General features: G+C 34.5%; 2 protein-coding genes and 1 pseudogene across 2 annotated transcripts in view; 1 reads left to right on the forward strand and 2 right to left on the reverse strand.

The window, feature by feature from the left end:
• LOC113496912 (odorant receptor 49b-like) overlaps positions 1 to 980 on the reverse strand; it is a 5680-nt gene extending 4700 nt beyond the window's left edge. The window contains exon 1 of the mRNA XM_026876301.1: positions 1 to 980. This exon is cut by the window's left edge and continues 2592 nt beyond it. The gene's annotated coding sequence lies outside the window, so the exon portion shown is untranslated.
• Positions 981 to 12872: 11892 nt separating this feature from the next.
• LOC113496823 (queuine tRNA-ribosyltransferase accessory subunit 2) lies at positions 12873 to 22289 on the forward strand. The gene is given in 8 exon segments (XM_026876185.1): positions 12873 to 13360; positions 13877 to 14120; positions 14123 to 14144; positions 14712 to 14893; positions 15695 to 15864; positions 17841 to 18043; positions 18427 to 18552; positions 19333 to 22289. Coding segments are annotated over 8 exon segments (1308 nt in total). The 5' UTR covers positions 12873 to 13243; the 3' UTR covers positions 19577 to 22289.
• Positions 22290 to 23805: 1516 nt separating this feature from the next.
• Positions 23806 to 53640, reverse strand: LOC113496824 (annotated as a pseudogene).
• Between the last annotated feature and the right edge of the window lie 18449 nt (positions 53641 to 72089).

The following is a 72089-nucleotide window of genomic DNA, read 5'->3' on the forward strand; positions in this document are numbered from 1 at the left end:
TCAAATATGTATTTCTCTATTTAAGGTATATTACTCGGCATGGTGAGAAAATTACATGTCAAGACTCGCAAAAAAGGATCTACTTTACTTTATATACCTAAATAGTGAATGCCTTTTTCAGCCTTTTATTCTCTCAGACAAATACTTAGCGAATGTTTTGTGTGTATCAGAATCAGCGTCGTCGTACAACGAGCGAGTGTTCGGAAAGTTCGAGAAGTGGAAATATGAATGGAAGACGTGGCATGAGGCGCAAACACACCTTAATGATGGCTGCGGGCATCGCATTGTACTCAACCCAGCCCATGGACTCCGGAAAATTATAGTAACTAAACTTGGTAGAAATTTTCGCGTCGGCTGGCAACGAGCAATTTAGTTTTTCACACGCTGAAAACTTCAAGCCGACGGATTTTTTGCATGCTAACAGGAAAAATTGTAAATTATTTTTAACGATTCCTGCCCTCGAGTGAACTCACACACTTGACGTTACATAGCTTGTTATAAACTAAATTTCCGCAGTGCGCCGCGGAAATATTATACTCATTGTATTTTATGTTCAAGTTTTACCGAAATAGCGACAATTTTAGCGATCGTTTCTTGCTTAGAAATAACAAAATTTTCATAATAATTACTTAAAGAGTTGACGATTTTAGTGACGCTAAAAAGGAAGCTGTAGCTGTAATTAAAAACAGGAGTCAAGTAGGCATTTTGTCTCGTTTTTTCAGGGAACAAATATCTTCACACGGTCTCGCGTACACAGACGCAAAGCGAGTACTACGTTATTTTGCAGCAATTTTTCTCTGCCTCGCGCCGGCTTCCTCTTTTTTAATTAAGTGAAACTAAGAGGCCCTTTTGTTTTCTTGGCCTGCCCACTCGCTAATTGCCCGCCAGTCAGTCACTTGTCATCAACAACGCTTTATTTGGCCACTTGTGCTTATAAAATTTATTTTAACAAACAAAAATAATAAAATGTTTAATTAGGGTATTATTTTTTTGCTTTGTGGTTGCGGTCGTGCTTCGGTTTTGTAATTGTTATGTTCATTAAGAAATGCTGCTAGATTTTAGTACTTATCAGCGTGAAATAAGTCTGCTAGATAAGGAAGGAGGTCGGTCATTACGGATAACCAGTTTTAGTTATGTGACGATATTTGATCCAATAAAATAATTGTTTGTGAAGATAAAGTAGGAAATTTCGTCAAATAGAAGATATAATTCAGGGTAACGCCAAAGACTGACCAGAACATAAGTAGTTTAGAAAAAGAATCGTAGCCAGAATCTTAAGTACTGAATACATTACGTCCAGAATTCTGTGAAATAAAATTAAGCAAAAAAGTCTCATTACTCGTGTAATTTATCTTCTAAGACAGACAGTATCGGACTATCTTATTTTCCAACAAACAAAAAAGTCCGTCCATTTCAAAAAGCTTTACCGCATCCCCTTGCAAAATTGAAAAACTTTAAACCGGAACGTACGAGACGATTATACTAGAAAGTAAATTATCTGGAAATCGTCTGTGTGTCCTGTTTAGTATGCATTAATCACAAGCTCTCGGCCAACAACGTGATTGAAACTAAATCCCTTCGGACGCCGCTTAGTGCCGACTGATTACTGCCCGCAACTACAACGTGGATTAGGATATTTAAATTGAAACCAACAGGAGGATTTTTGTTTAAGGAATGACAATGTACTGTGTGTGTTTTTAATAAATTGCTTATAACAGAAAGTTATTTTTGAGCGACTTTTTTATATCGCCCTTTTTGAGCGACGAAATAAAATTAAGCTGAATAATAATTTTTGAAGTATACACTGGACTTCTAGAATATTTCCTAAAAATGTAAGTAAGCCATAAGTGTTTATTTTTCTTTTAAGGATAATTGACGTAATTACATCAGGAATATAGTGAAATGTTAAAAAAAATAGAAAACCGTCTTGTTAATATATCGATGTAGTACTTTAGACACCTTGCTGGCTTAGTATTTTTGTAATATTTTAGACTTTAGTATAGTCACATAGTCGCATAGTCGCACAAAGTGGCTAACTTATTATGCAATATAACCGTTTCAAAATTAGTTCTTTCTCAAGCCTTGAACAGTGTTTTTGGAACCAAATGACGTTTCTACATATTATAAAGTAATCCTAAAAAATCTTCGCCTGAAATAAATAACTGTATGTCTGTATGTCACCCTTAAGTACACGTCGCATAGTCGCACAAAGTGTCTTTGACCGGTTAAACCTTTGCGAAGGGAACGAGATTGGTTCATCAGTGACTCGTGAATATTTTATGTTCAATTCAATTGTTAATTAAAAGGGTCTGACTGATTAGTTTTACTATGTACTTATGTTGCTTGACCAATGTCTTGGTTTGTATATACCTCTATTGACATTATTTGAACATTTTCTATTCCTTTTGACGTTTTTTGGACTGAAGTGGAGTTCGTGACTTCTTTTCCTTAACAACAGTAGAAAGTCGGTCAGTTGCCTATTTATTGCAAGCTTTTATTTAGCTTCACTTGCCCCGTTCTTTCTCTGTGTCTCAGTCTGAAATTAAGTCTTACACGATGAATTTGACCCCTTCCCGTTTCCCGATCAATCTGAATTTTTTGTCGGCTTATGTATATTGCTTGACAATGCATTATTGACATGAGCTGATCTGATGCTAGAGCTTAGAAGCTTAGATAAATAAATTTATAAAATATTACAAATAATCTAAAAGTTTTTTATAATATCTTAGGTATGTATACAAATCTTGTATAACATTTTGTGAAACTTTCCCTTATTAATTACTTCTTGAAAACAGTCATTTATAAGTATAGACGTATAACTGTTTAGAATGATTAGGTATTTGATTGTTCACTAGATAAATGTTACACCGTACAATCCTGAAATTCAGGGTTACAAAACTATTCGTAGATAGTGTTTATTATAAATTAATTTACATATAATATATTAAAACAATTTTTAGCGCCATAAAACTAGAAACAAGATACCTACATAAAACAAATGAGTAAAACACACTGATATAAATAACAACGTAATACATTCACGTTAGTAATATCAGTATTCTAAATCACATATCCTCGTTTAATTCCAATATGAGATACAATTATAGATCGGATTGCAGTTGTAATATTTCATACATCGCGCGCGTCGAACATAAAATATATGTTGCAATTTTCCAACGGCAAACAATAAACAATTCGCTTCTGCACAATAAGAGTAATTACGGGTAGGTACACCTGCAGGGTAATAAATCCATTTAAAGCTGAAGGGGTTGCTGATTTCTCGGACAAAAACCAAAGCGGCAATGGTCGTGAACCAATTTAAACTTCTCACTCGCATGGAGCTGCCTGTAACCTCATTAACTCAGAATTAGTTTGACTACACAATTTGTAAATTTGATTCTGGTTCGAGTTAATTTTTGTGCAATAAGCGAGAGTGAGTTAGCTTGTCATATTTCCGTGTTTTAATAAAGTTTATGAATTGGTAGGGGCGTGATTAAAACTGACGCTCCATTGTATTACCGGAACTGTCGACGTAATTTGTTACTTATTTTTATCGCGGAGCGTTTCACGTACGCTCAAGTCACCTGTAAAAACTCAGAACAAGCATTCGGTCGGATCATGCTTGTCCTACGCGAGGATCGAACCCGAGACACAATACGCTCAGTGGGTCTGGCGTAGTGATCTCAACCACTCGGCTATCCGTGCATTCGAAAACATAAGTATAATCATATCTTCATACTTAATAATCTATAATCTTTCTTTGCTCTAGTAGCGACTAAGAAACATAGCAGGGAAAAAACAATAAAATCCGACAATACAAACAGAAACAAAAACTTTATTTCTAAGAAAACACGATTTACTCGTGAAACAATTAATCCGTCACGTCTGAGTAATGAATTGTACTACTGTACGAGTTTCTTGTCACTATCACTTAAACATTACACCAACAAAAACACACTATACCTACTGCCCATCTCGCGCCCACAAAACCCCAAGCCTATATAATCAGAATCCGACGTAACATATTAAACTTTTTTCTACTCACCGCTTTGAAAGAGAAAACGAAGAGTTCTTTTTGTACGTCTGAAAAAGTGGTGTAATTTATTTTCCCTTGGTGCAATATTTAGTGCTGTCCATTACTACAGTTCGCGACCGAACATTATTCACGGGCATCCATCTTTTTTTTTCCTCGGCCGCACGCGCGTCGTCCTACATATTAACTTTTTCATTCATATTCTTCACAATCTTTCCGATATTACAAGTGGTTTTGCTCGTAAGAAATATTAATTGCGTAACCTCGTTTTGATATTAGATTTTTTTCTTGCGTTATCATAGTACGGGTGGGGAAATGGATGAGAAGAAGGTTGATAAGGGGTTCTTAAAGCCAATCAAGAAAAAAATATGGAAAGTTTAAAATCAACTGACTATTAATTAACTTTAATTTCTTTTAAAACGTGGACTAAACTACCCCATGTCCATCGTAAAAACCTCACAATATTCAAATGTCTCTATCAAAACAACGCTGTTACATAAAAAGGCAAAGAATATGACAAACGGAACCATAACAAACCATTTTAAAGGGGACCGCATCTCTATTCAAATAAACATCGTTGTCAAATAGCCAAAGGCTTCTATTATGTTTACATTACATAAACGTGAAGTGAGCGTACCACGAACGGACGTCCGCCGGCGTCGCGCGTCGCATCGCTAATGCGTCGCGCACTTAGCTCAATCACTGCCTAATGCACTCTTAAACGTGGCCAACGTATGACAAGATAAGTGAACTAGCGAACCGTGACGCAAATATTTTGACATTAGTCTATTATGATTAAGCAGGATTTAAAACTAGCGCATTCGAAAAATTTAAAAATGCCTTTTTTTTCTTAAACGGCAATGAGCTCTTTATTTAAACAATAAACATAGTGAAAAGCAAAAGATTTTAATGGTGACGTTTGGCTAACTGTATTGTTTATTTATTTGTATGCCCATTAACCAATACTTTAATACGATGAGCAAAAATTACAAAAAAAGTCTATGACACAGAAAAAAGTTTATTCAAAAATTGTCGAACTCGATCAGTTTATCCGAAACTTTGAAATTTCCGTCAGTGACATTATGCGAGAAGCTGTCAAACCGTACTGACATCACTATTGATACCTCAAAACTAGGTCGAACCTCGGCAATGATTAATGTGGTTATGTAAAGTTATAAATCGCACGTACGTCGTAATCGAGTACTTTCGCATTGACGGATGGGACGGATATAACCTCTTGGTTCGGCTGTCGCAGCCCTTCATCATAAGGGTGATGACGCACTGGTAAAGCAATTGCTACGCGACGACTAGGTATATACAAAAACGGCAAAAAGGTACTGACATGTCATCAAGGTATATACTTCATCATGAATAAGTTTTTATGTTTCTTGTTATATAGGTGTAAACGAAATATATTTTTTGCCTGGACACTATGAAAATATCTCACTATCTTGTGTCATTGGATACAGCCTGGTGATAGACCGAAAAGTCTAAGTAGTACGAAACAATGATACAGTAACTATTACAGTACGGGCACAGTCCTTTGTTTTTTTGTTCTGTTTTGTTTTGACCATCGCCATCGCGTCGCAACAGCCACTGCGGTACTGCCCTAACGATACTGACGATATTAATTAATAGGCAGTGTGTATAAATGTCCGACAAACTTTCGCGATGTACTCCCGTGACAAATGATCGGGTTTGTAACTTATTGGGAACATTGATTGATGCTTGTTCGTTACGGTTTTAATATTGATGTATGTTTTTAAAGTGTTAATTTGTTTTTGTTCGGGTTCAGATAATTCCTGTAGTGATTTATCGTTCAATTGCCTAAAAAATAGGTAGGTAGAAATAGGGACTTTAAAATAGAGCCTTACACTTTTTTCACACGTATTATAGAATGGTGGTCGTCGAACGGTTGATCGGTGTCAGATGATATTTGTAATTAGTTACAAATAAAGACATCGCGTCGTAATCACTGCTGTTTGGATTGAGAGAGGGCCTTCTCCGTAGCGCGACGTAGCCCGTAGCATCAAGCTACGAAAGTGACAAATAAACCGTCCGATACTAATTTTTGCATAGCTGACTAGTGTCTGGTAAAGTTAAGGTCTCTCAGAAACCTAAGTCTCAAATCATGTAATATCTACGTATGGCGTTTTCTGCTTACATCAACAAAAAATCTCGTTGCATTGAGAAAAAAAATACACATTTTTCGAGGTAATCGGATAGTTATAATAAAAACCTGATCCTTTGTAGAAAGAACATGCACTGAGAATTTGAAATGTTGCAAATTGCAAGAACAACAAAATCCTAAATCTAGTAGCAGTAGACTTTCACTCAAAAACACATAACTGGTCCACAAACAACTCAAGACGCCTACACAATAAACTAGTTGTAATTATGGTGTTGCTATCAGATTTATTCCCATCGACACAGCAGTCTAATGTTATCTATCGCCGCGACACGAGCCTCCCAGGGGAGTCCGGGACGGTAATGTCGACACACATTACGCCCAATCTAGATTTATTCACAAATCCTGACCTACTTACAAACACCATTTACCTTTTTATATCGGTCTGCGGTCGTTTGATATCATTGAGAGATGAGATAACCAGTGCGTAAATAAGTTTTGGAGTAACCTCCTTGCTTACGAGAAGTAGGTCGTCTGTCGAAGCAGTTTTCAGTTGGACTTTATAACTGTAAATTGATATATAATTAAGTGGTGAAGAAGGAGAATACTTAACTTCTCTAAGCAGGTTTCAATTATTAAATGATCAGTTTTGAAAAATCTATTCCAACTTTAAACTTTTGTAGGGAGTTATATAAGATTATCCACAAGAAAAGTATTCAGTTTTCATATTTGATTCTATCCTATTTTTTCCTTAACAAAAACACGAGACTTTCCATAAAACCGAACACTTTATTTCTATACGAAAGCGTACCGAAAGCAAAATAACAGTCATATTTTAAATGTATATTACAATGTTCGTTCACTTAGTAAGATTTTGCAGAACAGTCTCGCTATAAGAAAGAGCATTTGGCACATTTCCTAGGCATATGAAATGAGTAACATAAAGCATATTGAGTTTGTATACGCATTCGAAGCCAACCTCTTAGAGAAATTGGCTGCTATTGTGTGTACTTACAGTAATTTAATGTACTTTTTTCTCGTAAAAAATAAGCCTTATTTTACTGAATACAAATGTGTTCTTAATCTTTAATGTCGCAGTCGATGAACTCGGTCTTTGTTGGTTGACGTTACTTGGGCTATTGGATTAAACTATTTACCAGTGAATCTAATTTTTGAGTAAGTGAGGTGAGCCGAATGAATGTCATGTTTGTTTTTAATTTCGTCCAAATTCATTTAAATTCAGAGCATGTTTTTTTACGGTAAAAAATCTAAATCTGATAATTTTATCAAGGTAGACTAAACTACAGGACTAAAATTCATTTTTAAAATTTTGAAACTCTGTAGGTTTGCAGATACAAAAGCAATGTGCTCGTATTTTCAACTGTCAATTTTGCATTTTAAATTAAATAATCATACTATGGAATATCTAAGTAACTTGCGAGTTTTTAACCCTGTCAATAATGCATCATATTGACTTCTACTTCATAACCATATCAAGTAGCTCACGCATGCATTACATGATTTATCCCCGAGCCGTTATCCCGAGTCCTGAGCATACCGCAGCTGAAAGTAATATTACTGCAAGTGCGAGAGAGATGCCACTATACCATGTAGAGCTCTGTCACGCTTACACACTTGCAATAATATTTCTTTATGACGTGCCAGTAGGCCTGTCGACTGTCGACCAACACGTCACGTGTCTCCTATGTATTACACATTGAAGCTTTTTCAGACATTTATGGAACACGCTCGGTGATAAATGGAAATAAAATATTTAGTCGGTTGGTCTAGCTAGTGGTACCGGCCAACATATTTTTCATGGCGTGAATTTTTTATATTAATGTATTTTCACCTTCGTTTCATGGAAATAATGTTGTTATGTTTTTGGGATGTACTATTTTTTATTCGGAGTTTTCCGTTATGTTGGTTTATTTTGGGTGCATAGTTTTATGAGTATTCTATTTCAATAAAATAAATAATTAAGGAGTGTTGTAAATTTCATGTTTTGTGTTACATAGACTTATATTTATTTCGTAAAAATAATAATGGTAAAAGCACCACCTTATGAAAAAGTGTACCTCTCTCTCTTTATGAAAAAAATCCTAGTGTAAGTAATCATAGTTTTAATTAGTTGAAGATATCCATCAAAATATTTTCTAATATGCTCAAAATTAAAATGTAAAAACAGTAAAAATCTTTATTAAATGCCTCCAAAGGGCACTAGACCATGAATCACCTTTACAAATTACATTTTCGCCGACTCAGTATTCGAAAGAAATTCGGTAGCTAGCGATAAGATTTTCACTTAACTTGAACATTGTCTAGATACCCTAAAGTGAAATAAGGTATAAGGTAAGAACAAAAAGAATTACGTAACAGAAAAGCGAATTATACGAAACAAATTTACTAGAATCTTTACGTTTTAAAGAGTTAACTATGAATCTGTTGAATGCTAACTTAAGGCCCTAACTCCTAAGCTAAACTTAGATATTTTTAAATTCAAAGTTTGTAAATATGGATTTTTGTTCCTATTTCACGCAAAACCACTACACGGATTTAATCAAAACTTGGTAAATAGATAGGTAGATTATAAACAAGATTAACGGATAGGATAGTTTTCATTCCGATTATACAACCTATCTGATAGGGTCATTTTCATTCAAATAAAATCCTTATTTTTTTCTGGCTCAAATACACGCAACAAGTAATAAAATATTGTACCTTATTATAACTTTCTTAATGAATGAAGAATTTCAATTAAATCACAAAGGTTTTAAGCTAAGATCTTTATTCTTAACCCGTAGAAAGGATAACAATACATTAAGGTACTTTAAAAAGGCCTCGAAAACTAAAATTCTTTTTGTATGAAAAAACCTTCGCATGGATACCTAAGTGAAATGTAAAAAGCTAACGTGGGTGGTACAATAAGGGCAAGTTGAAGAATACCTTATCATAACAAACTGAAAATTGAAATTTCAAACTATTCGCTTCAGGACCTACCTTTTCGAAGCTACGCAGATTATTGTATTTATTCTAACATATTATTCAAAAGTCTTCTTACGTGTGTAATACAAATTGCCCCAGGCAAGAAAACGGGTCATATAAAGATTACTCATTTTTTAGAAACAAAAGAAGCGAGTAAACTTCTTATTCTCTGCACCACTTCTTATACGTTGACGTTATATAATTTGTATATGAAGTAATAAACCAAAAGGCTGTAAGTATTAAGACATGTTTATAAGAAAAATGTTGTATCTAAAGTAAATCAAAAATATCAAGATTGTAAACCAAGTCATCTTCATAATATAATCTAAGCATAACACAATATATTTAAATAAATACACCATTTAAGCTTTAAAAGGTAACTGGGTCGTTTGAACGTGAGTTAATATGACGATATTTATATTAATGCAGCGCAAAGCCAGGCCGTGTTGGTTAAGCTAAAGAAATTACAAGATGTGAGAGAGCATTAAGTGAAATTTTGCCTCTTAACCTCGGCTAAACATAATCCCGCTTTGAGAGAAGTAATTTAAATATGGCGTCTGTGCCAGCCTCGTGAGAAACGTTGAATATTACATTTGTAAATAAGACGACAAGTTAACATGTTGATAAAGTTACATATATTACCTGCGGGTCTGTCTTCTGGCTTTGTGGAATGAAATATCAAGCAATGTTTGGTGGAAGTGCGTCGTGAATACTGTAATAAGTATATACTGGTTACCGTCTGTGGGATAGAGACGCCGCTACAAACAGTGTTAGCACCATCTCGCTTTTACAATAACAACCTTTTTGCTTTGAAAACACATACTTTTTTAATAAGGAATATAATATAATCATTTTATCGAGGGGGATGTCACTTTACAAAGATACCTAATACCAAGACAAGCATTTAATAATGACATTAGTAAAAGAATTGTCCTACGTGAGGATCGAAACCGCAAGACGTTGTGCACAGTACACCACTCAGTTATCCGTGCAATCGAGTATATACAAGCAGTAAACTGGACCTACGGCCGTAAAGAAATTAGTGGCCAGTCTTCAAGCTTCCATTATGAAAAGGGAAATTGTATTAGTCCTCAGGGAAGGCCTATTCGTCATTGTTCAAACAAATATGGCTGTCATAGACAATGGTCGTTGTCTCCTACAGTTTAGTACCAAGTCGCCTGTTAGTTTAGTACACAAAGGTAAAGAGGATTTGAATTGTTGAGTATTCCTTTTGATCTTCGCTTGTTAATAATTTTCTAACAAGGAAGAACTATCTGGAATTATTTTCTTACTAACATTCGGTACGAAACAAGGTTTATAGAATAAGAATTAAGTCAAATAATGACAATCTTAGAAGATACGTACTACGTTAAAATAGCGTAGTTCATGAAAATTTAATAAAAGCAAACCTCATCTTAATTTTTAGCACAAGAGAAAAGCTTTTCATTTCCTTATCCCGCAAATTATGTACACAAAACAAAAGAACTCTAAGCGCGGAGAAATTTTCTGCCACGTCACCTTGCTTTCCATAAATTAGCGTGTGTGAAACGAGAAGAATACAAAGCATCACGTTAAAACAATTCATGCATACATAATATAAAAGTAAGTGTACAAATAAAGGCGAGTACACATGCTGTGCAAGTGGCCCTAGATTCCAGCGAGGCACAAAGGCTTTCAGACTTTTAGCCACCATCTGCCGGGAGAGTAAAGACTTCGGATAAAGTTGTACAGATGTGACAATTTTTTGGTAACTCTTCGATCCTTTTTGGACCTATCTGTTTTTTTTTCATGCGTCTGCATCTATCTCACACACAGATTTGATTAACTCCGTCTAAAGTCATGTTGGTGAAATCCGAAGATTAGACCGCCATCGTCATCGGCCGCAGTGCAAATCAGTAGCCACTAGAGAACAAAAGTCGCAATCTGTCGCAATTAACGCAGGAGGTTACAAACATAATATCATTAGGTTTAGCTCGCCTCAGAAAGGTATCATCGCACCAGGCAATAACTTACCACATGATACTTTACATATTCTTTGCAAGACTCGTTACGGGCACGAGTGGTCCGCGTGCAAGCTAGCATTAAGTTGTAAGGCATTAATGCACCGACGCGCGGCGGCGCATGACCACGCCTACTCATACGAGAAACTATTATGCCAACTTTTTACCAGCTTTCCTGCCGTAAACTAGGTTTTTCCACTCCCAGCCGCATTAAAATCTGAGGGTGACTCACACAAATTAGCATGCAGACGTTAATATTAGGGTTGCATAAAAATTCACATGTCTCTCAAAAAGTGCTGCGCTTTGACGCAGAAATTTACTCACGTTTTAGGTATATGAAACAAGTTTTTTCCTCTTTACAGCTCACGTTTAATACCGGAAGGTTTCGTGATTACCTCGCCTAGGTAACATAATTTCATACTGCCATCGAAGTACTCGTAAAACACCAAGTTTCATAACGTCGCTGTGCTATTAAAGTTTACCATAACAAGAAATCCTTGGTATTTAACAAAGCTTTTGAGTAGTCTCTTAACTTAAACCTAAGGCTTAAAATTAATATCCAGCCGTCGGTAGCTCAGTAAACGGTCTGACGTTAAATAAAAGGTTATGAATAAATTACTGTTGCTGGGTAATGATACCGCCGCGGCAGTCAGTTCTAGTGCCAATTTACTTGAGGGAATCATTTATTATTTTGAAGCTTAACTACAATGGGGCCCACAAAAATCACCCTCGAAGAGCGTTCAAAGTGCCTAAATCCTTCTAGAGTAAGCAACTGGACTGTTGACTCCTTTGTATTTTAACTTATTGCCTGCTTGCCAATTTTTTTTTTATTACAAGCCCGCAATGTTTACCCCTTCGCCTTCTTCCCTTACTTCCCTAAGAAAAGAAAAGGTACGAATATCCACCACTATATTTAGCTATTACAAATTAAAAATAATCGTTTAGCTTTTATAGTGAAAAGAGCGTAGACAAACCTACAGCAAAAAAAAGAATCCAGAGAACACGGTTACAACCTTTATTATTATTTTAATACGCACAGTTTTACTTTACTGTGCAAAATGACGTAATGGGAAAATTACCCTACAAAATACCTTCCAGTCATAAAACTTTTCTCCCTCCAATATGCAGCGGAGTATAAATGATATGAAAATTAATAAATAACGAAAATGCCCGAAGCCATGGAATACTAAATGATTTGAAATGCAGTCTCGCATCGCGTTCTTAAAAATAAACTTCCTGTTCTTACTTATTCAAAGAGGGTTTCCAGATATAATTAATGCTTTAAAGTACCTAGTATCCTCAGTCATAAACGAGGAAACTTAATTAATATATCCATTAGATCTCGCAACATTCTTTGAAACAATAAGAAGTAAAAGGGGAACCCTTCTGTTGGACCCCACTGAAGGGTTCTTACAATTATGGTCGCTGAAATGCCTAATGTGAATAGCATAATAAATAATTATGTGACTAAGGGGAATCGCAACAGAAACGAATTGAGTTTATTGACTAATTATAATTCTTGGATTTGGTTGGGTCAAGATTTTTCCATAAGGCGGATTGTACAACCTCTTTTCTTCAAAATCAGAAACAATATTACCTACCTATAGCCTAAGTGCGAGAGGTAATTATGTAAGTACATAATTTTATTAAGTTACTAGGTACATAAATATTTATGTTTTCTGTGTTCATAAGTAAGTACGTCATAAATATTTAACTCATAACAACTTTTTCCTTCAAGCTTATTCAATACTGGATACTAAAAGCCGGGTGTAGTTAAAAAGATAGTATTCTTTGTAACTCAACTTGAAATTAGTCTGAAGACAACGTAAAATAAAACTTTTTCACATTTTAGTTAGTATATACTAGGTCTGCAATAAAATAATTATAAACTGTTATTTTATGAAAGGGATAAAGGATAAAGGCAAGAGTTCAAACTCGTAAAAATCAATAAAAAATATTTATACGCTAGCAACTCTGCACACTGCCTGCCCGGCAAAGGAAAATATTTAGGTTATGTCAGAAGGTCGCATGAAAAGCGCGTAAACACGAATAAATTATAATTTTGTTCTTCAACCAAAAATTTCTTTGAATTCTACAATGCGTTTTACAATTAAAAAAGCAAATCTGAGTGGTGAACGTATCGGCACTCTGACAGGATTCATGAAATCTCCGAATACTGTAATTGAAACACCTACTGCTGCTTTGCTTACTCAGGTATTTAATATTTAAGAATGTTAAGTATTGCTCTAAATTTCTAATTTTAGTTACAAATCACTATTAAACTAAAAATTAGATTCTTGAAATTTCTGTGTTTAGCAGCAAAAATAGTGTCGTCATCATGAATTGCATGAGGTCAGCCTTGGGTTTATTTGTTTGTTTTCCTATTATTATTATCTGACCAAGGAGTGTTACCACGGTATTTTTAATTGCAAAGTCACATTTTTGATTCATGATAAAATAAAAATTGCTATGGGTCTGCGACAGTTTAACTATGTAAATTGAATAACCATCCAAACCACAAAAAAAGCAAAACCATCTAATGCTGTGCTTTAATCTTACATTAAACAAATTAATCAAATTTTTAATGATTGTAGACCATGTGGAATAACTGGGACTGCCTCTATAAAATATGAAAAATAATAAGGTTAGAGAGTTACTCAGTAAATACTGACCTTGACCTTCAAAAGGGACTGTTAGACATTTATTTATGTTATTTTTTAATTATTCCAGGGTGGCAGTGTAACCCACCTCACAAGTGAAGTGCTATCCAAAGTGTTTACAACCCCGCAACTGCTGTGGGTACCTCTATCTAACTCTGTACAAATGGAACCAGGTCTGAAGGCCCAAGGTCAAGGTATGGCCAAGTTTTCAGGTCTCTCAGAGCACATAATCTGTGTGACCCAGCATAACATGAGTGAGGTGACTCCTCCAGGGCACTTTGAACTGGAGAAAGTACCTCTTTGGACTAAGAATGGGAAAAAATGATAACTGCGGACAGGTAAGGGTCTAAGAAGGATTTAATACAGTGAGTTGGGTTTGTTTTGTTTTTTATTTTTACTAACAAGCTTGGGTTAGTTTTCTGTATTTAATTTTTGTTGCATTTATGCCCTAATTCCATTTGATAGTCTTAAAGTAAAGCAAAACCTAAACTTACATACCATAATCAGTTTGGCACAAATATCCTTAGAAGATTAGCTTAGGATTTCAGATTTTCTTTATACGAGAGAAACTTCAAGATTATGCTTTTAACCTAATAATATATGTATCTAAACAAAGTTTTGCTACAATATTGTTAGCAAGAGTATATTCTTGTGACCTAGAAACTTTGTTAAGGTTATTTAAATATCCATACATCATAGCTATTACACAAATTGTAATAGTTCAGTGGTCTACTTACACCATCTGCGGATTTGTAGTGTTTTAGAAATTTTGTTTTTCTTTACACTGTGCTTAACTTTAATCTTTGTTTTGGCACTACATTTAAAAGCGACATAAACGAGTTTATGTAAATATTTTTAGAAAAAAAATTACACATTGTTTTCTTGCTAAAGAAATAAAATTTCAGGTATATGGATTTGATGGAACTGTACCAACCAGAAATATTTTTGGCGATTGCAGATGGCCGAACAGCGCTAAATGAAGGGTATAAGCGAGTACTAAAGTCGCTTGATAGAAGCTGTAATATGTTTGATACCTGTGTGCGTCGATATAAGGCCTCAACACAGCTCCAAAACAGTGCCCTCGTAGGTATGTATACTGTATTATACTGGCATATATTAAAACCCTAAACAAAGTCTGAGGCACTCATACATGTTTAGTCACAATTGACATTGCCACATGCAATATTATTTCTACTGATGAATTTGGCTCATATTATTATAGTGTCAAAATATGTCTATATCTACCAAATATCGTGGTTGAAATGGTTAAGTATAGGCTGTATGCGAAATACAAGGCAGATGACCCTGACTACTATTAGCTATAGCTGTAAACAGAGCACTTTCAGAATTACAATTTAATTGCAGAGCTTATTGTAGTTTTTTTAATTACATTATCATGTTTATTTAATTGGCTGCACTTGTCAAGAGAAACACATAAAGTTTTGATAACCATGAACTGATACAGTATTTAATCATGCTTTTTTCTGATATAAATTGGGTACATTTTTTGAGCATCCTATCTTAAATTTTGTAATTAGGTACAGATAATAAAAATGAATCATGCGTATTTACTCCAAAATAATTAAACACTCAAATGAGTATTTAATTATTTTCGGGTTCCATACCCAAAAATATAGGACCCTCTTACAGGCCCCAGGGTCTGTCCGTCTGTCAACAGACTGTATCTCATTGACAGTGTTAGCTAGACTTCAAAAATTAAAAATAACATTTATTAAACTTTAAAGTCTTTTTAAAGTTATATATAAGGAGCGATTGTATTTTATATTAAATGTAAAAAGTCTTACAATTTGGATAAAAAAAAAAACATCAGATTTTTTTTTTGCCTATTTGTCGAAATCCATATACTTAGTTCTTTTTTATTTTCCAGGGGTAGTCGTGGCTTCAGGGTTGTCAAAAAAACGTGATGAAAGTCTCGATCACATATTAAAAAGCAAAGACTCTCTGAGCGGTGTAGCTTTAGCAGGATTAACAGATGGAACAGAAGAAGCAAATAAAATAGCAGCAAATAAATTAGAAAATATACTACATACTATGGGTGTAAGTTTATCGCTTTTATTATTATGCCGGGTTTCGTAACTCGTAAGTCCTTTGATCTCTCTCTGGTCATGTTGGATTGACGTCCGGGCTGTGGGAAAGAGTGCACTTGTATTTACGCACACGCTTGACTACAATAATATGTCGTGAACAGCTGGCTGGAGCCTTGCAATACTAGCCGTCGTGGTCGAAATCGGCACAATTTTATTATACTGAATTTATGAGATAAATTGCATTGCAATTTCGAAGCATGTGTGCATTATCAACACTACTTGATTATGACATGATTCAATTTAAGAAATTATAATGTAACTTATAATATGCTTAAATTGAAAGATATGTTTTATGAGTTCACAGATTTAAGTAAACCTTAAAATGTATGCGTCATTTTGACGCCCACGACTAATGACATTCTTATGTTATGACTTAATAGTAGGTCATCATTATATATCCACTATTTGTTTTAGTCATCAAAAGATTAGTTGCCGTCTTTCATTTTAGAGCGAATTACTGTAGATTAATTTATTTACAACTTGATCGCATTTGAAGAGCGAGTCGTTCTGAAACTAAATGTTTTTGATATGCTCGAAAGAGGCTTATTTGAAAAAAAAAAAGTATAAATTCGATGTTCCACAGTATTTAATTTGGCCCAAGCGACTTTTTATGTACATAAATTATAAAATTTGAACTTATTCTCACTTTAATGCACAATACACACGCATTCGACGCATACCAAATTGCTCGTTACATTCATAAACATTATTTCGACGTAAGCACGGAATGTCACGTATTATTGTAATCTCTCTGTTAACATACATCACGCAATGGCATTTTATTTTAACTGCCGTCACAAGTATTATCACATACGAAAGTATTTTGTTTAACGCCACACGCAATAAAAAAAAACTTTGACGTGACGTTGAGTAATGTTTAAACAGTTGGTAACAAGATTGAAAATATGCTATAGTTTTATTTGTAAACCAGTATGTTGTTCTTATAACTCAACTAGCTGTCAGCTAGCCCGCGGACCCGCCCGTTACAAATCGAACATGTTCCCACGGGAATATAAAATCGTGAAAAAAATATGTTAATCCTGGTTATAAGCCATCCGTGTACCAATTTTTGTCTCAATTCGTCCAGTGGTTTTTGCGTGAAAGTAGAACAAACATTCATATATACAAACTTTCGCGGTTATAATATTAGTAGGATAGTAGGATTAATAATATAATTTGTAATTGAGAATTAGAACAATACAGTGAGCCATCGGTTAACTTAACTCGTTAATTTGTTTCCCAGAGCATAAAACTTATGGAACGCAGTTTCCACTCAGTTATTTGTCGCAGTCACTTGCACATAACATTTTCCTTTCCATATATGGCAAACTAGTACGTAGTAATAGTTTCTAAGTCGTCATTGCCTTTTAAGTTCACGTTGATGTAATCTGACTGGAATTGGGTGTTGACTAACTAACGTCTGTTGAGAAATAAAACGGCCGCAGTACCCATGTCAAGAATATCTATCATTTATAAAAAAAAACGAAGTCCTAATATTTGAGTCGCGTGGAGACTCCGCATCTCATTTGAGAAGGAAAATAGCCTTTAATCCCATAAGCTACCACTGACTTATCTCAGATACTCCGCTGGGCGGGCCTACTGGGTTTAAAAAGTAAACACCTTTTTAGTCCTTTAGATAGATATTTTAAAATTATTATTTCTGTCCATTCATTGTAATTTGATTAATTCATGTATTCTGGGCAAAATAAAGATACGTTGTTATAAATTAATAATTTGCGGACATTATTGCGGATATATCTTACTAACACATCATAGCATACATGTATACTATGAAAATACGACATCCTACTTGACGAGACACGTCATTGTAGTTTACGCAGAAAAAAAATTGCGCATGTGTTATTTGCCTTAATTTTTATATCAGGCAATAATCAAAGTATAATTTATATTATTTTAACATTACAGAACGCGATACCAAATGATCTCTTAAGGATAGTAGAAGGGTGTTGGAATCCAGCACTCATAATGATAGCTATAGAACACGGGTGGGACCTGTTCGACGGCGCCTACGCAACTAAGCTTAGCAACGCGGGTCACGCCTTAACTCTCAACTTTTATACGGAGAATGAGAGTCGGGAACTCTGTATTCTAGATCTGAATGACGAGAGGTGAGTTTACTAGAGTATTTTCATACTTATGTACGCAAATACGTAACAACAATTTCACTTTGTTTTAATAACGATGTTGGTATCCTTGTTGTATCATTTTGAAGATGCAGTTTAAGTCTGTAATAGACATTTTTAATGTATTCTTAGCCATTTCATAACTTCCTTTGACTTAAACTAGTTTTAAGTGACTTGCTATGAATATTTAAAGTAAAGCTTGTTTTTGTTCATATAGGTAGCCTAGACTAAACCTATTTTTTAATTTATATTTACCAACTAAACGAATATATATTAGGATCGTCTTATTGTATTATTTAACAGAACTGAGTAAATTATGTCCTTCAAGGTTGTGATTCTATCATGAGGAACCATAATTCTTATTTCAGGTTTAAAGAAGATTTTAGTCCGGTTTTATATGGGTGTGAATGTTTAACTTGTAAGAAACATACGCGGGCGTATATACGTCATCTACTAAACACAAGGGAGATGCTGTCATCGGTTTTATTGAGCATGTGAGTAATAAACTATTTCTCATAAAATTAATAGTGAATTTTATGTACTGGAGTCGTTATGCTCTTCAATATTTATTTGTTTTTCTGATTCATTTGTTTTCACTTTCGTCTTGAAACTTTTTGTTTTTTGTTAAAAGTATTCATTTTAATGTTGTATTTGTAAGTAGCTTTTGTCTCCTTTGTATTTTGCTTTTGCTTTTTTATTTTTTGTAGGGCGGCTGTGTTCATACCAGGAAACCAGTTACGATGCCAACATTACGACCTGTTTTCTTTGTCTTTTAATTTAAAAGACTTAACTTGTTTAACAAGAACAACTATTAACGAACAGCCACAAATAATTAAATACGTTACTTAAACTGTAATTATATCGGTCGCCTCAGCTGTCACCTGCGTAATTTGTAACTTGCATTTTATACAGCGGGTAGGAAATGATAGCATACGTCTTGAATTCTTGGTCGTGTTTGTCGGTTCGATGCCTTTCCTTGCTATTTAAACTGGTTGGTTGTTTTAGTTACCTGTAGGCTAGGTTAGGTATTCTATGTTTAATGTTCTAAACGGTTTTTGAAGTAAGCGGGAGCCAGATATAATATATTAACGCTAACGCTTTTGATTTAATTTCAGTATTTTGCTATCGACTAAGTTTGGACTCCAAAACTGCATATTTTTGTTGCACAATTAATTACTGACAAATTGACTATTACCTACCTGTTATTCACTTACAGTTTCAAGATTACGGCTTGTCTTAAATACTTACTTTTTATGTAAATGTCTTGTTTCCAGCCACAATCTCCACCACTTCGACCAGCTATTCCGCCACGCCCGTCTACACATAGCTGGCAACACATTCCATGTTTACAAGAAACACATCATCAAACAGTACGAGGCCTTCAAGAAGTACGAAGCAGCCAACGGCGTCATCATCAACGACTCGGACAAACCCTTCAACGGTATAACACAAATAAAGAAGAAAATCAAAGTGAGTGACGACGAACTGCCCACTATTAAACTAGTTAACGGTAGTTAATTATAGTTATAAATCGTACCTTTGTTAGAATAATTAAAATTAAAACAATAATTTATATTTACGTAGATAATATTTGGTATCGGATTTCTTTACCCTATGTGGCGGTCTAATCGATCTGTTTTGGTTTTACACCGCAAGTCTCCGATGTTTCTTAAGAGTTTTGTCTCAAACTTTCGAATTAAATTATTTATCTGTATCGGAGATATTTGTCTTACTGAATAAACTGCGCAGTATGTAACGCACACATACACCTCTCTCTCTGTATGTGTAATTGCGTAATGACTCGCCGTCTATTCAGATGCAATTGTTTTATTACAAGATGGCCGTCCACATGAAATTTGATTCGGTGGTAATTGTAGAGACCATTTTCACTTGACTTCTTGACTTTCGACAATCGACAGACAAAATTATGCTGTAAAGCGACTGAAATAGAGCCTAAATTCCAATTATTTGTACACTTTTTTTGTGGGTTGAAAGATTTTATCGATAGAATAAATCGTCCTGTCGACGAGTTAAAGCTGAAAATGGTCTATTAGTCTAGACATTTTTTTATTATTCCCAATGTTATTTTGTGATAGTATAATCATGTGATTAGAACCAAAAAATATCACTGGTATTGTGATTTTAAATTGTTTTCAATTATGTTTATTTGTTAAATCGTTTTCGGTTGAATTTGTACGGCGCGGCCGCCTTAATAATCGGGTTATGTTTTTTTACACACTTTAAGTGTATTTAATACCTCGTATATTTAAGTTTACTTCACATTTTCCTATGTATTTAATGACACACTAGCCTAGTGCCTTGACTTCATGTCCATGTCAGTTATTTTTCTATGGCTAACATTCTACAAAATAAAACAATATTATCGCCGAAGTTTTGTATCTAGAAAACCAATGCATTATGTCTTATCGAGACCTTGTCGTAATCGACAGTTTGCAATACTGGTAAGGATAAAAAATATGTTGATATCGGGTATTTATTTGGGATGCAACCTTTATATGAAAAATCAAAACGGTACACCAATTAAAATGAAAATTTATATTTATTGATTTCTGTTACCAAACTAGAACCATTTCTGGCTGTTTTTTTTTTATTAATTTTTTGGTGCATGTCTTATATTTAATGTACTTAAAGGTATAATAACTTAAGTAATTCTAATGAATAAGATTCGAAACTTTTTAATATGTTGCTATTGGTGTTCTATTTTTTAAGATGATTTAATGAAGCGTGCATTTGTTAAGCCGCTGATACAAAATTGGTTATACGTTTGATGTTATGTAAAATTAGAGAAAAAGATTATTCTGCGGCAAATCAAATAGTTTCATACACAAAGACAAACAAAAGATAAACTTGATCTCTTTCGTTCTCTTCAAAAAAAATATAGTGGAATAGAAAACGGTAGTTACAAGTAGGTTTTAATCAACGCGTCTTACCTCATTCAATGGTTTCTTAATACTTACGATTAAACCATAAGGCTTGGTGCATTTTGTCTGTATATATGTGAATTTGCTCATTCACCAAACCGAGGTTGCCTTAGACATATTCAAAGGAAGGTTGAATTTAGCTAGGGACCAGTGTAGTTCTTTTTGTAGCTAAATTTATAAACCTGTTGTTGCTTGCCGACTATTGTAATAAAAAAATAAGCATAAAATTTGCTCAGGTAAAAAAATATCATTCATTTTTTCAAATTTCTGGTTTTATGATTCCCGCAAATTATTAATAGGCTGAGGTATCCTCAATTATTAAGAACAACATTAAAAATGGCCGGAAGGTCTAAGTAATATTTATCGTGAATGTGGAAAAGAGATGCCACTCTACGCTTTGTATAGCGCTGTCACACTTCCACATCCATGAAATAGTGCTAGGCCCCTGGTGCAAGCAATTCGCGCATGTAGTAACTGTTGCTATTGTATACTTACGACATAACGTGTTGCTTATTCCTAGTTAAAATAATTAGTTAATTTTTGTTTTATAATTTTAGTGGTTTTAATAATTGAATAATAATTAAGCGTTATATTATTAACCTCGCATAAAATGTACGGTATTATAAAGAACCGTGTTCACAGTGTGACTGTTAGACCATTATTTATTTATTTATGTATTTATAAGAACGAACTCCGGTTTTTAGAAGCTTTATACAATTGGTTTCATTTCAAGTGTGCCGATAAGATTGGCAACTGTAATATTCAAATCTGCAAGTCTTTCCTTGTTATTTAAGTTATAAAAGCTTCTTCAAACTGGATGTCTTAAATAAGTTAACATTTAAGCGACAAAACAACGATTTTGATGTTTAGGTCATTTTCACTAGTTCAGACCACCTAACTAAAACCTAATCAAACGATTCAATAGAAATACCTCTTTAATGACAGGCCGTATTCTACCTTATGTACAAAAAATAAATATTTATTCTCAAATCCATTAAGAATACGGTCTCATTACTAAACACAACTCACCTAAAAAAAGTTCTTGTATCTGCCGAAATCGATTAAACTTAAATCGATAACAATCGATTCAACTTTCATCGATGGCATTAAAAATGAGTGAAAATGTCCTAACAAGATATACCTAAAAACTAAGTGACGCTTACTCTTGTTACCTGCCTACCTACAATAGATAAATCGTGTTAAATATTTATAACGTATGTATTCCGCCTGTGTACCGTACATGTAGCTTTACTGTAATAGTACAATTAAATATACTTAATTTTAAGATATATTCATGTTTTTCTCATAGTATGTAAGTGTCTTTAAAACTTTTTCGGAAACAATTGGGAAATATCAAACTAAGATATATACTCGTGTTATCATGTTATAGAGTTTAAGAGTTCTTGTAAATTAGGGCTCCCAAAATAACAAAAAATCTTGTGCTCAATAAGTTCATTTGCCGCGCATTATTGGTAATGTTAGCGAAAAACCACTCATACATTTGCGAGGGTCATCTTGAGGAGATAACATTATCTGTGGTCTACATCAATAAGATGGTAACAAAAAGCGTTTATTAATTTTTTTCTGCATGCTTCTACACGAACGATCTGAATGCGGTAACTTCAACTTGTTTTCAGTACGCCTATGGTTTCTGAATAAAAATGGAAATTCTCCAAGCTAATTAACACGAGTACCTACCTTCTTTACATTGCAATGCTGGTGTGCTGACTTACCTATAATGTTTGTAAAATTAGCATATTTAATAATAATAGATGTCAATCATCAATCAAGCAATCTGGCCTATCGAGGTCCTCTGCTGGACATTCCTTCACGTTAATTCATACCATGGCAATAATATAAACATATTATGATTCTATTAACCCTAAAATTATACAAATTGAAACGAAACATGACTTAGCATGTATAGAGATGTAGATACAGAAACGTGTTTTAAGTTTCGGAAAAACATGGCGTGTTTACTGTTGCGTCATTTACATGGTGATTTTATATGATGCAATTTTGCGTTTCACATGGAAACACGTTTGAAGATTTTTTCATCAAATAATGCTTTACCTACACAGGGATCGAAACCGCGACACGTCGCAGTGAGCTTTGCGTGATGTCCTCAAACAACGATGTTTGAGGTCATGTGCAATAATGACCATCTAATGTGTTGTACAAAGTACAACTCTCCAAGGCGCCCTCTGATCGTGTATTATGACATGACCTCCACTAGCTATTTCAGTTGATAAAAAAATCATTTTAACACACCCACGTTATTACATATCAAAATTGATATGAAATACGCGATTGCTGCAGTTACTTATCTACATTGCGGTTTGATAACGGCATCGTATGTTAAGATAGGAGATTTAGATTAAACTTCCAAACTACGTTTTATTTTATAGTGCAGACGGATTAATGGACACGAGCTTTCCTTAATCGATTACTCTTATCGATTAAGGAAAGATTTATTTGTCTGACCGAAGTGAGTAATAGAAATTTAATTGAATTATGTTATTTCAGTTCTCGTTTAAAAGATTAAACTGTAACGGTTGTCATGACTCTAAATTGAGTCTTATCTGCGCTCTACCTTAGGAATTTTATATCTTTTGGGGAATTTTAGTCAAGTGACATGTGCAAACTCAAAACAAGCATTCGTTGACCACAGAAATGCTTTTCCTATACAGGAATCGAACCCGCGACACGATGTGCTCTACGTGTTTGGTAACTCTTACCACTCGGTTATCCGTGCACTCGAAATTCACTTGAGGCAGGATAAAGTATGATAGCAAATAAAAAACATTGTATTAACACCTTTTACATATATTTTACTGACAATATTTACACAATAATTTATTTTAGTGACCACACTTATTGAGCTAGGCATATTGTATGAAATGTGCATCAAGTATGTATTAATGTAATCGAATTACATTACAAATAGAGTAATAATTTATATTAAAAGGATTTGGCAGGATTTTGCTTGACAAAGTCACATTCCAAATACTATGCGTTCATTGCTATCAAATAGATAAATACATAAAAATGTTCGATGTTACAACTCAACTGGTTTATAAAATATAAATATTTAAAACTGTACTATGCTAATCATAACAATTTATATATATAATACAAATAAATTATTGACGCAACAAACATAGTGTATGAGAATTCAACTACTATCAAGTATAGTACAATAAAATTTGGCGACACAATTGTAAATTTTACTAAAATTGGCACATTTTACTGTATCATTAGCCTACATTTTCTAACGTGTAATCGCATTAATAAAATCAATAATTTATATTGAAAACAATCCAAGTATAGTCAGATACCTGGATATCATATAAATATATGCAGAATCAGTTCAATTTTTAAAAATATTTAGGAAATCATGACAAATTACTAACTAAGTACATTTCATTATGAAACATGAGCTTTCATTTTCTCTGTATGCGGAAATCTATTCATTTGTTTATTTGCTCTTAAAGGTGTATTTAATGTCTATCAACTAAAGTGGAATAAAAAATTGTAAACTCTATATAAATAATAACAATGCACCAGGCATTTTATAAAGCAATATTTAGAATGTTATACTATTCACAGTTCAAAGAGAAAATTAGAGCAAACATGTCCCTTCTAACGTCTAATGTGATACAAATAGTACAAAAGCATTACCAAGATCTCATTTACGTACGGAACCGACGAATGTGATATGACAGCTGATGAAATTAATCATAATTTTGAGATCCATTCCGGCGCGAGGCATGGTAGCAAACAGAACTTTGTTCCAATAAGCTTCACTTCACTGCACTAACGCTAACTATTTTAAGAGTTTTCTACAAAAATGTTAGCTTAAGTCCCATTCACTGGATAACACTATTTTAAGTATCACATGTCCTTCTCTTTCTTTTCACATTCAATGACATTATACTGTATTTACTTCCGGCTTGTACACTATACAAACTCATTTGTACCCGGCGTGTTGAGAGGTTCTTGGGCCTGCAAAGATAACACAAACATTAGCATGATTCATTACTCATGTTACTATGACTGAGCTACAACATCTATGATCTAAGATCAATCAATAAATTGCAACTAAATCGCTCTGCGACGGAAATTTTTGAGCTCATACACAGCAGCGTTTATTCTACTATAACTTACCATAAATAATGCCCTCGCATGTATACGCATGAAAAATAAATGTATCGGCAGTAAAACATTATCAGTTAGTCTATGTTAAAGCATAGGCAGATTACAAAAATCATATTCACTATTTAAAAGGGACTATATACAGCATTTTACACCTACCACTTAGGGCCAGTTATTTGGCAACTATTATTTAATACTGATGCGGTAAAAATGTTGGCACATTATAAATTGCCACAATGTTTTAAATCTAAATGAAAATATTTCCTATAAATCCTTAAAACAATTTCTAGTAAATATAATAACTCTAAATACATCAAGTTTAAAATGTCTTAGGCAGACCTTATAATATTTACTATAGTAAAATAATGCTAATTTCACAGTGATATTTACAACGTTGTCATTTGGCCAAGTTACTCGGGGAATAATTCATTCAACACAAGAATTACAAGTGGTTTTAAAATAATCTTAGTTTACAGTAAGAATATGATACGAAAATTATGATGAGTTAGTGTTTTGAGGCACTAGCTCGTTAATTGGCTTGGCGGAGGGTAGTGAGTCCTTGTACGACTTATCTAAGACTGTTTTGTATGTTAAGCGTACACTCCATAGCTGTCAGTGCTCTCACCTCTTCGCCCACAGTGCTGGGGTACAGCTTGCTACCCGGAGCGTAGCCATTCTTCTCGAGCGCGAATTGGTCCTCAGTCGTCTTGCGGTAGACCGGGTTGTCGAAGTTCATTGATGTAACATTACGGTGCACGTAATGTCTGTGCATAACCACTGCGATCTGAAACGAGTAGTTATCATTAATTTAACACGTGATATCTATTTGATCTGTTGGGAATGATACGTGAAGGCCGAAAACTTGCTACATCAAAGGCAAACGCAATTGATGTCTATTAGGCGGGTGTTCTGATGTAATTGACGTCAGTAGGACATTAAAGCGACACAATTTAGCAATTAGGAATAGTAATATGATATACTTTTAAAACACTGACTATTGTGTAATACTGTTTGACGTGGAAAAAAACATTTGCTTTTATGACACACGAAAAAAAATCTGGAATCATCTGAACGTAGATATGTTTTTGAAAGAGTTCATTATCATATTGTTATTTTTTAACGTAACACTAGTGTGGCATATTTTTTTTTAAGTTGGCTATCAATCATAGTAATTACAGCGTAAAGGCCTTCAATGAGATAAAAAAGTTGGACTATTAATAGGTTCTACACAAAAAAATGATTATTTTTAAACCTTGATAAATATTACCGGTTATCTATCAACCGTTACTTTGACTTATGACGCGAATTTTATTATCAATAATTTATACTTAGAGCAATATTTTAATCTATACGATATTATCAAACAGTGTTTTTAACCTTTTTAGAGTTACCGCAATTCGTTTCGGTACGGTTCGCGGAACAATACTTTAGTTTTTCTTTTGTAATTTGAAATAAAACTTTTGCATTCATACAGAACAGCGATCAAAAACAATTAACAAAAGAGAAACGCTCCTACGTATTGGAATGTTAAAGAGAAAAAAATGCTTACGGTCACTCCTTCTTGGAATGATAAATAAATGCATGACATAATCTCCCGAACTCATTTTATAATTTTAGTTATTGAGCTTAGGTAATATTACCGAGAATTCTTTAGATAACAACATAAAAAGTATTTATATTAATCTCGATTAGTGTTTACGGTGTAAATGTCCGTCCCATTTACCTGCCTCAATGTGGGACGTTCGAGAACTATAGACCGGTCACCGGATGGCACTAGAAAGTTCTACGAACTATATTGTCTACTTACCAGTCCCGCCAATATAATGATTCCTGAGATCACAGCCACGACAATGCCTGCTACCATGCCGGCATCGCGGCCGCTACTTGAGATTCCTGTACCAGTCTTTGGAGTTTCAGGGATACCTAGAATGAGAAAAATACAATCATTAATGTATGTTAAAATGACACGTTCTGTTGTTAAAACCTTGCAATGTATTCAACACACGAAGAGAAAGTTTCATGATTTTAATTCACTTCACGAATTTAATTATAAATGGACCAAAAGTGTAAAGTATTATATAAAGAGTTACATGTAAAAAAATATAAATACGTTGCAAAGTTTTATAATTGACTGAAGATCAGTAAAAAAAAATTTTGGGGTGTTGAAAAAACAAATGAAATTCTTCCACCAAAAAAAGCAGTAGAGGTGATTTGCGAAAGTAAATGTTAAATTAAAGAAAGCAACGTTAAGAACAAATGAATAACACAGAAGTGAAGAAATGAACGAATATTTTTTTTTGTTAAATCAAATAAAGTGCAAACTAAAAGAAAATACATATTGGCTTTGGTTAATTAAACATATTTAGGTAGGTATACCTAAGAACAAATTTCCTGGTATAGAAAAACAATATTTATTCAATGTCCATCTTCGTTCTGTAGATTATTGTCAACAGTTTAATAGAAATATTAGAAGAAGTATGACGACAATGTTATATTGACGTATTACCACATCGCGGTGCACAGTGCGTAAATGTTTTCAATTTTCTTACATCTAATTGTCAATTTAACTTCATGTACGCGCGGGCGTCTTAACCCGATCGCACTAGACATTCTATTTTAAGCTAGTGTCAATGAAACGTGCCAACAAATAATACTTAACTAAAATATCCTAACCTACTTTCACATAACACATTTCAAATATTTGCTTGTTGAATAGATCATTATATCATAATTGACAACGTTGATTTGTATCAAATAAAACAGGGCAGGATGTTCATTGTTTTGTTTAACAAAACCTAGGTCTGAATTAGAATATAATGCACCCATGCAGGTACCAAGTTTTCGAGTCGAGTGACTAGGTAACATTTTATTCAATGCCGTTCGTAAAACAATTCAGCTTCAATTAACTTAATGGTATCTATGCACTATGTTTATTGTCAGTTGTCTAATTAAATTCGAGTAAAATTGTTGCTAATGTAACCAAATAATTTGCCATATTGTTAGTTGCAAAACTGTTTGTTAGTATTAGTAATCACAAACGAGACATTATGCGACATGCACCCAGCTCATAATGAATCTGTGTGTCTTCCCGTCATCTTAAATGTGATGTTTCCGACTTTAGCACAAAATTAAATAAAATTATAATACGTTACCCTCGAGATTTAAGTTTTTCAGGGCGTCTGGCAAATTAACCAAACTGATTTTTTCAAAATTATAATGAGATTCTTTGACGGGTTTCTCTGTGGCGTCTGGAATCCTTTCCAGTGCCACTCCTTTCAAGAACAGATCTATAAACTTCTGATTCTTGTTTCCCAGATCTTGTTGATCAGTTTCCCAATACGCCTTCATTGGCTCAGCTTCGGGGTCCACTGTGGTCGTGACTGGAGCCTCTGTCTCCTCGGGCGCTTCAGTTGAATCTTCACGCTTCAAGAGCCCACGTCCCAACTTCAAGAGAAGGCCTAGCCCTTCTCTTTTTATATTCACCATATGTGTCAAGCTTTCCCGTTAATCATTCGCATTCAAAATAGTTATACATCGGTTTGACAACTAGCAGATTGACATGCCCTGCAAATCAGTCAAGGAATCCCAAGTTGAAGACACACAGATATTGATTGATCATTCACAATGAACTGTTGTTAGTTGATGGCCGTGGATGACTATTAGTGATGTTCGATACCCATTACCTTATGTTTATATGGGCGAATATTTATCTTATCAAACGATGTGATTAGGTGAATCAACCCATCCATGAAGCAATCTTAAATCATAATCGTGGCGTTCGATCAAAAACAATAATAACTCAAATTATGGATAAAAATATAACACATCTGAAAGCAACCTTGCGTTGCAGTTGTTAAATACGTTCACTTTCGTTCCGGCGAACTTGGTTTTAGTGGTAACATATCGAACGCCACGAAACTGATTTATTAACAAACGTAGCGAGACAGATTAAAGGAGTAAACGGGTATAACGATAATTGTATGTATGTCACCAAAATACTCACTGGTTACAGGTTTTTCCTCGATTACTACAGTTTCATTTGAACCAATAGTCGGTTTATTATGCACCTCCACATCTGGTTTTATTGCATCTGTAGATTTTATTAAATAAACAACTTAAAAAGTCTTCCAAATCCTTGTTTTCAATGTGAGTTATTGGATAGTAACTTGTATGTTGATCACACAGCGAAATTATTTACACGTAAGCACGGCACACGCGACTCTTACGGAGTTCCGATATGGAATGAGACGGCCCGAAAACCGGTCGCGTGTAACCGCCATTGACGTCCCACCACCGGGCCTTTCTGTCAATTTAACTGAGCGCGATCCGGCTCGCGCTTACAAACCGTACATTGGTTAATTCTAACTGGTGGATGCATCTAGATTAGAGATTACTTGTTGCTTTCAAAATTGTTTCATATCAACTACAGTAGTTTCAACGCTTCGATTCTTAACTATTTTTGACGAGCTCTATTTTGCGGGTGCATTTACTTCTTTATGTTAAAATAATTTAAGGTATATTCTCCTCTTATCCCTGTATTAAAGACCAATACATTTAAAAGTTTTATAAGTATACATTTTAAACACGTTTTGATACATGTCAAAATTATAATTAAAATAAGCAACCCAGTGTGAGGTAACATCGTTGCTTGCATGCGCATGCGTCGTGCCGGATCGCGTGAAGCACCTCTGAACAAAAGGTGGCGTGATGCCGTGACGTCACGTCGCCTTATTCGCCAACTGTTAGACTATTGGGCGTGCCATGTTTCCACACGATCGCTAGTACATCAAGTGGGTCTGTTCGGTGCATGAGCACTCATGTGTGAGGTCACAGGTAAATAAAAAATGTCGTCATGACTCATTGATGTTATGACGAACCATTACCAAGTCAACAACCAAAATGTTTTTACCAGCGATGCTCAGTCTTATCTTTCTTCACATTTATTTGTATATACTAAGAATTCTATTTTTTACTGTCATATTCAGCGACCTTGCTAGCCAGAAGAAAGCTGGCAATTGATAAAGCCGAAAATATCTTATCAAATAAATCCCCCAATCCCAAATTACCCACTAATATGTATTTCCGTGGTGTGATTTATGTAGGTAAATACAAATTGCGAATCGACGCGATACGAGCTACTCGTAAAACATTCCTTATGATAACAATTCGATTAGGTATAAACAATGAGTAATAACTGTTACGATTCTTTTAATTGATTAACACTACAAGATAACGCCTAGCCGCGGTATATTCCGACCAAAACATGGAAGTTTCGGCGAGTATCAGTCATACTAAAATTTAACATCAATAAAAAATATCGTACGATGTGTCGTCATGCGGTGACGTGGCGTTACGCGGCGGCCGCGGTAGGCCACTGATTCGTCCAAGTATTTTTAAAATTCACATCAATGTTCTAGTGGCCTTGCCACTGCATTGTGTTACGAAAACTATCGTCACAAGGACCACATTCACAGTTCATATTTGTTTTCCTTTAATGTCACGCCACATCTGACGCAATCACTCGATAATGTGATTAGAATTTGATGAGTAATTATAAAAAAGATATCAAGCCACTCCGTGTACAGTTACAAAAAGCCGCCAGACGTAAAGAACTCTTTAAGTTTTAAATTACTGCTGACGATAATAAATCTTAAAATGAACCTTGAACTTTTACTCATTTTTATCTTTATGGAGGCAAAAACGTGTACTTGTACAAGTAAATATAAAGACGTTCCGAATTTGTACAGACAACAACTTCCTTGATTAAAGACTCCGTACAACAAGTACTCACTGTAGCATCTTATTGATCATGCGTTCAATCAATCATTACTAAACGTTACCAATCGTACTAAATGTCTTTTTTATTGACCCATTCAATTGTGCTCTAATCAAAAGATAAATGTATTCAATGAACGAGCATACATCACATAAACAACTTCTCATATAAGAGGGAAGCTTTTATGTTCATTTCCTTATAATACGGTTGGAGGAAATCCCGAAGACCGTCTCCTGATATTCCTATTCTTAGACGAAGGCCAATATTAAATCAATAGGGGAATAACCAATAACCCACCTTTGACGCAATACTTGGCTATCGTAGTATTTTGTTATCAAATACACTGGTAACTGATGGCCTAATTAGAATTTTCTATGGTCCTTATCTACACGTGGAAAACGATTAACAGTTTTGTAATCGAGAATATTCTAGAACTTCCAAATAATTTTGTCCGTAACATAGATTGCATGGCTATAGCCAGTCCTTTTACACGTACATACTTATAGAAAGTTGTATTATTTTATTAACTAGGTATGGTATCTGTCATCAATCGTATGATTGCTTGTGGTATTATATGTCTACTAATATAGTTTTCCCAATTACCGTACTTCATGTAGGAATACATTATTTAGCTCTTAGATGGATAGAAAGTTAGCATTGTACTAAACAGAATATCCTAAAGTGAATTCCTGGTGACTCTTGGCGCATCTAAAATGAGGGACTATTCTACCGAATAATTTTTACTAAAGTGGACTCGTAATTTGATTATAATATGTTTTTTAAGTACAGGCAAAAATACCGTCTTTTAAAAGAACTTAAGAATAACATGAAAAGTAACACAAAAAGTTCCATCAATAAAATTTGTTAGGAGTCTTATTACTTGTCCCGATATAAACTATTCGCACTGTTCACTATTTAAAATATATTCATAAAATGGCTGTCTAGATTTATTTGAATTCTATTTTTTATAATTGATGGTAGAACCACGTCATTCTCACATAAATTTATTCTCTTACGCACGTTCAGGATATTTTACCTCAATAATTCCTGGTTAGCCTTACCTGTTTCTCAGACTGGGAAACACTATGTTCGTAAAATGATTTGTAGGTACTAATTGAATTAATCGCCTGTAAAACTGAACAACAATATTTAACGAGCCTAATTATTAGGGATTTTCAAAAAAACAATTTTATTTAGAAATTTCCTTCCTTCTTCACCTATTTAGGTACCTATAAAATTCTATAATAAATTCTATACATTACATTTATTGACACGTGCCATAATTAGAATAAGCACGTGCTTTAACGTAAATTCGACGTGCCAATATTGATAACATTGTTTTAATTGACTGGGTACTTAAAATAAGTTTCATTATCTACTTAGAATACAAAATTTACATCGGATTTGTACCTTTACGGTTGGGTTAAAATAATATCAATACATACTCAAGAAAGATATTAGGTTTTGTCCAATTTTTCAAGAGAGGTTTTGAGTTCGTTCGAAAAGACTTAGTTTGATTTGGTATTGTTTTTTGTTCGTTGGAGAAGGCGATAGTTCTTCGCGAGTAATTCCTCGGTAAGGATAATGGTGATGATCATGATAGCCCAGTGTTATTTCGAAAACGTGCTTTTAATACGTTGAATACACCTGCGACAAAAACTAATGACTAGCAAATTTAGTGCACGTGAAAAACATTTGTATTTTGTAAACAAAAATATTTTACGTCATGACCCAAGTGTTGTTATCAAATTTAAATATCTATAATTATGATTGAATGGAAATCTATTATTTATTATTAAAAATCACTCAATTTCAATCCTAATTAATCCCTCGTTCATTAATATGCTTCGCCTTAGATAAACTTAATTCACATCTGATTTCCCTACGTAATCGATAATTGGATGTAATAAATCAGATTATGATAAAATTCCTGTCTGACCGATATGTCACTTTGCAAAACTTTCCGAAAAAAATAAATAACACGAAATATTTAGTGCTAGTCATGAAACTTATATGTTGGCTAAACTTCTTTTGCGTATCAGCTTTTCTTGCTAACGATTAGCGATCGTCCAAAATTATAAAATTACAGTATTTTCATTCGCTTCTGCGCCAAGAGTCGCGGCTATATTTTGAGATCTCTACACAGGTACCCCAGACGTGAGAGTGGGAAATTCTTTAAACCAAACACCATAGTACGACCACTAGCAAACCGTCACTTGTACCTGGGTACCGATAGACAATCGAACCACTAACGAGTAACTGTCTCCATTGTTATTGTATTACTACATTGTTTTCACGAGTAACACACCACGGATTCAAATCATTTGAAACTCAGCTTACAACACAATAAACTGTAAAGCAGAAATAATGTTTACGAAAGTCACTCAAATTCGCCTCATAGACATTACCCAGACATTTTAGACTGATCCAGAATATTTGATAGTTCGCCAAATCGCCTAGGAACTGAGATTTTCAAAGCTGTAACTCTTATAAGACCATGAGATGTCTTTTCGGTTGTATAAAGCCCCGTGCTGTCGGACAATCTAAATTTATACTAGCAAACAAGACACCTTACATAAACAGTTTGATATAAATAGGAACCGTACTAAATGTGCGCACGATGTTGTTTGTTACAGCGCAACGTAGATGGATCATGTCGCATATTCCATAATATGACTTAACGTACGATCAGAGATGAAATTAAAATTAAAAATGCTTTGAACCATCTCTGTGCTTGTTTCATAACAAAAAGCGGATAGTTTACGGTAATACAGCGTGTAGTTAAAATACGGCCTTCATAAAATTTCCAATCATTTTATTCTGACAGTCATGTATCGATGTGACAAGTACAATTTGGAAGCAGCGTCTAGTTGACGTTCATTAAAATAATTGCCAGTGTCATTGTTTTAAAAAGTACCGAATAAACACTAGGAAATAAATCGTTTTCAAGGCGCTCATTGACGACACTTAGCGTTGCTTGTGCGTGAATATAGATTCAACTATTTACGATATCACTACTTGGTTATAATTTTATTGTAGGTTCAATTATGCAATCGGTCTTCTATTGATGTCATACTATTCACAAGCCAAAAGAAGACTGTTGCTAGATAAAAGTGCATTTTGTGCAATGGCATTCACTCTCGCTTTCATTGCACTCATGATCCGATTTTAGCCATATGGCGTAGGTGTACTATGCCATATGACTACATGTATTTTTTTACCACTGCACAGTGATAACCATTGTGCAGGTTAGGTATTTTGTTTTATATATGCAGGTATACTTCACTTCTTCTTTTGTCAGTCAGTCTGTGCTTCCTTTAAAAAGTCCAAACCGACAGCGATAGAAAAGTCGAATGTCACGAGCATCATAGGCTCAATATGGCTTCAAATCTTAAAATTCTTTATAAACGCGCGGACACAATTGAATACAAAATAAAACACGATCCAATATCTTCGTGGCGCCTTCAATAATAAAAGTGTACTTACTGTCTTCGACGCACATCTGGTTGTCGGGCAAGAGTCTGAGTCCGTTGGGGCAGGCGCAGGAGACACGTGGTGCGTTGGCGGCGATGCGGGGCGCCGGCAGGCAGAGATGGGAGCAGTGACCGTTGACAGCCGCGCAGTGGTTCACGCCGTCCGGTTGGCGGTACGGGTGGTATACGTGGATCACCATCGGGTTTTGGAGCTGTAGGGAAAGTTAAATAAGTATTTTGTTCTGGAAGCCTGAGATACGATAATCTTACTTAAAGAAGCGATCTTTACTGTACAGACTACTATGTAATGCATGTAGCTTTTATTACAACTGCAATCTTTGATTTAGAGGAAGTGGTAGCTTTATTCTTTTCCTTCAGGGCTGGTTAGAGATATCGGCATATATGTTGACCTTTTTGAACCTAACCTTGATGTTATACTAAATCGAAAAGCTTGAACATGATTCATGTCAGTAGTTACAGCTCTCTGCATGATTCTGCTAATTTTAAGCACTTTTTATCTGCTTAATCAATTTCAAGATCAAAAATCTTACTTATATACTGACGCACGCATAAGATTATATTAATATATTTTTAAGACCGGTCTATTGTATTAGTTACAACATTTTCCTATAGTGACTTAACAAAATCCCAAAATATTAGCTCGTAAAAAAACTACTTTATTAACATTTTAACGGCACAATCCTATGTACCATGACATTTTGCTGCATGTTTTTCTTGCTGTATCCCCATTACATTCATATAAAAGTTCGTTATAATAATGCCTGCCTGGAATCTGGACAATAGGCTTTTTTCTACTGAGAATAAATCGAATAGCTTGGAGTTTCTAATGATTAATCATGAAAAAATATGTTTTTTATTAAAATAATATCGGATAAAAATAATTTTTTTTAAAGGAAATCGGCAAAATTAGGCTTTTAATCACATGACACCTTACACCAGTCAGAGAAATATGACGTCACGCCTCGCGAAACGCCATGTTGAAGATGTCATTAAAAAATAAGTTATTAAGAATTTGATGCCATGACAGTCTTGGCTTTTTTGGGGAGAATTTTTATTTCGTTCTTAAAAACGCAATAATAGATACTGAGCTACAGTTTTAAACAAATTTCCATATTTAGTCGACTAGTCAATCTTCAAACTTACATTATGAGTAGGAGTGATAGCTTCAATATCTTTTCCGTTGAACTTGTTCGCGCGGTAAACAGCAGCCTTGTCCCAATCGGTCCAGTACACCCAGTCTTCAAAGGTAGTGATGGAGAATGGATGACGTAACACGTCTGTAGAGTATAAGATCACCCTGCGCCCGGTGCCGTCGTAGTTACATGATGATATCATGTTCATTTTGGCATCCACCTGCGTGATAAAGTAATTAAGTGATAAGTAAGATATTGTCTGGTCAATAAGTAGGATAATATGAAACGAAATCGTTTTGTTTTTGTTTTATATCTGTAAATAGTGTGTTATGAATACGATCCGCTAAAATGTAATTTGTATGCAATCAAACAAGTCAACAGAAACAATTTTTTGCAAGTCTATACTAGATCCCGCTTTTGGGCAGTAGGAGTAAGGAATTCCTCTTCCAAAAATCTTCTTTTGGCTCGCCTACACTTTTCCCGTGTCTTTAATTTCAAGGTCTTATTTAAAAACTGACTTGTTCCTTGTTTTTCGTCTATAATGAATCCTAAACCTATTATAATCATTTTAATCATTGTTATCATAAGTTGTAACATTCGGATCTTCTATTAATCCACTTTAGATAATGTAAGGCGATTGTATTACTTCAATAATCCCAAAATTGACATTTTAAATCACGATCAGTTTAATGATTGCCATAAATTACATATGTACATTTAGGCTTATTAGCTTACTATTTTATATTTTACTGAACAATGACTAAACAATTATAAAAGGCATAAATAATGTGAACCTCATTGTTTTTAGATAGTCATGATTTCTGCGTTTAAAAATCTGAGTATCCGAATGACAACAAAAAGCTATTTATTTACATATTTATATCTATATGCCGAAAATTTATGAATATTCTTATGATGAACAAAAAGTATTAGTAAGAAATATAGGAAAGGAAAAATCCTTAAAAGTCGTAGAAAATATTTATGTAGCTACGACATACACAGTGATTGATCGTGATAAATATTTATATTTTTTGTACATTTTCATCAATCAAGTAGGCCTTCCGCCTCTTAAATATTTGGCACGTCTAGAGGTGTGGTTTGTGTACCTAGTATATACTAGGATGATAAAATACAAACATCTACGTACTACGGTATTTACGTCACCGGTTATCTGAACCTAATTCTTTAGATAATAGCGCCTTGAACTGAGCTGAACTATTACTACGCGCTTCGAATTTTAAATGAGCCACGGTTACACGTAACTTTTGTATTATTTGAAAATATTATAAACAACTGAATAAAATATCTTTTCTTTCATGGCAATTTGTATACCTTCCACATTATCCTACATGATCTTTTAAAATTCATTCAAAGTAACTCCTGCGTAAGTTGATTATTTTATTTGTTTAATTTTCCTTATAGTTTTTTCGGACTTAAACATACACAGGTAAATATTTGACAAAAAAAAAACACTTACCCAATAAACACGTTTGCGCACAAGGTCCAGTGTAAGGCCGTTCGGCCATTTGACGTCATGAGATACGATAGTCTGCCTGTGAGAACCGTCCATACCAGCTCGCTCGATCTTCGGCACCTGGCCCCAGTCGGTCCAATACATCCATCTAGGAAAAAACACATTGATAGTCTTTATTTCAAGGTCGATAAGGTTGTTTTTTGTATGGCCCTATCAAAAGCCATTCGATAACAATTTGTATTTAAAATCTAGTCTATATAAATATTGAATGAAAGCCAAAACTATTTATACAAAATAATTAAATACAGCGTCAGTTTATAAATTTTTATTCATTAGCACTAGTGGTCGCCCAGTGGTCGAAATTCGACCATATAATAAATTTAAATTGTAAGTGACTTAATATAAATTATTAAAATATAATATTCAAACATTATTAAGGTTCTACTGTCGAAAACTAAACTACTATAACCACAGATTTGACCAAGACTGTTATTTGCCAATTTCTTTTTTGAACAAATTATATGAAATTAAAAGAAAATATGTTTACTAAAACAAAACATGCTATAAGAAAAATCATGCGTTAAAAATACTATCCATTAAGAGCATTTTTTATCGCATATTGCAATATTTGTTAATGATTTAAAACTTCTCTGAAAATGTTTTTGTAAAAACTCTTTCATCGTTTGCTAAATGTACATATGTACATCAACAACCCACTGCAGAAATAGTTTTTGTGAATGGTGTAACATGCTGAAATCATCTCTAATTGCAAGTCGATAGGCTGTATACTAAAGCATGGTTAATTTATTTCTGGGTGCTCTTGAATTAGATGTAGTTGGTGTATTATGAGCAATATTGACATGCCACCCAGTATCACTGTTGGGAAAAAGCAGTGGGTATGCTAAAGGGTCTAATGATGAGTCCAAAACTGAGATATTCTTAATTATACCATTAACTTTTGAAAAACAAATCATATTTCTTTCAAAAGGTGGCTCACCATCAACTGTACTAAATATTACTGCTACATCAGTTTGAACTGCATCATTAAATCGGCGTAGATCTAAATCATGATTTACTTTAATGAGCATACAAATTTCTTTGTTTTGATTTTCGACTCTCTGACAATGATCTTTCATTGCAATGAATGACCGCACAAAAGGATTACTGCGTTCCAATTCCAGTGAAATTTCATGCTTTATGTTGTTGTTACATGTTTGGTTAATAACAAATAATAAACATTCTTGTAATCTATAATTAATGGCAGTGTCAACATCATAAAAATATAATTGTGCAAAACATGGTGAGCGACCATATGCGGCAGTCATTGGGCCTGATCTGTGATAAAAAACATCATGTATTTTGAAATGATACACTCCACTTGTAACTGCCTCAGCAACTTTTGCTTCGGAGCTAACCATAGCAAAACATGAATTATATTTCCTAATATTTTCAAAATAATTTTTTGTTTACTTTTTATTGAAGTTTCATTTGAAGTAAGTCCATCATATAATGATTTAAAATATTCATTTTGACTTAAGGGTGGTAATATTGCTTTACCCTTGTGACAACATGAAGTGAATGCAGTTCGGTCGCCTAAAGTCACTTCAGATTCAAAATGTTTCGCATTGCAAAACCTGCACTCTAAATTCATTAATCCACAATCATAACTGAAAAACACATTTGGAATGACATTGAGAGCACATTTAAATGCATCTCTCAAAATCATATTACTATCTTATACTACTGATGGGGAATTATTCCTTCCTCTTAGAGAAATATTCCTTCTTATTTGTCTCTCACTCCGGTTCGTTAATGTTCTATGTCGAGGCACAATTAAAGTTCTTTCATCAAATTACTGAAATCAAGAAGAGAAAAAGTTTTTGCCTGTATGGTGATTTGTTAATTCTGATAATTCGTACACAAAATCACTTATTTATCCTAAAGTATACGCAATTACTGAAATCGTAAACTATAGCAAAAAAAATTGTACCTGAATGTTGTTAGGTATTGCAGATTGCTGCTACAGAAGACAGAAGTCCTCAAAAGACGACACAACTCACATACACAACTCATATAAATTTGTATAAGCGCTCAGTATTTCACGTAGTATTCGTAAACTTTTAAAGTTTGAAAAACTTTCAAACTAAAGTTTAAACATGTCAATAATAGACAAAAGAACTATTTGACCACAGACTCCACAGAGTATGTATGCGTGTGTCAAATGCATGCTGGTTAGTATAATGTTTTATTAAATATTTAATGTATTTGTTATGCATTATTATTAAAATATTTTTTATATTAAATGAGGCAAATAAAACTTTTTTTTTGAGTACTCTACGCCTATGCATAAATGAAAATCAAAAGAAACCATTTGACCACAGAGTATGTATAGGCAAATATATACATATTTTTGATATGTCAATGTCAGTACTCTATGTCTATGCACAAAATGAAATATAAAAGAAACATGTGTGTGTGAAATGCATGGTAGTGTGTGTAATGTTTCTATGTCTACGGACAAAATTAAAAACAAAAGAAACATGTGTGTGTGAAATGCATGGTAGTGTGGGTAATGTTTTATTTATTTACGTCAAGATTTAATGTAATCAAGTTTGTGATCTTAATTGTGTTTTCATATTAACATAAAACTTATTTGATTAAGGTAACAATATCATTCTCAGGTGATTAAAGGCAGATGAATCATTATCTGTAAATTGACAGGGTAATAATGTTAGTCATTTCAAGGGAGGCGATAACGACTACTTTTTGCGTTTTAATGATACTGCAATCACAGGCACTTTTTATCGACGATTAAACCTTTATCTTAACTAGTTTTTAATTGGATATCTTTGTTATATTATGCAAGCACTTATTTCTTTTAATAAATGTCTTCAATACTCTCAAAAACAACTACTTTATTCCTAAATAACGCGAAGGCCCAGATAATTTTAGAATAACACACGAATTACAAACGTCTATTTTTTTGGATTTTCCGTTTTCGGCAATAAATGTGTTTGATAATTCAGCTAAATACTGCCGAGCGTTTTTCTCAAAACGTTTTTTGGTTTACAGCCTTTGTTCTTTAGCGGATAGAATTGTTTTCTTACCCGTCGAGAGGATTAAGAGCAATTGCCCTAGGTTCTTCTAGTTGATCCCTAATTAGGATCTTCCTCATGTTGCCCTGTAGATCAGAGAGTTCGATGTGGTTCTTGCCGGTGTCAGTCCAGTACAGATGGTTGTAGATCCAGTCAACTGCGAGCCCGTCTGAAGTAATCAGCTGGTCTCCAATCACCACGGTCCGCTGTGTACCCTCGTCTATTGGTGCCCTGATATAGGAAAAAACGATTATGAATTTTAAACATTTTCCTCCATTGTGTTATGAATACTTTGTTCTAGATCAAATTTAGATAACGATATTAATCAGATTACCTGTTAAGATAACAAGAATTATAAATAGCAAACTATTAATTGATTGACTTTGAGATTATACAGTCAATCAAGTTTCCATATTTTTCCTTGAACTAATAATACATTTGGTAGCTATTAATTATACTATATTAAGATTTAATCAATGAAGCTTTTATGTGTTTTCCTTAATTATGAGGATAATTTTAACATGTGCTGTCTATAATAACAGGAAAACTACTTTATTCAGGGATTTCAAAAACTTACTTGTATATTTTCTCATCAGTAACATCACTCCAAAAGATCATTCCGGTTCTGAACACATAGTCTAATGCCGTCGCTGACTTGGTATCATTAACTATAGCGACCATTTCATGGTGATCTAGGCTGATTTTGCGGATGTCAAAACGTCTGGCGAAAAGTAATGATGGATGGCCTTCGTCGCCTTGCACCTGGTGCGGTCCCGAGGGTCACGAGCATAACCAGCGTGGCACTCGCACTTGAAGGTTCCTTTCTCGTTGATGCACATTTGGGAGCATGCGCCTGGGTCGGAACATTCATCTACATCTGAAACAAAGAATAATTCTGTTTAAATATCGTCGATATATTTACCGTAGGTACTCTAGCTTTTTCGTTTTCACTGTATGGCAATGCTTGCCTAGCCTACCCTAACCTCTACCTTAACCTGGATCTGAAAAACTATTTTATATTATGATTTCGAGATATAATGGTCGTGTAGAAATAATTCGAAAAAAAAATTTCAAATTACAAAGTAAGTAGTGTTATTATTAATATTGGTGAGATCGCATCAAGACAAGCATCCTTAGAACTTATTGGGTTACCAAAAAGAAATAGCTACAAGAGTTAAAAAATGAAAAATATTTGGAATTCATTTCAACCATCATTAGAAGAAAGTATTTATAAAAAACTCATAAGTAAAGATTATGTCAAATAGTATCACCTTATCGACAGTCACATCGCTACGTGCCATATTATAGAGGCCTACGTAACATATTAAGCCTATTGCCAAATGTAAATAGATATCTGTAAACCATGGGGATAATTGATATTTAATCGAATTAGAATAACAAAATTACTCAGATATAGATCTGAGTGTGTCGGGGAAAATTTCATGTGAAAATTGTACATTGTTATACAAAGCCTGCATAGTCAGCTACGAAATGAATATACGAAGAGATAAATAATCAGTGACGTCAACAAGTTTGTTGATAAGTCATGTGTAGAATTCTGGTATTCCAGTTCTTTTAGTACTAAAAGCTAATGAGTCTTGTAAGTGTTCTGTTTCTGTATATGCTCTCTAATAGCTCACAATAATAAAACTACAGTATTAAAAATAAGGTATTACCTTCACAAGTCCTATTATCCACAAGTTTGAATCCTTTATTACAATCACAGTAGTATCCAACAGGAGTGTCGACACATAGCTGAGTACATTCCTCCATTGTTCTTCGCGCATTCGTTTTCTCCACACCTGTCTCTCGGTTCGTCTTCAAAGTTGGGACAATCTGGGTGTTTATCGCAAAGTTTGGAAGGGGTATGCACATGCCGCCGCCGCAGTCGAACTGAGTCGTTTTGTCGCAAACTGTCTTTTTAGTTGCTGAAAATTAAAAGGAATAATAGATTAATTGCCTGTTTCTTGTTTACTGTTTTTAAGTTTTATTTTAGGAGGAAAACATAGCTTACAAGTTAAACTTATAAAATTTCATTGCCATGTATAACATTATCGCGGAAAATTGTTTAGTACATACCTAATCTACGGATTTGATAAATATTTACTCAAAAGGAACAAAAATGGGCCAACTCTATTAAGAAATAAATACTTACTGGCAGTTCGCCTCATCGCTGCGTCTGGGCAATCTTTGTCTCCATTACAGTACAGCGCTCCAGGGATACAACTATGGTCCTTGCACTGGTACTGGTCTAGTCTGCAGGTGACGTTGCCGCGACACAGCTGAGGATCTTCGTCTCCGCCATCAGGACAGTCACGGTCACCGTCGCAAACCCAGGCCTTGTGGACGCAAGTCATTCGGTCCTTGCATTCAAATTCAGATGATATGCAAGGTGATCGTACCTTTGGCGTTGCTGAGCATCCCTGGAAACACAATAGATATTTTATAATAATAATTAACAATTAATTACTTTAAAACGACGTCGCATTCGGCGGTGTTTCTATAAGTATCCGTAAACGAGTAAATTTTATTATTCTATAATTTCAGTGTTTTAAGATGAAACAACCGGCACGATTTCCTTTTCTGTATCTTTTCATTCGACTAGCCGAGTAGTTTTATGTATCTGCTTCGATTTAATTTTGAAATATTAATTGCTTTTTTGCTTTATCTCCATACTCTGCTACTTGTTAAAACAACAGCTTGATTATTCAACATTCTTATTCATATTAGATTACAATACTCACCACTTCATCGCTTCCATCGGGACAGTCTTCAGTACCATCACACCTCCACCAGGCTGATATGCAGTGTCCGTTTCCGCAAGAGAAGTGCGTCTGTGGCTGGCAAGTCGGTGCTGGACACTTGACTTCATCGCTGTCATCACCGCAGTCGTCATCGCCGTGCACACCCATCGCAATTGAATGCACTTGCCGTTGCCGCAAGTAAACTCGTCGAACGACACGTCTCATCTGATAACCAGGTATTTATTGGAATTACACTTTCATTGGTGTTTAAAAGAATTGAATGATGTCGTTACTCCGGTACCCTCTTTGTAGTAACATCATCCAAATCCAGGTAATCACATTCAGTCGTGGAAAAATTAATCAAGTACAGTGTCTATAGACGACCTACATTAAACAGTATTGAAGGGTAACGGCACTGAGATCTCAAGAGCTCTTTTTTCCCCGCACTAAGGAATTGAGTCCTTGTATCACTTAAATTCAAGCCACATGCACGAAAGACACTTAAACTCTGAACTAGCATTTTCGGATCACACAAATGCTATTCTACACGGGAATCGAACCCGCACACATCTAGTACCGTCGGTGTGGTGACTTTAGAAAAAGTATACCTAAATATAACATTTAATTTACACAATGCAACAATAAAAACGCTGAACATGGCATTATTTCCAAGTATAATGAGCACCAAGAGCACATTGAAAGAAAAATGAATGGAGCAAAATGCAGCAGTAATTAAAATTCCTTGAAATAGGTAACATTTTAAGTTGATCTAGTGAACTAGATGGATTAAATTCATGTAGAAGAAAAACTTTTCCTCTGTCAGATGTAAATTTAGCTTTAGAAATTCTTCGATTTCTTTAAGAACTTAAGAAGAATTAATACCAAATGATACAAAGAATATAGAGAATTGTATGTCGGAAACATCATACAAACCAATGAAGTATAAGATAAATGATGACATAATCTTGACGAGGCTCAAAGGACGTCGGAAAGCTCCACGTGTATTGAAGTACCACGCAACGTCATCGCTCACGCCACTATCCGGGTATGGGGAGATAAGAATTCGTAGATGGATGAGAGCGTTAATAGAATACAGAGTTTAGTCCAGTGCCTCTACCACGATATCTTAAGGTTTAACTATGCTGTTGGGAGAGCGAGATAGCCAGTAGTTGCGTCTCCTTTCAACGACGGCAACAGTCCTATTAGGGACTTATAATATACGGGCAGTTCTGCCCACATGATTGATCGCTACTACAAATGCTAATAGCTGAAAGTCGTCATGATATGTTAATCCCTCTCAGTCAAATTTATTCTGAAAGTAAATTGCTATTGGATCATAAGACTGCGTAATTCAAACGGCTTTAATTCCGGCACTCACTTTGTTTATGACTCATAACTTTTCAATGAATTAATTAAGCAAACGGAACGTAAAATGTATGTAATACTCAAGGAATTAATCAAAATGTGCTCTTTGGACTGCATTATCTTAAAATAAAATAGACGATAATATATTTAGGTCGGCATCATGCAATTTCCACTTCGTAACAAAATAGCCGATTTCATAACTTTAGATACCACTGAATTGAAGTCACCAACGATATTAAACCAATGTTCAGATGATAATTTTGTAAGTGTGTAGTATCACAAATGCTGACCCAGGTATAAAATGTAATGTGAAATGACATTTATAACAATAACTGAGTAATTATGTTCGGCGAACATGTTATATTCTCCGAAAAGTTACACCGCTGAAAACGGGCTGCCCGAAATTAATGAATTACTTTTGTGTTTTTGCATCCCGCGTTCTCATTCTTGTAGACCGATAATGGACGAGAACAAAAAAGCGGAATGTACAATCAATCATGTTAAAAAGTTGGTACCTTTGATCGTTATTCGGGCTTACATAATTACAATTGTATTGAAAGTTATCCCTTACTGGCATGCTTTTTCGTCTGATCCGTCCGAGCAGTCCGCATTGTCGTCGCACATCCAGGTGAGAGGACGCACTCGCCATCTCTCCCTCTGCAAGTGAATTCTTCTGGCCCGCACGATTTCACCTCTGTCAACCCATTCATGCACATGCTAAGTAAGATGCGAATACATTGATAAAGTATCGTACAAATCCCTAAGAAACATTTCCAAATCCCTATCCTCTGATCCTGCCTACTTTAACTTAATCTCTTATATTCCTTTAACGTTTGTTTATTGTAAAAGCTACGAAAAATTTCGTAACCAGGACACCAATTACTTTGAGGTTCTTGTTAAAATAATCTATTTATTTTTGTCCCCTATTTATCGTAAGCCTTAAACGAACTTAGCCGTAATTGAGTATTTCTTTTGCGTTCTAGTTTTTTCTTTGTTTTTAAGTAATTGAGACGTCGAAACTTTTTTTAATAAAACCGTCGGAAAGTTATTGTCTACCGATTACATTACGTGTTTTGCGCTCGTAATTTCATCCTCACATGCTCCGAGTTCTGTGACGATCGATACATTTTAACCCTGATTGAGATGAACTGGGTATCCGACATGCCAATTGCTGTATCATGCTTTCCCCTACGAGAACCATGCTCTTACCGCACTGGTGTTCGTCTGAACCGTCGACACAGTCAGCCACATCATCACATTGCCAAGAGAGCGGAATGCACTGTCCAGTTGTGCACACGAATTTGTGCTCAGGACAACGCCTTTCTGACACTGTATACGAAATTTTGATTGATATCGTGTTTTCCTCATAATACTTTCTGTATCGCCTATTCTCACCACTTTATGATATCAAATTTATTATCCTAGCCGTCTAATTAACTCGGAAATATTAAGCACCGATAAAATGACGCCTTCAGCGCTTTACTTGCCAACTATTTGCTTGACTTTAGTTTAAAAGCAAACAATTTAATGGAATCCCAACTATCTGCGATCCGACATAAATAAATGAGGGGGTTAGCTATATAAACAATTTACGGCGATGTAATTAATCTTACAACATGAACAGGCTTAAAACAAGGCTATCAGTAGCAACTTAAGTTGACAAAGCAAACACGTATAAAATGCAAAGTGTTTTAGCGTAATAATAAATGGTAATGCTAAGCACAGCACGACTAAAATGTAATTAATGATTCTAAACAGTCCCCTTATTAGACTGTAATGTTGTTTTGCGAGCTTCTAACGAAATTCAGCAGACGTAAATTGTGAAAGCTTGGGGTGCCGCGTTGAAAACTTTTCGAGGTATTCGTCAGTGTTATTAGCTTAAATGCAGTTGTATACATTCTAGGCGAGTTTAATATTTAGTTATGTAAGCAATGTGTAATCAAACGAAGCTTGTTTTACTGCAGTTACCGTAACAAACCTTTCCAAAATATTCGAACTAAATACATCTATTACCCATCCACTAACTTTATTGTAATTTAATCTAATAGCATGTTCCAAAACAAGTAGTCCAACTGAAATAATATATTTAAGTCTTTACGTAACTTTCATGACTGTCTTTTAAAATGATGGTAAATAAAAATCAGTGAGAAAGATTTATTACGAAGGCTTACATTCACAAGCTTAGGACTACCCTCTATGAGAGACATGGCACCATAAACCTTACTTATCCCGGAAAATAACATTAAAGCCTCGGTGATAAATATATTTGTCAACAGGGACAGCAAAACCAGATTACCTATATAAACTTGATATATATAACCAGCATCTACATTGTCGCCTACAAAACATTGCGTGTCTCTGCCAAATAAAAAAGGATTTTCCATTATGTGGGACGACTTACAGTGGCTCTAAGTGTACAAAGTTACGCGCCCGCGGTAGCCATAACCCCACCTCCGCTCGAATAAAACCTTCGCAAACTTTTGCAAGCTTTTTATACACACAGTTGCAGTTTGAGAAAAACAAGGAATTAAAGTCCCTTTGACGCTGGATGAACTCATTTTATAAGTACTTTTGTGAACAATGCTTGCTCGCATAACATTAAAAGTTGATAATTTTCAAGCTGACTCACATAATGATTCAGTAATGTTATTTTTACAAAAATAGCTTGCTTGTTGTGATATTTTTTTATCGATAAAATTAATCATTATTACAAAACAATATCTTTAATCTTCGGTATTTTATCTGTCCTATAATAAAATTGATGACACAGACATTGAGATTCGTCACAATATCTACATGTATATCGTAAATCGTAAAAGGCATGTTAATTTTACGGGTCACTTATATTGAAAAGTGTCGGTGATAAAAATCGCGATTTATAGCGTGACCCTCCTATGGATCGACAAACGTAAAAAAAGGCGAACGCGTAATTTTCTACTCGTTTCACATTTGAATAATGGGGTGGGCAGTCGTTTATTTCATACATTGTCCTTTTTGGGTACGTTTTCGTTTTCAAACATCCCATGGGTAGCAATTTCAAACTGGAAATTTTCTTTTTAATTTTAGTATTATATTCTGCTTTAAAATTGCGCTATTAAACTGTTTCGATAAAAATATTAAAAAAAACCTGACAACATAGGTTTTCGCGTCAGTCTGACATATTTTAACGCTCGGAGAAAAATATTTTCACAGAAAGTTAAGCCGTGCTAAACTTATTGCACTCTGTCATTGCTTCCAAACTTGTCTTGAACTCTAATGTGTCAGTACATTCCCTTTCTCGTCCGTTATCTCATGTGTCAGCCATAAATAAATTAACGCGGTCCTACGCACCCCTTGGAATGGTTAAATTCGTATTACGTGTTTTATTTAAATACCGCAGGCTCTCGGCAAAAATTCATTTGGGGCGACCCTCGGTTCGTCGTGAATATTCGCATTTTTCACATTACGTTTACTGACTTACTTAGGAGGTCATATTTACATACGTGTAATGACTTTTACATAAAAGATTACTCGTAAATCTAAAGAATATTATTGAAACATTTCATTTAATTCTGTTTTGAAAACCATTATTAAGACAATTTGATTGAAACAGGATCCTAAGTTTTGATTATTCTTAGAAGCAGGTGAGTGGGGGCAAGATTATAAAATTAATCCTGAAAACTTGGTCGTAATTAAGATTTTAATCTACCTTGGAGGTCGTGAGAAGGACAAAATACGCGTATTTCAAAAGTTTGCCCATAAATTTTTAGATTATTATTTTTTACGGTTTTAATTTTGAATTGATGCCATGCTATTAGGCTGACCTGGCGCCAAATATATAGTTATTACATAAGTTAAATTAGGGCACTCATTAAAATTTAGTATAGGATATATCATCACGCCGATATTGGCTTGGGTGGGAAATGACATAATTTTGCACATAACTATAAATTTTAACTTCTCAATACCTATGGGGTATCTCGTTTTCAATACCAAAGGTCTCATAAACAACCACGTTATTATTATATGCATACATAAAGTTTGATTCTTAAATAAATCGCGACCGAATAAATGATTATGTTGTATTTTCGCACGTACTATAAATAAACTAAAACCACTTACCAACATCAACATACATTAGTCGTGTTAATCTGTGCGACATGTTTAATTTATAAAACAAAATGAATTAAAGCTTTTAATTGTCATAGAGGTCGCAGATGTTTAAAATCAGAATTGTGGTTAATAAAAACTTTTTCGGTTTCTATTAACAAGGGATAACTCGGGTCGGGATCACAGGATCGTCCAGCTTTCATACCCTCGCTGGCTTTGTCATTTGGCGACCTTGTTTTTTCATTGTTCTACGTCTAAACAATAAGCGAGTCACTGCCAACTCGACCCTAAATAAGTAAAGTAAATTTGCTAAAATAACAGTGTTTGCTTTATTTTATACATGCAAATACTAAATAGACGGTGAAGAGAATTCGCTTCATGTTCCTTTTAATGTTTCTTAGAAAACTTTATATTCATTATTATTAGAATTTACTTACAAACATGTGTACTTAACGTCGTTATTTTCTTTACGCTTCCATGATATTTTCATTAATTCACACAACCTAAAGTAAGTTTAATATGTGCAATTTTTTCCCTAAAGAATATATGAAAGAGTTTTATTTAATTAAGTTGGTTTGTTCTTAGTTGTTTGTAGTTGTCGTACAAGTGTAGGTAATTAAGGTTTATACTGACTGCACGTGCCGGGCTCCTCGTCTGAACCATCAGGGCAATCTTTTTCATTGTCGCAGTGCCAGGACAGCGGGATACATCTTCCTGTCTTGCAGCGGAACTCTGACTGCGTGCAAGTGCGACTCTCTGTAATGAAACATTAAATAAATTGAATACACAGAAGCAACCGAGAAAAAAGTACATAATCAAATAGAATACAAAGGTATCCAGCAATATTGTTAAGGGTTTAGTTATACAGGTCGCGTCAAGGGTGAATTTTTCATTACTTCTCGGCCAACCGCAATTTTGCTGATAAATATTTTCGTGACTCTTAAAAGTCACAGAAAAATGAACCTTAAGTAAGTATTTATAGATGTTAATATTTAATGTGGTGACACGGCGAGATGAATCTCACTCCTTTTTAATTTATTTGGAAGATGTGACGGGGAACATGTTGACTCTTCCGAGGGACTTAAATCTCCGCTTATATTGAACCAAGGTAGGTCACTGAACTTTTTAGACAAGCTATAATAAAACAGGACAGTATTTTTAGTAGGTACATTAAGGAAAATTTATTTAATTTATCGTTGTAATCTCGATTGATATGAATTGTTGCCGTATGAATATAATTACATAGATTTGAATATATACCTAATTTTGTATGCTGAAATGTGGAAAAGAATATTGAATATCTTAATTCTATTAACGTTATAAGAACTCAGGAGTATACAATTTTGTAAGACAAGAATAAACCATAATATCTTAAATTCCACTATTAAAACTGTTTTGCAGCACCACCCCAATTTTCCTGAGGCAGGGTATGCCATAAACTGGATCAATCCATTTACGGCTGAAATCACCGTTCAACGTGCGTATAAAACAAGGTTGAAGAAAATTATCGGTGGGTAGCAGCAGCCGGTTATCTCGAGGTGATTCGAGGCGAGGCGGCGGGCACGCGCCGCCAAGCAATTTGTAAACAAAACGCACCCCCGCCGAATAATATCGCTTGCCGAGTACCTAGCCCTTTTACTACAGCCCGCGCTATAAATTCAAGTGTACCATCAGAGATTGCTGAAACGTATAAAGCGGTATTTCGCACCGCACTCCGCGTAAAAACTCCACTAACAAGTATTCACTTCAGTTACAAACTGCTGACTAATTTTATCTTAGAATTTACTGTTACCTTTATGTGTTCGCCGGCAATATGAGATTATAACTTTGGTACGTTTGTATGCAGTACAGCGAGCCGTTATAGAAGTCATCTCGTTACGGTTTATATTCAGTCTTTATAATCTTTTCACGTTTTATGTTAAGTATTCAACTTTCTGTGATATCTTCGTTCTACGGTATATAAAGCACTTGCGTGTAATGAATTTTATCTTATTAATTATGATGTTGTGAATAAATGTTTTCTTAACTCACTAATTTTCAGAAGATTTTTGTTCAGAATTAACTGCCTTTTAATTTAAACTTATAATCTGTTTTGACGTAAAAGTGCGGTATAAGTTTACAGACAATTTCAATGCTCATTTAATTTCTAAACCGGTCTACATAAAACCTGTTCATAAATCTTACTCGTAAAATTATATTCTGAGTTCAATGATCGGTGGTTCATTTATTTTCAGACTAGTGTTTACAAAGTAAGGGAAAACACTAGGTATTAGTCCAATAAATTCGTAGCTTATATTTCGGTGGTATGTCCAATTGGTACTACCATACTAGGTGCATTAGTATGGTATGTGGGAAAGCATATATATTATGTACCTAGTATAGTCTATACTGGTACAGTATATATATGTAGCACCCTCGATGGCAGTAACCGCGCGGTATGCTCCGTCTACCCGTAACAGAATACCCATATCCCGGCGGCGCGCGGCCATTTGCTCGAGTGAAACGTTCACCGTGTAACACCCACATTATTACCTCCTCCACGCCGGAATGTTAATGGCAGCTTCTTCTCGACGCTCTTGCTTCAATCCTTGTTTGAAGCTCTCTACGTTATCGCGCCAACTTTCTCATTAATGTTTTACGTGGGCATCCCTACTGTTAGGTAATTAGCTGCAGCTACATTAGTGATAGCTACTGTTAGTCAAGTTTTGTTTTTTTTCTATTTGGATTATATGTATAATTTAATCCCATACTGAATCATCATAATCCTATTAAAAATCCTAACGAGGATCAAGTATGTAATAGGCAATTATGACGGTAAATTTTGCTGATTAACCTTGTATAGGTATCCATACAAGTCGTTACTAGAGAACAAAGAGATTATTCGACAGTGTACAGTTAATTAATCCGTTGGGTACGGTCCCATTAGGCGAACGGTCCTGTCAGACGCAATTTACGCACGCAGTTGTACCGATAGAGATGTGAATCGCTAATCGGGTTCAGGAAAAGGCTGAAGTCTTATTGAGCCTCGCATTCGACAAGTAAGAGAATGGAAGATACGTTGAGCTGCGCCCGTAAGATAAGCTAGTTCGGGATGTCTCTCGAAATGAAATCACTCGAACGCGAAATGGCGACAAAAATTGCTGTCCGCGAAATTGGTTCTGAAGCCCTCCGTATCTGTGATCCTCATTGATGTAATGACGTATCGCGTCCCAACACTATTCGAGTTTCCCGATAACAATTGTGCTCGGTCTTATCTGGATAAGAACTCGATAGTTTCGGCTGCGGTTATCGCTGCCTGTAGGTATGCGGCCTGATACTGCACATGTGGTCAACATATTGAATGCAATTATAATAATGTCGAAAAGTTTTCATGTTGCGGTTACATTAAAATATTGATAGCTTGGTTAACAGTAATTAATTGTTTGCTTATCACAATTTGTGATAATGATCGTAGCTTACATGAAGCGGAAATTATTTATCGTTTAATTAAATTTTCTTCGAATATGTATTAAATGTTTGCATTTTGTCCTCAGTCAACTTTGAATTTTATTTTTGGTAATTCCTTTTCATAAAGATAATTCGATATCTTCTTGGTTAAAAATAAACCAATTCGTAATATTCTATTCTGATCTTATGATATTCTACCTGTTTGCTACCGAAAGTCACACGATTTTACGAGCAAGCTTCAAAAGAATAAAGGTGACTGAACAAGGGTTTTATGTTTCAAAAGAGCTTTGTAACAATCTGTGTACCTATGTAGGTACATGTATTCAAAACGGGTTCACAGTACAGCTATTTTTTCTGTACCAGGAAAATTACTTTGACTCTATTACGTGCGTATTTTTATTCAAAACCATAAATAATTGGGGTCAATCAGTTTGTTCAAAGGTTCAAGGTTTAAAAGCCACTGTCGTTGTGTTCAACCAAATTAAACATCGTGTTAAAGATTCAATTTTCTTCTTTCAACACGTCTCCACTATACCCGACATATTTTAAACAATGTTCGTTGCGAACAGCGAGATGCACAAGCATTAGGCCAAATTGTCCCCAAGATGGCAATAGCGCGAGCAGCGGGAAATTGTATTACCGGGCCTTACTTGCAGCCAACAGCGATGAGTGCATTCGTTACCGACGTAACTGGGAGTTTTCGAGCGCACTTGCATATGTAACTCGCCTCTCAGCTCGCATATTGCGCTCTGAGTCTATTATGTCGACCGCATTAAGGTGAGCAACTAAGCAAAACTGTTATCGGCACCTAGTTGACCCATCTAAAAGGAAATGAGTTCGTGCGCGTAACCAACTCGTAGGAAAGTTAGAGATTGGTTTTCTACATGCGTAGCGCTCTACGTTACTGCTACGAAAACGGGGTGAGCGTCACATGTTGCTACGACGCGCATCGCTTACGAATTTTACTGCTTGTTCTGTCTTATTGTTGTCGTGTTGTAGCGATATTGTATTTATGAATTATGTACAGTATGCCACATGTCTCTGATCTAGGTAAAAGTTCTTATTTCAAGAAGTATTTGATTGTTCAACAAAAATAACACAAAAAACACCAAAATCATTTTATACATCAGTTTTGTTCTATTTTAGGCACACTGTCCATTACGCAACATATATTATGCAAAGTGAATTAGTTTACAGAGAAGGCCGTTTCAAATTGTATTAAACCAATCTACCGAGTACCGTTTTAGCTGTGTATTAGTGTTTTAGTCTAACAAGACAACTCGGCAACATGTATTATTCACATGTACTTTACTCCTCGAATTAAGAGTTTTGCTTCTAAATTAGGATTAAGTGTCGTATATTATGTCTAACACAAGTTGTCTACACAAAGGACTATAAACCAAGACATAATATAGCATTGTACAAATCTATTCTCTGGGCAGTTGTGAAAATCTAGTTAGAGTTTGGCGAATATTGCCTTAAAGGCTTCGTTACAAAACTCAATTTAAGGGGACGCCATTCGGTCCGATTGAGAGACATAACGGTGGGAATCAAATTGGTCTCAATAAAGTTACGGTTCGGAGTACAGTAAATCATTGTTATTACCTGCATTTTTGTAGTCGTAAGCTTTTGTGTAGGTGTCGTAGTCATCGTCGTAAAGCGTAGCGTCGACCGTCACAGCTAGTGCTACGAGCCAAATAATCCGTGAGAACGCCATGTTCGTCAATCCTTATTACCAAAACACCACTAGAATAAAACGAGAATATGTAATAATAAAAAATACTTTTCGTTTTCGGGTAAAATTCTGTGATTTTTACGGTTCCATTTTTGATGACGTTAACGTTACACGTAGAGATAACTAGCTTACAGCCCGTTTGAAAATCAACGAGGCTTTCGACTCCCATGCGAGTGTCACTAAGGTATTTATACGCTGTTTGATGCTAGACCTAGTTTGCTGAGGGTAATCGCATATCTCTCGTGTTGGTATACACTTATATTAATTGTAACTAACTTTTTTTTAGTTTTTGTCATTTTTGCAGGCATATAATTAACTACTCCAAAAAAATTGCTTTTTCAGAGTTAAGTTAATGTTTGTGTTATGGTATGGGATTTGGAAGCAATTTTGATCTTTAGAGAATCGTTAGAATGCTAACCTCATTTCAGTTGTAATATTTAGATTAGAAAATCAGATTATGCCTTATATGACGCTTTTTTTGCTTTTGTTATTTGGGAGTGTTTTATTATTGCTATTTTCTTGACATCAATTTCAGTTTCCATCGGTAGCTACATCGAAATATTATATGCACAAACTGAAATATATTTAAATCTACTTATACTACCCGAGTTACTTTATACCCCACAGGCAAATAGTGCTAACTGATGAAGTACAATATTAACTTATGAATCCACCGGGAGCCACCTGTATTAAAGACAGTCGTTAAGGATAATCCCGTAGACCATTTGTCTTACGGTTTCTCTATGAAACCTGACAGTTTCAAGTAGAAATAAACTTGGAAAATGTTACTTTATCATTTTAATTGATAAAGAAGATTTGAATCAGCTATTTATATCTTGTTAGTCGCATATAAGCCTTCTTATCGTATGGCTGAAGCACAACGTTAGTAACACCCTTGAAAAATTCTCAGGTGTGTCCGGTTACCTTACTTTACAAAGACATGATATTTACGTTGACATTGGTGGGATTAAGAACTTACGACCTTTGACGTGGCAATCCAGCTGTCATACTTCTAGGCTATCAACGTTGTAAAGTATCAGCTCATTTTAAAAAAAGAAACATCGTATTAACTATAAAAATCAATGTTCAAATATTTATTTCCGGTATGAAACAAAAAAAATAAATAAGAAAACACTTTTAGGTTAACATAAAAGAAGTTGAGCGCTATGAAAATGTTCGCAGCTTTTCGATTGTGTAACGATAATCTCCGTTGGCGTTCATCGTCAATATTTCCAATCCCTTCTTTTAAACATGTAGGTACGCAGAATTCTGAATAATGTACATAGATAATAAAAATATACAGATGGGTGTCTAGACTTACAAAGCTGACCTAGACGTTCTAAAACCAAGATTTATTCCGTTGTGAAAGCGAAACAAGCAACATTCACTGTAGAGCGCCATCTCACTTCTACAATGAGTGTTAAAGCTTTCGTAGTATAGACACAAGTAGACAGTAGCTTCCATTTACAAAGCCGGGGATCGAAACGATTCTTTGAAACTTAAGTCAAGTTTTTGGAACTAGCTTTATGTATGTTCAAACAGGTATTGTTATTGCCTGAAATAATATTGAGAGCGTTTGTTGCGATTTATGATTAAGATATTTTTTTTCACATCAACATAAAAGCAATAGAATTATCATTGTAAGAGAATCTAATAGATCGATTTAAATGTATTTTTTTTTCATAATTGCAAAATTGCATGTTAAGCGCACCACTAGAATAACGAATTATTAATTAAAACCAACTCTTAATAATTATGATACAGTTTATTCATAGAGTTACTGTATAAAAAAACTTTATTTACTCACAGAATATGTCATCATATACCATATACGTTTATATTTTAATTTGGCCAATAACGATCACTACCCACTATACAAGTACGCAAAAACAGTTGTAATATACAAATATGTAGTCTCATACCATTACTGTATATCTTCCTAGCAATAATGACACACTTATTTTTCTGTAACTGCAATAAATTTTGCTCATTCACGTCGTGATTTCGAACAACGTGATACCTTGTTATTTATGATTCGAGGGTTGCTCCCCAAAATAGGTCAGTGATTATGTATGACATAGGTACGTAGTGCTCGTACGGTCTGCAATAGGAGTTGGCTGACACAATTAGATTTTCAAAATAACTTCATACAATCCCAATTATATTATGTATATAAAATATCCCAAGTATATTATAAATGTAAATGTAAGTTTGTTTCTTACGGTTTCTCGCGATATATATTTTACCGATCATCATGAAACTTTGTACACATGTTTTTGTATACACTTAACACTTAACTTAGGGTTTGTTTTTATCAACATAAAAACAGCATTGTACTTTTCAGCGATGGACGGAGCCGCGGACGACCGCTGGTAATATTATAAACGTGAAAGTTTGTATGTATGGATGTCTGGATGTTAGACCTCCTTCACCCAAAAAACACTGAATAAATTTAGACGAAATTTGGTACACAGATAGTTTTTAAGCAAGATAGGATTATTTTTATCTCGGTTTCATGTTCCCTGGGGATTATTTTCGATTTGCAGCGCACGGGCCCAGTCGGAACAGCTAGTTAAATATGAGATCCTGTTATGATATTTAAAATAACAAAATAGTCTTGATACCTAGTACAGTTGAGACATACTTAACACCAAATATTTGGTAGGTGCTTTTGAAATCGTATTGCGTTAATCTACTTCTGATGCTGACTGTACCTAATTTGTTTTACAATGACGCGGCGAAACTTAGTTTATGATTTAGTGGAATCTTATTTTAGACTTCTCTTATGATAAGTTGTCGTTATAATACTTAGGGGTACATAATATATAAAAATAATCATCTAAATTCGTAACATTGGAAACCACGTGAGAATCACTGAAATAAATTACCTATAAACTAAATTAAATTTAAGTTTAATTTAAAGTGGACTGAGTAATTATCTAAAAAGCTTGTTTGATGAAGGATTTATAGATATTATTTTAACTTTGTTTGAAATGAATTTAGTTTCGTGAGTAGTTCAAGTATCAGTGGGTTCTATTTAAAGAATATATTTATGTGGGTGTAGAATTTGTTCCTTGCGGCTGAAAACACTATTTAAATTTAAATTTAATTTATTTCAGACTTGACTAGTTATGAAAAGTTTCGTTTAATTAATGACTCTACATGTTGTGTGTTTATTTTTCCCCAAGAGATCTATGATCTCTAATGCTTTTTTCAAAAATGCATTTTACAAGTAAATACTCTATATTTAGTTTCAGTAGCCTATAACTACATTTAACATATTTTGCAAACAATGATTTCTTGCACCTACAAAACGGTTTCTCATTATTTACTTAAAAGGTAAGTCTTTAACCAGCAAGCAAAATAAAGATCTCCTATTGTACGAAGTTATTATGTCTCTATATAGTTGCGATGTAAGAAAAAAACAGCCATTTATAAGTAATTGCCTAGTATAGTATTTTCTAAGGACAAAAATAATCTGACAACATATTCTTTTTGGAAAAATGATAACGTATTATTTTTGCCGCTATTACTCACTTTTTGTAATTGGTTTTATGTTGGATAACGTTATAAATAAACTTACTCAAATTACAATATAAGTCATAGATACATGTACTTGTAACTTACTTAAAAAATCTAGACGGGTCTACGACTTGCTTAAAACAAAACTTGCAGTTGTGAAAGAGAAAAGCCTGAAGTGCGAATTCACAACTGCTACGGTCTTACTTTAATAGAAAGTGGTATTCTTCAAAGAGTCTTCATAACTAAATTAAAAACACAAGCAAAAATACCTATTCACTAAAATAATATTATCATTAAAAGCATTCATTAAATCCATCTGTAATCACAAAATTTTCTCTCTTCTTTGAGCGTCAACATGACTCTATTAACTAATTAACTAATCTAGTTCTCAAAGGCATGTGCTAATAACCTACAGCTGATGTCAAAGAGATAAGACACCTAATAACGTAATAATGTTTTTAGTTTCATATAAATATTATTATTACTAGATATTTTGTAGACAAAACATTGTCCGAGTGTACGGGTAATCGAGTGGTACGGGTTGCCACGACAAATCCAAAGTGATCCCCGCATAGGACAAGCATTTGTGTGATCCAAGAATGCTTGATCTGAATCTGGGTGACTTGAAAACGTAATTTTATTGTGAAAATCTTAGACACAGTAATTACATTTCTTAGTGTGGGATCGTTTAAAAGAAATGTATAAAAGAAAACAATCGAAACCTACAAAGGTTTAGAATTGGACTCTATAATTGCCAATAGGCGAGACCGTCGAGAATTTAAATCGTTACTGACAAACTGTGACTACGAAACAACAGTTACCTTTGCTGAATCCTTTGGGAAATTCAGGCGAACGTACTCATTCATAATGTATTGTCTATCATGGTTTATTTCCAAAGAAATGGCAGATTTTGATTAGGTTTTTTAACCTTCGAGTAGGCGATGACATTAAACCTGTATCAACCCACACTAAAAGCTTAATGATGTTTAAAGGATTATATTTTATTTAGGGGATTAGACTGTGTAATCTTAACAGATGGAAGTCTCGCTTCTTTTTAATGGACTTTTAATTTATAACTTCCTGATCTACGCATTCTTCATTCGCAAAAATTGTGACTATCTAAAGTAGTTCAAAATCGATTTAATTGATCGAATGTTTACCCGTTACAATATCACAACGTACAACGTTGTGATATTGTAACGGGTTTAATTATCTTCATTCAATATTATAATTCTACTGTACGTCTAACTGTATGGCTTCTAAACGGCTGACTGATTTGTGTATCGCCTTGGATTAGCCCTTCAAAATAAAGAATATTGACATTAGTTACTATTTCTTTCACTTTTCAGTTTGTTTAATACCCTAATTGCTTGAAGCAAATAATAACACAAATTACTATTATAATATAGAATTAGTATAGATTTCGGTATAATCTTTGAAACACTATTCAATTCCTAAGTCTGATCGACCGATACGTGTATGCATGGAGCGTTCGAGTTTTACGCCTTGATGCGCCAACCACGCAACCTTAAGTTAAGGCACACTTGACCGGCTTTTCCTTTAGTAATGCAGGAGCCAGATAAGTAAATGTGTTCCGACAATCGTAGACTTGAATGCTCTGAGTGCACTCTACACTCTCTTGAGACCGGAACTCAGTAAACACAATCTTCAGATGACCTTTTTACGATTTAGACGATAAATACAAGGAATACTGGTTACCCTAGGTATGGGTATTTGTATGTGTTTGGTCTGAGATATTAAGGTAAATAGTTCAAGTTTGAGTGCCTTGACATCTTAGTACAATTTAGGATATTCAGTGTTTAAATACCGATCATGCATTTCATTTTGAATTCTAAATTAGATATCAGTATCACGTCAAACATTCGCTTTTAAATCGGTTCAATATCAAAGTTGAAATCTAACCCTTTCCTGTTGTTTAAACAGCTTGCTAATTATGCTATTGACAAGTAAACTATCGACCATACATGGTTATTATTGAGTTTCATACTCATATTGCAAAGCAAACTATTACATTAATCATTCCTCTAATTCCGTATTAGATACATTCCAGCCTGTGATTTTAAAATTGAATTGACAAGACTGTTTTACCGACACTGGATTTGTATCGGTCGGTAAATTAGGTGTTAATTAAACTTGTCATAAGTAGTAGTAATTTGCGTATTGTAACTCTAATGAGCGCTTGGGGCCATGCTTGTCCATTGTTTTTGCGACTAATAATGCCAACACCGTGGAGTGTTTAATATTTATAAATGTCATTAATTAATAGTAAATGTCTGAGTAGCCGCAAAAAACACGTTTTGTAGTTAATTTAACTTTCAGGTTCAGTAAAACTGTCTAAACATTTAGCTCAGAACTTGACATCCATAGTTTTATGCTCGTTAATTATATAGCGGCTTTACCCAACACTGAACGATTATCTATTACCCGCATAGACCTACCATTTCCCTAGTACATAATTAAGTCCTTTTAAACTGTGTTACTTTATTTAGGTAACACCCAGAAGTGATTTGTTCGCCCGGATATTGCGGCGTAGAATAAAACTTTGATGAAAAGTTTTGCATGTAAATTAGGAATGTTTCGCAAGCCGAGGCAGCCACGTCGAAACCACTCGCGCAAGTGTAGAAGCCTCCCAAAAAGGCACGTTTATCGCCCTTTTCAAATCCTTATTAATTCCGTGTAAACTCTGATAGATCGGGCAGAGGCGAAAATTAATTACCGCCAACTTCTGGGACCCGTCAATTACACCGCGCCATTATTCTATTTCGATTCTCTACACAGCAGGAGTTATCTAAGCGCGTTTATTCTTGAACAAAAAGTATTACAAGCTTACTTTTCGGTTAAAAAATATCTATTCTATAAAGCAATTTCATTTCCTCCAAACAAAATCCTTTTTTTTCATTCTTATTTTTGTAAATGATGCGGCAGTTCTTAAGTTACAAAATCTATTAAAAAAAGTTAACGGATCGCCCATAAAAAGCTGTAGAAAAATGAGTTATGAAACAAAACACATTAACTGGAACTTTGCAGACAATTAATTGGAATTGTATTATACGTAGTAAGTACTTCACTAGTGTAAAATAAAATGAGTAAACGCTACAAACCGCTTTCACAACTTTTTCTTTTAAAGTTTTGTATAAAAATTGTATGAACTTTCTAGACACGGCACGTTTTGTTCCGACACTTAAATACTTATTTTGTCTAATTCTTTTTTGTTTCTTAATTACATTTTAATTTAGATAACAATTTTGAAATTAAGCTCTATAATTTGCGGTTTGGTTCGTTGTTACTAACCCCAAGAGTGTCTCGAATAGATTTAAGTTTTTCTTGTACCATTCATCATTCAATAATTCTTGCACATTTTAGATCAACAAGTCTTTTTTATTTGTTGCCACTGGCGGCTGTTACCTTATGAATTCAATAATTATAATCGATGTAAATGTATTTTTAAACCAGGCCGAATGATTTTTTTCAATACTTTCCGAGAGATCGAAAATATTATACACTTACAACTTAGCCGTTACATATTTATCTGATGGTATAAGCAAATAGTGTAAACTTCCATACTGAATATTCAATACAAATACCAATTTCTCTCGTACATAGCTATCAAAAAAGAAATCTTTCAGGCCAACATTTAAATCTCCTTTTTACGACTTCATTAAACCGCGCGCGTGTCAAACGAGGCATGTACGTGAGCCGTAATTTTCCTTGAAACCGCAAGGACTACCCGATCGACATTGACGACCATATAATTAACAACCTCTGTCAAATTCACACCCATTCGTCTCCCTTAAACCACGCCCCCTTCACTCATTTGAATGGAACAAAACTGGGTGTCATTTACAGTCGGCTAGAAAAATTTAAGACGAGAAGTAATGGTGATTGAGTGGTTCGAATTATTCGCCTTTATATTCAAACTTGGAAATCTTCGAAGATTTTGAAAGATATTTTTTAGTCACAGTGAAATATTTAGGTAATAGACGACTACTATTAAATATTTCATTCTGACTAAAAAATACGGGTGTGAGACGTCATATTTTTTTGAGCGTTAAGTAGTCAGTATATAAGTTGACAGATTTACTATTAAAACTTTTATATACGGTTAGAAATTTCTCATTCTTTTATGAAGATTTATAATATAATATTATACTTTTTACATTTAGCCAGAACCCAAGAGTCACGTTGAATAACAAGCCGTCAGTAATTTCGTTACTTTTTAAACTCCGACCTAAGTAAATATTGTGAACGATATAGGTATTACATTTTAATTGTTCCCTAACGAGTGTGTGTACAGGTCCGTTCAATTTATGCTCGACTTCAATTAAAAATAAGAATTTCAGGTCAGAGGTCAGTTGGTCACTATTCAATCCCTTCTACAGTATGCAAATCACTCGTGCATTCATTTGCATCGGATATCATATTGGTCGTACGAATGGTTTTGTATGCACTGTTTTTTTATATTAAAGTAGATAAAGCAGCTGCTGCCTTCAGTACCAACAAAAAAATAAATAGCACGAAAAATAAATTGAATTTTGTTTTAGATATAAAAATAATTTGTGTAAAAAGTTATCAGAAATAAGGTTTTAAATTATTAACATCTCTTGAAATCGAGTCTCAAAAGTCAAGTGTTTCAAGCCGTTGTTTTAGTGTCAATGTCAAAGTTCAAATAACGTTTAAACTTGCGACCTGTAATGTTACGTTCGTGGCTTGCAGACGTATCTTTTAATCATTAATAACATTCTAAATGAACATGTCTAGCTACCATTCTTAAATACCTCTCAACATTGTAAATGAGGATTTTAATAACGTTTCTTGTATTCACTAGTTAGTGTAAGTCGAAATCCTGTACGTGACAGATTTGATTTAAAAAATAAAATTCACAAAAAAAAGAATTAACAATGATTAAGGTGTGACTATTTTACCTCATATTTCAGGTACAAGAAAAATAGACGATTACATTTTTCGATCGTCACTTGTTTTTGTTGTTTTTTTCTTTAATTTTCTTCACTGACTCAAGAAATCCAACATTCTAGATGAATTGTGAGGGTTAAATTTTATTTACGCTTCATGAGCCTTTATGAGCACACCTTTCTACCGTCCCGTCCTGTCAAATAACGTAAGCCTTCGCCCACGTCGTGTACACCGGATATTACTAAGATCATTCTTAACACCCACATAGATTAAATGTTTTCCCTCAAGAATGAATCCAGAAATGCTAAGGTACATGTCGATGATCAACTTCCTTTGCGTAATGAAAATATTTTAATATAAGGGCATAGCGATGCTTTGTCAGGGAACGTTGAATTCCTCAGATTGGGACCCGAAACTCCGAATTTGCGTTCGATTTTGTACTGTGCCTATGTATGAATTTCGACGCATCTTATATGCATACATGAATAATTAATATTTGTTTAGCCCTTACTAAGTAATGGGACGAATGGTCCAGTATAGGGTCTTGCTTTTGTCAAAAGTGTTATAGTTTTCTATTGAAAATTATTAATTGACTAATATAAACCACACAAAATTATCAGACCTTTTTAAACGCCAAAATTAGACGAAGTAAATAAGTACACTAAGCTATATGTAGCTCAAGTTTATATTGATTAACATGAGTCTAAAACTAAAATGGATAAAATTAACCAATATATTCTGGTTTACCTTTCTAAGCCGCTACGGTTATGTCTGACCTCGGAAAGTTATTAGTAATCCGATTTATAATACGAAACCTTATTAAATAGCAAAATTTTATGCTCTCACAAAGTAAAACACGAGATCGTTGGTACTTGGAACAAGGTACCTACTTGTAATCTATTTACGTGGTAGCGTTGTGTTGCTATCCAAAATCTGATTACTTGTACAGACCTTGTCGAAATTGATTAGAATTCTATCCTTCACAACTTTGCAAACAATGTATTAAAATAAGACGATTCTCCAACATCCCTTCTTAGATTAATCTTCTATCGATTTAATGGTTTTTGTTGTATAAACAAGGTGATAAATCGATGCTTACTACCTAATTATTTATAATGTAAAAGTAATTGCTTTTGTCACTCGTATATAACCTTTTTATGGCTGGACTGATAATGAATATTCCCTTTAGGAATTAAAAGCAAAATAACAAATAACATTAAATTTAATGACTGAATAAATTATTATTTAAACGATACTGGTAGAAATCAATTTATTTTTATTCTTATCGTATACAAGCTAAACTAAGAAACAATTTTCTTCGTAAACTTAAAATTATTATGTACCAATATCTGCTCGATCTAATAATGCAAGAGCGTTATTATAAGGTAGTTAAACTGTCTAGTATCATCTGTGATTAGCCTCAGGAGTTATTGACTATAATATATTCTAGACTAGACCACACTTAAAGAGATGGAAATGTAAGGACGCATTAAGAAAGTCGACTATCGAGATCTTAGGAATCGTATTTCATAGAAGCACTTTACTTGTGAATATCAATGATTTAGTAATATGTACAGTCAGTTAATTAAGCCGCTTAACACAATTAATTTCTCAAATCAACCGAGTAAAAATCCAACCTGCTAATAAATACTGTCCAGTACAATTATTCTACGTGACAATAAATACTGGTTCTTCGTAAATCTGATTTGTAATTGACTTCAGTTAGTGATTGTACTCAATAAGACAGATTGGTAATGTCGCAATCGAAACTCATTCACAATTCAAGAATTTAGTGAAGCGGTTTCGAAATGAAATTGAAGGGAAACTTTACAACTCTTATCAAATTTTGCAAGAATCTTTGATGTGCGCCATTAAGATAAAAGTTGAAATTTAAAGTACTGTGGCAACGATTTATCTAGTCCGCAAGAAGACCGCTCTCAAATTTTTGTCACGTCTCAACTTAAAACTTAATCCTTTACTTGAAAACTAAATCGTATTTTTAAATATTCAAGGTTCAAAATTATTTTTATAAAAAGCTGTTTTTAATTATAATGAAGGCAATCAAAATACAATTTCTGTCCTCGGTATAACACCTGGATTAAGTTGTTCTTTTGATTGTCATTTTTAATGAGCATGCACGGTGGGGAATGTAAATATTAATGAGATTTATGTAAATCATTTTCTGTTGGTGCAAAAAGGCTAACCAAGTACTCATAGAATTTGTTGTTATATTCATCGTTTGCAACAGAGTATATTTGAACTATCTAAATAAAATAATAATACACGGTGATTTTTTAGTCGTCTTACAAAAGCAGCCCAGTTCATGTATCCGACGTAAAATACCCCTAGGCGCGATTATTTTTTTTTATCATCAACTAAGATAATAAGTACGAAGAAAATTAAACAAGAGAAATCTGAAATATACTCTTAAAAATGATAAAATTGCCGCCGCCCGCGCCCCTCACCATTGTTACAAGGCTCGGGCCGCGCTCGCAACAGAGCTGTGTTTCTAAAAAACTACGAATTGCATCATAATATTGAGTAAAAATTGCATTTAATTTTTTTTCAAATCTCATAAATACCTATTTTTTATCATGAACGTGTTCTAGTCATTGGATACATGAACTGGGCTGCTTTTGTAAGACGACTAAAAAATCACGGTGTATAAAGTAAATAAAATATACGAAATTGTTGATCCATATTTGGTCCATATAGAGACACCTACTGCCAAAAATGAATAAAAATGGGATCCGACCGAATAGCGTGATGGGTTGGATGGTCACTTGATACAGTCAGTACTTGGAACTCATTATAGATGAGAAGCTTTTACAAGTATCTATGTTCTATGTTGTGAAGTAAGGACATGGAATTAATATCTCAAAGCGCAAACATGTGGGCACAAACACACAGAGATACACGAACGTGGACAGAGCCATTGTAAACCGTATCATGAGAATTAGTTTTGTAGAGTAAGTTTCAACTAAATGCTTATTAATAAAATATTATTTAGTAGTTTTTAATTATTACACTATGAATGAGACAGTGATAAATGATAAACGAAAATATTTTGAGAAAACCTGAATCCCGAATATTCGTATCTGGACTCCCCAATTCACAGATGTATTGGACGTGGTTATCTACCATCTATCTATCTATATACCTAAATAAAGTTTGCAATATATAAGAAGACCTCTATACCCAGCAGAAAGAACATATATAAGTTACAAGCTTAACAAAAACATGTAGCACGAAATTTGATTTTGGAAATCCTCATTGTTATCACAACTAGAACAACAAATTACTGGCTGATATTATGCCCTTTAATTGCACAAACAAACCAACGCCAACGTTTACACAAACAGCGTACTCAATCAAAAGGCGGCGTCATAAAGGGCCGTAGGGTTTTGCTCGTGAATGTACTCTACGCGCCTTCCTAGATAGAAACTCGCTAGCGGGTCCGGATCGAAAGCGCAGTTTTATGGTTTTTACTGGCGTAGGGCCACATTGCGTGAGTGCCCGACAAGTAGAGTAGGACGGGAACATACACATCGGAATCTATGTTGTATCTCCCACTACTTTGTATGTGTATGTGAACGTTATTTACTAACAGTCATGCGTTGATCAAGATAAATTCATTATCGTTTGGCAGTGGATTGAAAAATTCGCGTGCGTTATGCGAATTTTTTTGGATTGCCCGATCGCAAGACTAGTTTCGGACCCAACCGGAGTCTTTAATCATGAGGTCGCGCGGTTGCGGGATTGCAAGTCCAATTGGTTTCCCGATATATTCGGGTGTGAAAGTCGTTAAACAATTTAAATTCGCCTTAAGAAAGTTATTATCAGTTCCGAGCTACCAGTTAGTATCATGTTTTCTCTATTAAAATGGAATGTAGTGACAAATACAAAAAACGATTCAAAGTTATTTAAAAGTAGTTTACGATCGACGAAGTTCGAATGTCGGATCACTGTCCAATCCAATTTACACAAATGATTGTTAATATATTGATGCTTTGAATGTCAACGTATTGATTTAATTGATTAACTTAATTGACTAGTCAATCACTTGCTGGAATGAACAAAAATTTTAACAGTTTATTTTATTTTAATCTAGTTGACATTAGTCAAATTGTTTCGATAACAACAGACCAGTTTTGTATATCGCTATCTAAAATTATATGCCGAGCGAGAAATGGCCTACGAAATTATTCAAGTTAAATCATAACACAATATTGTAGACATTTTCGTAGCCATGACAAAGCCAACAGATTTCGATCGAAACAAAATTTCTGATGTACGATTTCCGCCAAAGGTCATTTGTTCATAAGTACTTTGCGCCCAATTTACATCTTCAAGCAATAAATCTTAAGTATGTTTAATTCAACGGTGGCGACCTACATATTTTGTTACTGTTGAAAATTAATTAAAACACTTGATTAACATTTATTTCTTTCATTGTTACTTTCTTTGAACCATGTTGTTCGCTTCAAATATAATTATATCAGTATACGCAGACACGTTTCATAGAACTAACACTATCAATACGAATCACAATTTTCTTTGTTCTGACATTGTCCAATACATTTTCATTGGAAACGTAATTTAGTTTTTGTTTGTGTTTATTTTTCACGCTGTAGGCCTACTGAATACATTGGCGAGGGCCGTTTCATTTTGTTTGCAATGAATACAAATCGGATCCGAATAAAAAAACTACTGACAACTGACAATCTATTGCATAGGTTTATTTGTGTGGATTAATATTGTGTATAAATAGACTGCGGTCGATTAAAGTAGGCGTTTCACTTGAAGTGGACTGACCCAGCGGGAATAAACGCGATACACCGCTTAGATATGAACTAGCCTCATGTTTATAAACTGCAATTTTAATAGTTTCATAATTTGAAGGAAATTGCTTAATGACATCGTGATAACGCGGACAAGCGCTCTACAGCAATTATGTTGTTTATGAATAGATATCTAAATTGTTTACACAATAAACACTTTTAAAATATTATATGTTTACAATTTTGGCTATCGGTGGAGAGTAACTAATTATTTTTTTATTTGTATAAACATACTCTTTATAATATATAATCATAAATATTTTCGAGGATTATAATTACTCAGGTCTGATCAGGAATACTTAATTGTTTTTTTTTTAATAATCGTAGTAGAAATAAGAACTAATTATACCAGAATAACGACAAAAGGAACCGTAAAAATCACACCGTCACTTGAAAGTCACAACAAACCTCCGTCACACGATATAAGAAAAGGCGATTAGTCGATGCGTAAGTAAATAAAAATAAGAAGCCGACGCGTGACAAGCGGAGTAGCGCGAGAGAGGCGCGGGCGAGCGCGCCGAGCGCAGGGACTTGAATGCGGGGGCGCGAATACACCACCAGCATCCAGCTTTACCCCCTCCCCCCTCCCGCACTCACCCCGCGCCCCCCAGGCCCCCACGTCTGATAACCTGCTACTTCGGAAGTCACTAAACTCCGTCATGAATGTTACCCTGGCACCAACACCCGACTTGTGAAAGAAAATGTGAATTTTATTGAAAAGGGGTCGATGTTGCGCCACTAACCTCTCTTTGTGTGAAAATCGATGCTTTATCGCCTATTAGGTGTTACGAAATCAACTTGTGTCGCGGCCGAGAATGTTCACGTTTCTCGCCACTAAAAGCTTTGTAAAGGAAACCCTGTGTAGTAAAAATACCATTAAAGTACGAGGTCAGTTTCATTTTAAACGAAACGAATAGATTTAGTAGAAATTCCTTTAAAATTTTACGGTAGAACTCTATTTTTGCTGTGAAATTCCCAAAAGTATTTATTAAGCTGCTATTTCAGGCTTCTATAAAAATTATTGAACGTTATGTGTATGTACTTAATTTCAACATATTGTGTGCGATGCTCTGCTCCACTATTGGTATTCCGTGCGTCTGCCGAGTGTCTGTATTGTCCTAATGAGTTTATTCCCGCGCGACGTTAAACGTTGGCATAAGACATTGTTCCTTATTACGACTACTGATAAAAATTACAAGTAGTTGCTTTTACTTTCTTTCTACATTTAAACCTAAATAATGCTAAAAATAATCCATAACTTTTGTTTTTGTACCCAAAATAGTATCGAGATGTACGTAGTTGTAAGCCGGTATACCTTTATCCATATAGCATAAACAAAACACTACACTACATCAATTTCTCTCTGCAACGCTCAAGCGACAACGTAAACAATATATCAGAAATGTGATCACGACAACATATAGGCACCTAAATATCAAGAAGGTTGGTCCATAGTCCATATAGAGCTTACTATCACATACTACGCATCTGATGCAATTTACGCACAAAAAGCGAATACCACCTGATACGATATAATGAGTTGTTACGTCAGACGCCTGTTCCCTTTTCCCGTAATTATTGGTACGCAATTTGCCCGAAGCTCGGCGCGCGCGCATTGCTTACTGCGGCGCTACTTAAATTGCATCAGTCAATCAGAATGCCTGTTGGATCTTTCCAATTAAGAGGTTTGGTCTTGTGACATTTAAGTATAAGTTATAGACATTAATTATGTCTGCTTTCAAAGATTTTGGAATTTTGCCGCAAAAACATCAATAATCTGATTTAGAATTTTAAGCTCTCTAATTATTTCGTGATAGTTTGCCAAAAACTAATTATGTGGCTATCTTTTTTCCCTAGCTGTAAAATTCTCGTAAGTACTTAAACTTTTTTCTACACTGTACCTACATCCTTCTATTACACGAAAGCTATCCAAATTAAAAGTAATTGGTAATTGCTAGAAGGGACTAAACGTCACATTGCTCCTTCTGTTTGCATCAGCAGTAAACAGGTCATTGACTTGAATTAATTAAGAAACATTTTCCAGATTTACGCAGAAATCGTTTAAACTGTCTGCTCGATCTATTCTAGCTATTTTTAGGTGATACGCTACCATTTAACGATTGAAAATGTTTTGCCTATTTTACCTAATTTACAAAATGTTTTAGTGTTACTGCAGAGTATATTAATCGTCAATGAAGTCCAAAAAGTCCGAAGAGAGGAGCTCGTGGCTAAGCTATAACCGCATAAGTGATTCGATCACAGGTTAAGCTATGCTTGACGTGGTTGGTCCGTAGATGGGTGACCATCTTTGTCATAACGAGTTCCTCCGTGTTTCGGAAGGCACGTTAAATTGTGGGTCCCGGCTGTTATTCCTACATCTTTGACAGTCGTTACAGGTAGTCAGAAGCTTGAAAAAGTCTGACAGCCAGGCTAACCAAGGGGTATCGTGTTGCCCAGGTAACTGGGTTAAGGAGGTTGGATAGGCAGTCGCTCCTTGTAAAAAACCGGTTGGACTGGTAGCCGACCCCAACATAGTTGGGAAAAGGCTAGGCCAATGAATGAAGTCCAAAAAGTACCTACATTATCTCAAACACGAAATCTCTAAATAGTAAAGAAAATTATTTAAATGGACTTATTTAGTAATAACAATTACTTATAGCAAGTTTTGTGGTGATAAAAATAGGACTCTAATTAAAGGTGGGTACTAAGTAAATATTTTAATTAGAACTTGCTTGCGGCGTGGGTCAAAATACATTTTTTCGCAACCCTCGTATACTTATACTATAATAACAATATTTTCCATCCGTGAAATGTGTCTATAAAGATTGTATTTTTTAAGTAGGTAGTATTCTACAAAATCCAGTACATTTTCTGACTATTAAGCGGAGTAATAAGCGGACTCAATAATCAGAACTTTTTGTCATTCCAAAAATAACAAATTCTCAGTAATACCTAACAGCTTTGTATGACGTCAGATCAACTTAATTCTGTCTCTCCTGTACCTGCCAAACAGTTTCCCGTTAAAACGGTTCCGTGAAAATTTTAGGATTTGTCCCAACGTACGAGAATGTGCTTTACCGCGTTAGCTACGGGCTGGTAGAGTCTCCCAGCTAATAACCGGCTGAACAACAGTCCTTAGCTTAATTGGAATGAGTCCTTAGCCTTCTCTAATTACTGTAGGTATTAGTGGGACGAGTATAATCATCGGATCGAATCTAAAGGATCTAGTTTATACCAAGATTATATAAACTGCACGCTTAAAACAAAACATGGCCGGCGATTGTCGTCGAGTGTTTCGTTCTAATTAAAATCTTCATCTGAAATGGTCAAGTCCAAAAATAGATGAAATAAAAACAAATTTAGCCAGAATTTTTTTTTGCCAGTGAGAATTATGTTCGAGCCTTGCTTAGCTGGTAGCAAATTGACAGACAGCGGAGAAGATTAGGTACGAAACCTGAGAACCTAAAATGCATTTTTTCTTATTTTCGGTTTCCGAAAGTTCTACTGCAAATGAATGATTTAGTAAAAGAAGTTCGGAGTAGAAATGTAAACTTGCCGTGTACTCGCACTAAAACCGTTAAAGTGATTAACGATTGAACGGAAAGTGGGCTTGAGTTTCGAAACGTCTACAAAATATTTATAGTATTGCTCTACGGTGAAGGAAAACATCGTTAGGCTACCGTAAGAAAAACCGCGAAGGCGTGTATAAACAAAGATATGATAAAAAAGGTTATCCCTAATGTTGGGCGTTTAACACGGATGGTTGACATTTACGACTGTCTGCCAACGTTGCAGTATGTACTCGTAAAATTTAATACACGATCAAAAATATGACCCGAACTTAAGTTCGTACATTTACTTTAAAATTAGAATGATGGTATCATAAAATGAGGTTTAAAAATAATTGAGGTTTTTATTCTGTAACTAGCTGTTGCCCGCGACTTCGTCCGCGTAGTTAGAAGATATAAGTTATGATTTATACCTGCCCTGTTTATTCCACATTTTCCATTGTATCTTCGCTCCTATTAGTCGCAGCGTGATGGTATATAGCCAAACCTTGCTCGATGAATGGTCTATTCAATACAAAAATATTTTTTCAATTTGAACCAGTAGTTCCTGAGATTAGCGCGTTCAAACAAACAAATACTTCAGCTTTATATATTAAGTATAGATATAGAAGTATAGATTAAAACTAAGTTACTCATACTGGAATATACAGTTGACGATTGAAGAACTTATTTAAAGTTTAAAAAAAGCTAGGCTATCGTTTACTTTTTGTCCATACAATTGCACGAGTAAAAACTGAACACGAAAGTGCTTTAGCCAATATTTTTAATACAAACAAAGTCGCAAAATCTTCTTCGGCGAAACTTTGAAAACAATATGGCGCCAACATTTTCAATATACTTTTTGTAACGACCCTTTTTTCAAGTCGCTTTAGAAAACTTACATTTATCAAAGATGCAATAGATAGGTGGGCGAAATTTAAGTAAGGCTTGAAATAAATTCAAGTGAACCATTTACTTGAGTATCAAATTAAACCTTAGTCTACATATTTAAATGCCAAGATAAACTAATAACTAATGCATGCTTACTAAGATATGATTAATTATGGCGCTTTGAAACTACTTTTGCAATCTGACAAAATTTTCAAAGCCAGAGAAAAGTCAGCAATTACTTTGATGGCTCGTTAAATATAAATGATGCGAAGTTCTATTAATCTAAGCGTTGTGGATATTACAGTTTATTTGCGGTAGGTTACTAGATAATGAGCGGATTTTTCCGCACGCATAACTCATTATAATCGCGACGCTTTGTTACATTGTTGCACGAATTACCCTTCAACGTAGATTTGATTGAGTTAGTCTGTGTGAGCATAACAGACTACATTGTAAGTCCACTTCTGCCTAATCTTTTCCAAGCCATGTTATAGTCAGCTTCTGTCATATCGGATTCTGCTGGATACCGTGCAAGAAGGTGACATTGTGTTCAGAAGAATTTTATTAAGGTTATTTGAGACACAAATGTGATAATACTTATATTTTAAGTTGAGTCAGTTTTTTTAAAGTTTTCTTGACTATGACTGGTAGGTACTAGTACTTTTTAAGTGTAGGTATATCGAAGTTATTATCTTTAAGGCTTTCATCTGGGTTTTTATTTTAGATGCATATCTCGTGTCAGGCTCTAAACTGCCAAATCACAAAACTATACTTTCGTTTTAAATATTTTATCACGAGTGGAAAAAAAATGTTTTATTGACATGAAACAGCACAAATAATTACAATAA

The sequence above is a fragment of the Trichoplusia ni genome, chromosome 8, assembly GCF_003590095.1.
Source record: "Trichoplusia ni isolate ovarian cell line Hi5 chromosome 8, tn1, whole genome shotgun sequence".
In the NCBI taxonomy this organism is placed as follows: Eukaryota; Metazoa; Arthropoda; class Insecta; order Lepidoptera; family Noctuidae; genus Trichoplusia; species Trichoplusia ni.